Below are 65,924 nucleotides of genomic sequence, written 5' to 3' on the forward strand. Positions count from 1 at the left end.
AGAGAAGTCAGTAATGTAGGAACCAAATTTAATAAATAGAATGATGGTTTAGTTAAACATTCTAAATCAATAATTAAGATATAGGGAGAAAAACGAGCATGATAGCTACTGCTATCACCCCGTTTCAAAGGGGACGCTCCTATATTCCATCCATCCATCCAAATGTTTGTTTAATACTGTTAAAATTAAATAATTACGCCCATTATTGCATAATAAAGGACTTGATATATACTATGGGAGGCAGGATCTCTTCAATTCCGTCGTATTTTCTTGACACATGCTGTTAAAATTTATATCACTACAACCATAACTATAGCTGCTAGTAGGTCGCTGCTGTTGTTGGTGGCGGCTAAAACGAAATGTGAATAATATTAGCGTGCCTACTAAGTTTAACAAATTTCAATATGCCGGACTGTGCGTAGAAAACAATAAAAATTAATGGCAGGCTGGAATTGTTCAAGGTAACTGCTGTTTTTGTCTTGCCGCCGTAATTTTTGTGAATTGAGCTTGACACGGGTAAAAATGAAGCCGATACGCTCTTTCTACTAAATCAGATATCGCCGGTTTAAGTGATCGCTTATACAGCTTGTTTGGCCTAAAAGCTGTCAGCGTCGTCGTCGTAGTTGTAGTAGCTTTGTTCTCGCACCACGCGTGGGAAACAAAACTGCAATTTCGGCTTCTACTGATATATCATTGATGTGAGATATGCGGTGATGAGATAATGAAATTATTGTAATTGATCTGCTAATAAATTGAAAAATGAAAAACTTGCCAAAGGGGTTTCAAAAGGCCCAGAAAGAAAAGCCTATGCTTGATAATGTAATTTAAAACATTTAGAGTGTGTAAATATTTATGTAGATTGAAAAAAATGTTAAAACGGTTGTAACGATGTGAGATTGCGCAGAATACGAATGCAATGCTTGATGCTATTTAGAAAAACGTAGCGTGCGTAATGAAATCATTAATGAATGGAAATAAATCAAAAGTGAGATATTGGAAAACGAGGACTCAAAAGATGTCTAAACGTTCAATTAAAAGCCAATGCTTGATAATATTAATTAAAGAACAAATAGTTCCTCAATCATTATTTAAACAATAACAAATGGAAATTGGAGAAGAGGAATCAAAAGTTTCAAAATACCCAGAATGAAAACTGAAGCTTTCGATGGAGGCGAAACGAAGAGGCGTCCGTGTGCTGTGCGATGTCAGCGCACGGTAAAGATCCCCAAGTGGTCGAAATTACTCCGTAGTCCTTCACTACGGCTCCTCTTTCTCTCTTTCCACTTTAACTCCTACCTTCCTCCCTTCCCTTACGGCGCGGTTCAGGTGTCCACAGACACAAGTGTGACAGATACTGCGCCTTTCCCTTCCTGTGAACCAATTGTAGCTTGATAAAGCTAATTAAAAAAATTTAGAGCGTGTAATTGATCAATAATAATAATTGGTTTCAGGGAAATGAAAGGCGCAGTATCTCACTTTTTTTTGTCGACACCTCAACAACACTCTAAGGGAAGGTGTAGTCGAGGGCTACGAGTAATTTCGACCGCCTGGATACTTTTAACGTGCACATCGCGCAGCATGCTGACGCTATACTGACGCCTATCCGTTCCAGCCCCATCGAAACGAAGCCACCGGCGGTCGGGATTGAACCCGGGGACTCCGGAACAGTAGTCGAGCATCATAACCACTGCGCCACCACGGTGCGGCCAGATATTAAGAATATGGAAACAAAATGTGACACATTCTGCGCCTTTCCTTTCGTTTAACAAGTTTACTTACATTTAATATAATGATCGGTTATATAATTAAAAAATGAGCCATTTTAAAAGGAGGGCCAGAGAAGTGAAAAAAGCTGAAGCTAAGTACAGTTGCATAAAAATAAAAAAGCTATCGTGTCTTTCCCCTAGTTGACATCGCATCGAACTCGAGAATCGCACCCCCCTGAACGCCCACTGGCACGCATCAAGTTTCAAATGTGGCGTCCAAGCTTTTTAGCATCGCGGTGGTGCAGTCGTGAGATCACTCCACTACTATGCGCAAGGATGCGGGATCGAATCCCTGCCGCGGCGGTCGCTTTTCGATGGATAAAAAGATTGAGGCACCCATGTGCTGTGCGATGTGCACATAAAAAAACACAGGTGGTCGAAATTACCGGAGCCCTCTCCGATAGCCTGAGTCGCTTTGGGACGTCAAAACATTATTACTCGTACCAAATCAAACGCTGATGTCATCGTGCAGCAGGCTATGAGAAACGTTACCAAACGAATTTAGAAATGAAAAGAAAATTGAAAAGTGAGAAAACATTGTCAGTGAGCTACTTCTTTCAGGAAACCGCAAATGCCTCCTGTCATATGCCTATAATTGATTTATATTGATTGATTTATAGGAAGGGAAAGGCGCGGTAACTGTCTCCCTGTTTTCTGTGGACACCTCAACCGCACAGTAAGGGAAGGAAGGTGGGAGTGAAAGTGGAAAGAGAGAATGAGGAGCCGTAGTGGAGGGCTACGGAGCAATTTCGACCACCTGGGGATGCCTACTTGCCACCCTGCACTAAATGAAAAGGTTGGTTTGGTTTGGTTTTGCGGATTTTAACGTCCCAAAGCGACTCAGGCTATGAGAGACGCCGTAGTGGAGGACTGCTGAAATTTCGACTACCTGGGGTTCTTTAACGTGCACTGACATCGCACAGCACACAGGCCCCTTGCTTTTCACCTCGATCAAAAAGCGGCCGCCGAGGCCGGGATTAGATGCCGCGTCATTGGGAACAGTAGTCGAGCGCCTTAACCACTGCGCCACCCCGGCAGGGCTAAATAAAAAGGAGTGGTGTTTCATGACAAGTATGTCGTTATGCGGCCAAAGAGCATGAGAAGACAATGCAAACTGGGCCCGATAACGCTATCGCGTGTACTCTTGAAGGTAAAGCTTGAGCGTCCCCCAATTGTTCTTTCAAATACTGTTTGACCTGCGGCCGTTAGGGGGGCTGGAAACAACGCGACAGAGTGTAAATTTATTGCTGAATATTATACATACTTTAAAAATCAAAATAACGTATAATAATATTTCGTTCACAGGAAGGGAACGAGGCAATATCTGCCACGTGTGTATCTATGTCCACCTGAAACGTGCCGTCAGGGAAGGGAAGAATTCGGGAGAAAATGTAAAGAGAGAGGAGTTGTAGTGGAGAGCTAGGGAGTAATTTTGTCCCCCTGGGGTGCTGCTTCCTAAGCGCAAGCGAGATATGACACTGTCCTATAGGCTAGTTTTTTTTTTTCTGCTGGAACAAAGCCTAATTTCTGAGAACAGTGAACTGATTGCCTGAGAACAGCTTTAACTAAATGGACTCAACAATGCCGACAAAACTTGTCAGAGTGTACGTGCAGTGATTTCCATAAAGGCAGAGCATTGCGCATGAAATGCACAACGCTGGTAATCTAACTACTCTTTGCCAATACAGCCCATCAAGGCACGAATTTTAGCGTTAGGTAAATATAACCTAAACGAATACAACGTCATAAAACACAGAAAACGAACGTGATAGGATAGTGCTGGAGCCTATATGTATGCTACTTCCCGCTTGAGCGTTTTTAAGTTCACAATTGTTTACACATGTCCTCCCTTCACTTGATGTCTGCAGGTACGCCGAAGGTGTCCTACGTTCCCCCTGTGAGAGGAGGAAACGGTAAGTCGGAAAGTTTCTTGTTCCCTAGAGCATCCGGTGTCGGCGGCAGCGGATTGATCGAAACATCTGCTTCTACCGCGATGTAGCTGGTATAGGTATCGTGAGCGGGTCCTTTATGGTCGGCTGACTACTGGACATCACGAGACGAGTAGACATGACCGAGATGGTGGGCGCTGCCAGCCCATGTGCCTATACAAAATTCTGTCCAGGAGCCCTCACTCCCGACTCAGACAACGCGGACACTTTCATATCCCTTGCATACGCCAGGAACGTTCATACAGGAGCAATTTACTCTGTGCCGTCACACCCTCAAGAGCATATAACTACAGGGTGTTACAAGGAAGACTTTAAGTAGTTTAAAAAAATGGACTTTCAGAGGTAAAATTAGTTTTGTTGCACGACGTGAAAAAGGGCCTGGGCGGCTTCTATAAACCGGGTTAGATGTGCTCTTCAGTGGAAAAATTAACTAAAAATCGTTCATTAACTTTTTCAGTATTGCAATTGTGTGCATGATTGTAATTTGGAAGTTGTAGAGAATCATGAGTCAACCCGATATCCATTGTTAGTTCTATGAAAACACTATTGTGCCAAGAACTGCAGCGCTCAGAAACTCAGCTCTCCAGACGCGCGCAACAGGCTCAGCGCGACAACCGAGCGCCGCAAAGTCACACCTCCGTGTTGACGTCACTTACAATTGTACACATCGCACGCGCACCGTGCTATATCTGTGGTTCGAAAGAAAAGTGGCTCGCCGCTGCTCGGCCCAGGATAACGCGCGGCTAGCCTGTGATTTGTACAACTGTGATTGACGTCAACGCGGAGACGTGACTTTGCGGCGCTCAGCTGCCGCGCGGAGCACGTTGGGCGTCTGGAGAGCTGAGTTTCTGAGCGCTGCAGGTCTCCGCACAATAAAGTTTTCGTAAATCTAACGATGGATATCGGGTTGGCTCATGATTCTCTAATTTTCCGAATTACAATCATGCACCTAATTGCAGTACTTAAAAAGTTAATTTATGAATTTTAGTTTATTATTTACCTGAAGAGCACATCTAACCTGTTTTATAGAACCCGCCAAGACTCTTGATAACTTCGTGCAACAAAAACAATTTTACCTCTGAAAGCCCATTTTGTAAAATTACTTAAAGCCTTCTCTGTAACACCCATAGTGGCTACCAAGCTGTTGTGATGAGTTTTAGGTGTGAGAGGGTAGAGAATGCTTTGAAAGTCGTTTTCAAGATATATAATCTTCCTCTGCGTTAGTGTGGCGTGTAAATGTGAGGTTCATATAATGTGAGGTACATTTGAGGTGCTGCTATCAATAGTGTGCTGTGTGTCATGCAGCGCGGATATGATGTGCACTGGGACAACGCGAGTGACTTGAGAAATATGTCTAGACGTTATTAAGAGGGCACTAGAAAAGAGCACGTACACTAGACTCTGGAAAAGGCAGGGAAATTTTGAGGTTAGTGCCTAAATTTTTAGCTAATTCTTCTGCACGTATTAAAAGCGTGCGTCGACAATTGAGCATATCCGATGAGTCATGTCTATATTTTGGTTGTCTGTAATAGCGCTTCATTTTGGCTCTATACAGAAAAAGCACAGGGGTACGAACTTCTGCTTCTAGAGCACTCGCTTCTCTCTAGACGTGTTTAGTAAAATTCACAATTCTACAGGTAACGTGCACAAAATTTTCTTTTACTGACAGACTGAAGCTCTCGAATGCAAATACGAAGGATAGCTAGCAAAACTGCAGTTTATATTCTTTTCTGCGAATAATTTTACTGTTGCTCACCGCGGTCACAACATCTGGATCATGTTGCTTACTGAACATTGTATCATTAAAAAGGCCTTATCCTCAACATTCGTGTTTTTTTTTTGGTTTAGACTGCTTACCACAATGTTAGTGTAGCCCCTAACCTTTGGTGAGGCACCATCTTCAAAGTTTGCAATAACCTAAATATTTAATTCTCTATAGTACTCTGCCACCTTCCAGAATACATCAATAGGGTTTAGAGCGCCTGCCGAATTTTACGGGACCTGAGGTGCAACACAGAGTGAGGTCCAGGTAAAAGCTCCCAGGCTATAATTGATAGCAAAATTAACTTCTAAGACAGATTTGAGGGAGCAAGCTGCCATCCAAAAATACTATTCCACTTGTGTACTGTGAGGATGATAGCGGGATTTCGTGCGTGTCGGATACTACGATTGGCGCGCAATTTGAAAGTACGAAAGACTAAAATAGTGAAGTCACTCAATTAGGGTGGCGTCAAGAATGTGACATCACCCTCTAGCTAGTATGCCGCCCATACTTCACCATTGTCATCGCAGCTCCTTCGCCCTGGTTAACCATCATAAATGTTTTACATGTTTGAAATGTCGAGGTACACATATATTATGCGGAAATAAATATCAAAAGTGATCACGGAGGATAAATGCAAATTCTTTCCCTGAAATCCCAACTACTCGTTCTACCACGTTACATAACTCCCGCCCGCCGATACGTATTGCATACGATAGGAATTGTATATGCCAAGACCGTATTTAGAAACAAAAGGGCCACTCAGGGACACCGCAGCAGAATGTGGTGAAAAGTAAAACGGCTACACCCCTACTAATACACAGAAGGGAATATTTTCAAACCAGGCTTCTGATTCCGCAGGTCATCTATGGTGTTGATGACGCTGGTGGAGAGTAACTATGAGCATCCTAGATCCCGTTCTGAAAGTTGATATCATTACAAAGGTGGAGTATTCTTACAAAGAGCTCTAAACGTATTAACGTATTAGTGTACCAGACAAAAGCGCGACTAAATCAAATGCCTGGAAGCAAAATATATCCTGATATTTTGCGCATTTCTTAGAATACACGAATAGAGACGCCCACGGTCAATAAATATTGGCGAGGGCTTTAAAGAAATATTCTATTAAGTACGCTAAGTCATTACAAAGAAATCCGTTATTTAAAACGCCGTCACAAACGTATGCTGTGAAGCTCTACATACGGCCGACAGGATCGATATCCGCTGGAGGTTTCTCCTAATCCTGCGAGCTGCTTGTGTAGCCTGATACGCTGCCACATGACTAGACTTCCTATAATACTCACAGTCAGACTAGTGTCTTAAACTTAACAGAATTACAACAGCGCTTCTCAGACATTACGATGAAACATTACTCAAACATTACTCAAGCACGCTCAGGGAACGCTATTACCACTCGCTGACAATGGAACCGTCTGCGTCGACGTTTTATAAACGTCGACGCAGACGGTTCCATTGTCAGCGAGTGGTAATAGCGTTCCCTGAGCGTGCTGCGTGAGTACTGCCTTCTGTACCAACCTTTGCATTGTATCAGCGCCAGAATTTACGAGCGAATGTAGCCTGGATTCAAGGCAGCATATCCGATTTCGCGAGAAGCTTGCGGGGTTGGAAGAAGCACCACTCGTATAATGAGCCATTCCCGGTTATTTGTGGCTTACAAAACAGACACACATTGGAGCATCAAAAAAAAAAAAAATATTATTTCGAACTCACGCAGCATTTTTTGCCGGGCATTTTTTGGATACCGTCGTTGACATCCAACTACTGTCCGTCTTTATTGGTGCTCTCCGAAACTGTTTTTCCTTGCGTGCGTTTCTATGGTCAGCGCTCCCGACTCGTACTCCTCAGGCCTCTGCGCGGATTTAAAAAAGAGAGCATTTGTAATGAGATTTTATAGTTTAATTAGCTATTTTGGATGTTAATGATGACTCAGCATCGAGAAACGACACCGTAGGCTCATTTATGAATAGGAAAATGGCTGTGAAAATTTTTTATGCCATATATTCCTATGGGCAGTGGTTATTCTCACCCCTATTTGGCTCCTTAGTTGGCTCAACCTTGTGATAGCAGTGTCACTGCATATTGGTAAAGTCGCAGATCAGGGTAGGTCGAGCATAGCCGCGACATTCTGCGGAAATATAGGCACACTCTGTGCGGTCAGAACGTACGTTGGAAGAAAACAACGAAAACGGGGCTTACAGACGGGACAGGAAAGAAGTTGAATGCATAGCGCGTGTTTGTCCCTCCGTTCTGTCCCACCTGTAAGGGCCGTTTTCTTCCTTCCTTTGGTACATAAACCAGTCACCTCTGCCCTGCTCTCGTTTTAAATAGTAGGTTGCCCGAGCGGAGCCTCTCCGTTCACTTTCATGTACTAGTGAACATCCTTTCCCGAGCCCGCAATAAAGAGGCACCAATGTCATTTTAGACATGAATTCTCTTTCTGCCTTCGTAAATCGTTATCGGCTATTTTGCAGCCAAATTATGAGGGCAAGGATGAATAAAACAGCAAATTGAAATGATTGTTTTTTGAAATGTCTTTGGCAGGTGCAAGTAGCAATTCCAAACAGATCGAAATCACTAATGTGCAGACTACCTTGCGTTGTGAGATTTTCATTAAAGGTGCGATTTGTTTCTTTTGCATGTGCACTCTTGCAGCCCCGCCTGCTGATATAACGTCGACCATCTCTGTCGGTGAGCTGATTCTGTTGCCTGTTACTGAGAATTTAACGCGATATCATTAACTGCTGCGTTAACCAAAATTTGGGTGTCGACGACCGATCTGTGGAATTGGCGTTTCGGGGCAAAAACCACAAACGTAGCGTTTGCAGGCGGTAGCTAACACCGTCTAGTTCTACTGGACGAAGTGTTGCCTGACATTTCGTATGACAGGAGCTGCCAACTTCGGCCTTTCTTTGCATATAAGTAAGAATGAGCCTGCCATGAACCTTTCATTCACGTTTCCCTATGCCACGCAGGTGCGTTCATACGGCTCTGTCTGAGCTTGGTTTTATAAGTGGGCTGCTAGCCAATGCATCGCGTCACAACCTTAAAGGCAGAGCTCAAGTCGTCTCCATAGTTTTTCTCAGTAGGTTTCGTCAATCGTGTAGGTCAAAAAATACCGGCTTCTAAAATGCCGCCGCAAATATTGAAGTTGACGTGTGACGATGAGCTGGGAGTCACGTGACCCTGGACGCGGTGGTGAAAACTGTCTCGAGGCAGAAAACGGGCCCCATTCTACGGCAACGAAGTGTGACGTCACACTTGCGTCCAGTGTTTTTATTACAATTGAATGGTGGCTGCTGTCAGAATCAGAGTATGCATGGAGTCCTGGCGATTTAGTTTTACACACCGCAGGTTACAATTTATTCAGGAAGATTTTTTCTGCTGTATGGCGAATGCCATAGACTACAAAGCCTCGAAAAAAATTTATAGTTCACACCTGTTAATTATGAAGGCTCTAAATAAAACAAAGCATAGTACAAACGCATGAAATTATCATTTTTTAAGGATCAGAGTGTTCAAAGAATGCAAAGATAAATCGCCGCAAGTCTAATTTCTACCTGAAATGAAACTTATACGCCCTATAGTGTTTCAAACAAATTCTAGCATTCGTAAAGCTATAAACCTTTCTGTTTTCTTCTTGTCATGACAACATGACTGGCCATGGACCAAAAACGTCGGCATGCCAGAAATGAAGACATTTCCTGCGGTAACGAGCCAAAGCCGAACGCCTAGCACGGCCCCACCATCTCCGCCTCCTACCCCGGTACCTACCCAGGCTCCTGTGCCGCAACCGACTGCACCGCCTACAGACGAGCCGACATCTGTGCCTACACTTGCACCAACGGTCGCACCAACGACGAGGGTGACGACGTCCTCTACCACAAGCACGACGTCGACCTCTACGACGACGACTACAACGCCGATGACAACGACTACGACTACCACGACGACGACGACAATGACTACGACTACCACGACGACAACAACGACTACGACTACCACGACGACTACAACAACAACGACGACTACCACGACGACAACGACAACTACAACGACGACCACTACGACTACGACCACCACGACTACAACTACGACCACGACGTCGACAACTACGACCACGACGACGACAACTACAACGACTACCACGACGACGACCGGGAAACCTGTTTATGACTACAGTAAGTACATACCTGAGGTGAGCTGTCACGAGGAGCTGACAATCTTAGGTACAATATAAAACATCGAATTTCGCACCAGCATTGTTGAAGTTACACATTAATGAAAATGATGATTTTTTTTTGTTGGCATGAAATTACAGCTGGAGAAAGTTGTTTTAGCTCATGCAGGAGGCAGAGGAGTTCGAGATAGTTTTGAATGCGATCAGTCCTTTCGAACCTTCCCTGGGAATAATCTGGTAAAAAAAAAGTTATGCGCCGTTTGTGTCTGCACGACATCACTCAAGCGCACAGCCGGAAATATGATCAGAGAAACTCAGCTAGCGCCCAAATTGTCGCCATCAAGATGCTTGTTTCGCTTGCCATTTTTTCACACATGTTGAGCGAAATTACAGCTTGCGACCGCAATTTCTCTACTTCCCACCATGTAGGCATAGCTCAGGCGCTGACATAAATGCTCGAAGTATGTCACTGAGGCGAAACCGGCGATGACTGTCACCTAGTTGACTGCCACCAAAGCACCTTACCTATGCTAATCAATATTTCAGGGGTACAGCAGACAGTCTGAATTAATTAGGCAGTGGTTATTAAAAAAAAACAAACATTGCTGCGAATGTAAGCAGAGTTCCGCTTGTTTTTTAACAAAAAGAGTGACTACCTTTGCAAATTTTTTAAACGAACAAGGAAAGCTTAAGAGCACATCACTGTGGAAGTTTGTAGTGGTGGGCCTAAATTCACAAACATGGTTTGTCCCGCCGCATTGACTAAGTGCTTAGGAAGTTCGTCTACTGAATCCGAACGCGAGATCGAATCCCTCCACGCCGGCTGATTTTCGATAGGCGGCAAAAAAAAAAGGCGCCCGTGTACTGTGCGATGTCAGTGAACGCCCTTGTGGGCAATCTTTTCAGAGTTCTTCACTACGGCACCTGTCGTGGTGTGCGTGATTTTGAGAAGTTAAAAATGAAACCAAGCCAAACTAGGCATGGCCCGTCTTTCCACTCGACTGACGTCTGCGACAGTGAGCAGCTGCACATTCATTCGTGTTCCTTCCGAAACATGAAGCCTGTAGCCACGCTATGACGTGCTTGGAGGAGCATATTTATGCAGCGCGTTGTTCTGATTGGCTCAGATTGCACAGGTTGTATTGTGCTGGAAACTAGGAATAGGCCGCCTCCTGCATGGGAGTCCCTTATGTCACCTCGCATTCCATGCGACAGCCAGCCTTCGATGCAGCACTTTTTGAATTACTACGCTAACGGTTCAGGCAACGCTGTATCCGAAGAAGCATTTGTTGGCTCCTAGAAGTCCCTAAATGCTTGCGTGCTTGAAACGTTTGCAGTCGGTGGGGCTGCACTGTCACGTCAGTGGCTAAGTTTCCGCAAATCATTCGGCACACCGTATCTTCCACAGGTTTATTTAAAGGCATTACTCATTTCAATTATGATGCTCCCAACCAGCATTTTGAGCACCGATGTGCCCCTGCACCCGAACCAAATGCAAGGTTTGGTTTGGTTTGGTTTGTGGGGTTTAACGTCCCAAAGCAACTCAGGCTATGAGAGACGCCGTAGTGGAGGACTCCGGAAGTTTCGACCCCCTGGGGCTCTTTAACGTGCACTGACATCGCAAAGCACACGGACGCCTCTTTGTTTCACCTCCATCGAAACGCAGCCGCCGAGGCCGGGTTCGAACCCGGAGTAGACCTCGGCGGCTGCGTTTCGATGGAGGCGAAACAGAGGCGTCCGTGGGGTCGTTGTTTATAATTATTGAGTATGAAAAGGCGCTGTGTTACGTTTAGAAGTTAGTGTATAGTTCGAGCTGCAAGAATATTAGGCCCATATCATACCATACGATACCACACATTATGAAACACGTGACCGCTGCGGATACTGGTTGTTATATAAAAGAAAATGACCTCGAACTGCATAAAACGTTATAGAGATTTTACGCTATGATCTGAGGCATATTTTGTACGTCGCACCTAATTAGTGCGTCAGCTTTCCTCTCTTTCATTTCTCTTGTATTAGGTTTGCAGTTATTACAGCATTATTAAGCCGTTTAGTTTTCTGCATTACGCATAAGATGAACGCAACAGATTATATGGCAATGTGTGGGCTACAGTAGCTGAAGAAATTAGTGTCCAAACATACAATGCTACAGGAACCCACAAGTGCATTTCGCGATACTAACACTAATTGGTAGTTCGAAAAGTTTCCTGAAAGATTGAGGGTTAAGGTGGACTAAAGTAGCATTCAAGTGCACGAAACACTTGTAGATAAATATTTAAGGCAATCCCCTCTTCTGGGTTTGGGCACGTAGATGCTTGACGTTCTGGCTTGTTCCATAGTCTCCTGAGGTTATTGAGTATCAGCGTACAAGTCTGGCTAACTTCGAACGACGCAGCGTCCACTCTGCTAAATGATTGTGCTGCCGAGTTCCGTGCGTCTAATTATGAGTGTGATTGAAACGCGTTCCTTCAAGAGACTGAAAATTACGAGTGGCTTGACCACGGCTAAAACCGTAGACTTTCTCGATTTCGATCGGTCGTCTTAACGGCGTGGTACTCGGAGACAAGGCAGCAGCAAGCGAGCCCGACAAGGCTGTCGTTAAAGTGGAGGCTGGAAATAACTTTAAGGTCAAAATCTATTCTTGCTTTATTTTATTGCCGGGAAATATACGGACATTTGCATACATCATGCTAAGCATAAATCGCTCCTCAGGCGTCTTTCAGACTTTATATTTTTTATAGTGCAACGTTACATTAGGTGACATTTTTCTAATTATTTTTGATGCACCTTTGTATGTGTCTCTTGCTATTCGGCTGCTATTTGTGAAGAAAGCACCACGTTCACCTCAGTTAGAGTTGTCTATTCTACAATTACAAAGAGGGCCAGCATTATAGAGATGTTATGCGGCAGGCATGCCAGTTGGCTATATGCTGAGTGTGTTTAATTTCTTGCAAAGTTGTGGTATTGAGCACTGTTAATGAAGCACATTTTCTTTTTCATTGCAGCACCTCTACCCGGGAAGCCTCCACGTAAGCATGGACTCTGATTTCATTTTGAGCTTAGTGGTGGATGAGGTTAATGTTTCCGGAAAGCAATATGTCCCAGCCAGAATTCTTAAGAAGTGTTCAAGTTCCTGCTTTCTTGCTCTCACTACTGCACCTCCTGCTCTCACTACTGCCCTGATGGCGTCTCGGTTAAGATGCAGAGAAATCTTACGTACAACGAAAGCTTCGTAGTTTTGTAAAAAGGCCATATGGCCAACATGTTTTCTTTTTGTATCGGCATCACGGTGCACGTGTGGTGATTTTTGTGAACCTTTGGGTACTAATAATACTTAGCACTAATCAGGTACCCAGTAGGACTAAAACTCAACCGGATGTGGAAAGTTTATCGTTCTGCCCATGGGAGAGCAGATAGGAAAAAGGAAGAAATGAGGAGGGATGGAACGAAAAATGGTAGGGGTAACATTAAGAGATAGAAAGCGTGCAGAGTGGGTCAGAGAAATAACTCAAGTTACCGACATTCTAGTGGAAATTAAGGAGAAGAAATGAACATGGGCAGGACATTTAGTGCGAAGAGAGGATAACCGATGGTCGCTGAGGGTCTAAGGGAAGGAAAGCGTAGCAGGGGGCGGCAGAAAGTTAGGTGGGCGGATAAGATTAAGAAGTTCGCAGGGGTCAAGTGGATGAAGCTAGCACAGAACCGGGTTAAGTGGAGAAATATGGGAGAGGCCTTCGCTCTGTAGTGGGTATAGTCAGGCTGATGATGATGATGAGGAAGAGGAGGAGGAGGGATGGGATTATGCGGCAAATGAATGGCGCCCATTTGCGTAAGCAAAATGCAATGCTTTGGCAGTACGTAGAAAAGGGCTGGACGCGAGAGGGATGGTGATGAAAGTGCTAGACGTTATGTAAACAGCAGGACTGTGAGATCATTTATTTTAATCTCGCTTATATTGGATTGAACCAAACTGAGGGATGAATCTGAAATCAGAAGTTGGCTGAAGGCAGCTCTTACAACCATCTCAGTGAGGAACAAAAAGTTATAATAAGCGCTGCAGAGAAGGTAATACCATTCCACTCATACACTGCACTCCAAAGGTTATATTTAACTCATGGGTCTATTTCCAACAACCAGACATTTTCCAAAGTATGAGCCGAGAATCTTGTGACCTGTAAAAGAAAATTATTGCTAGCATACTATAGTTACCTCCGAGAGCAATGCTTTAATTGCGTGCACGAAATATAAGCGACCATAAGTTGCTTAATTGAAATGAAACCAAATTATGTCATTATCATGCTTATGACCCTGAAGTGCGAAATGCGCTTAAAAGCCTCTTCGCACGGGAAATCCCGTGTTTCTTCGAATTTATGAACAGTTGACGGTACACAATGTTTAAATGTTAGTGACTAATGTCACGCGAAAGGAACTTAAAAAATTAGATTTTGAAGGGGTCGTTATCTAAATGCTTGCTCCAAATATTAAAACAAATTCTTCATTAACGTTACTGCTACTGTCAAGTAATTGGCTTCCTGGGTCTCGGCATAAGTTCTTAGGAATTTTAACACATGTCTATGAATTTATTCTCATACTCCGCGCCGTAAAAAAAAAAAAAAAAAAAACTGAAATGATATTAATCAATTCCTACCTTTGGCGCACTTGGGCTACGGAGAAGTGACCACGAAGCTACAAAGGATGTGTGAACGAGTACGCGCCTTTTCTCGCAGGCAACTTCACGCTCATATGCGTCTTCGAGTACGTCCTTCGTAGAGCCTTTGTATGGCCTCAAATAGACCAGTGCACGGACTACGTGTACATAAGGGCCTTCTCATACTTCGATGTTGAGAAAGTGAACAACGAGCCGCTCGTCTTCACCCGCAAGACCATGATAGGTAAGACGCCTCCTCTGAACAGCGGCAGGGAGACTGCAAGTAATATCAGCCAACAAATATGTTTCGTTATGGTTCTCGACAGCTGAGGCGAAGTTGGCCCAAATTCTAGACATCACAAATCATACGCCCAATGTTGGATTACGCTGGCAATGCCTTGGTTATTCTAGAACATTGTATCCTGGTCCTGTGTAATGGGTCCATGGATGACGTTGGATAGGAAGCGTGCTAGGAACCAAATAGCAAACATGAACCCTGATCTCACAGAATATTTAAGGATGATCTGTAAGGATTCTATCCAGTAGGGTAAAAATGGTACGGTTTCAAAGTAGTTAAACATTGTAGAACGTATCACTTTTATATGAAAATCACAGCATCAGTCTGCGTTGCATTTGAAGTGGTAGTGGCAAGAGCTGTGGCAAGAGCTGCAAGGTTCCGACATGTTTTCCTACGAGACATTCCTGGTGTGGAAGGTGTTTCGCTGCGACGTTTGTTTTTCCCCCGAGGTTCACAGTCCTTTCGTGTGAGATTCATGGTTAGGCATGACCGTGTCAAGCTGCGTATGGACAATAATTTCGTAGTTGTTCCAATCAGAAGAGCGCCTATTTGAATCTCCCGTAACACGTTTTAAGAGGTAGATAGTAATCGGCCCGTGTAGGACAACTTCGTTTTCTGATGCCTTAGTCTTCGGTGGAGTAGTTTGGAAAAGTTTGGTTTACTTAAGCATTTTAAACAAGAGAACTGAATTCAGAGATGGCTTCGGCCGAAAATTAATGTGTGAGGTCGCGGATATTGTCTAAACAGCGGGAGGTTGAGCTTAGATTACCCAACCAGGCAAATAACTGTAATTGGCCATTGTAATAATCAATTCCATAAAGTGACCAAAATGGAAGAGGAAATTTTTTTTTCTGTGAATTTACAACGCAGCTTTGCTGGAGTGATTTAATCGTACCTTACACGCAATGTTCTTTGTAAATACCATCCTTATGGGGGCGACGAGGGAGAATGTTTTGAGATAGACTTGCTCCATAAGAAAACGACGTCCGGTGCGGGCATTTGCACACAGAATGAGAGGGCAGAGGAGAAGTGACAGTGAAACGCTATCCGACGGTCGGAATTAGAACATGGCGCCACCTTCTAGAAGACGTTGAAGTAACTAGCGTTAACTCTCTGGTTAATTAGAATTGATATGAATGAGATTAAAGTGAGGTGGACCGTTGGAAACAACATTATGTACGTTTATTTACCCATATGATAAACACGCTCGCAAACATTTCACTTGTGGATATTGCAACAAAATATCGCACACATTACTGCTTAACATATTCACTGACACCTTCATCAAATATTTACTTGATTGGTAGATACGCCTGCACGCACGCAGCCTAGCGGAGCGATCGACGCCTAGCGCCATATATATCGAAGAAATTGCGATCACGTGATTAGTTTAACCTACGCATCTTTTTCAATAGATCTCGTTACGACAAATGGTTTGGTGCCGTCTCTATGTATGTGTCTACTCGTTGTCAAGTTACATCATCCTCCAGATGCGTCCCAAATCAGAATTTGCTTAGTTTGAGGGGCTCCCAGTGGGCCTAGAATTCGGCTTCTGGTTTGATATGCTCACGTTGTAACTAGAATTTCCATCAAACCAACGTTATGTATTATTTTATCATAGCTTTATACAAATATCGCCAAGAGGGTGGCATGCGAAGTTTTTAGGCAGTCATATGAAATAATGGAGCTAAAGAAGTCCCGCGTCGTCAAGAAGTAGAGCAGCTGGGCGCGAAGAAACAGTTTCTTCCACTGCTCTTCGAAAAATGTTCTCCGGGCATGCTCTTTGTTCATAGTAATGGCTGAGGTTTAATCCTACTAAACATAGATAGGTGAAGATAAAGCACTTGCCGCGAATATGCAGTCGAGGATGCCGGCAACTACGGGACGAAACGCATGATGCTGTATCTGCCGTCAAAGGTAAAAAGGTCAAGGTAAGAGGTTATGTGGTGGTACGCTATATGGCTGATGAATTGCGCAGTGAAGCTTTCACTTCAAAAGGCTCGCCCTTGAATTTGGGCTCACTGTTCTGTAGTTCGTTTAGACGGAGTTTTCACTTTCGATAGCCGCAGATTTTCAGCCCGCGCCAAGGCTATGTACAGACTGTATATCTGTCGTTTTTCCGCAGTGAAGGGAATCAACAACTACTTCTATCATGACGATGAATACTGGACTGCAATAAACGACTCTGCCAGGGCCGCTAGAGGAATTTTAAGGACAAGGTATAATCATGCTGACTGGTACCTCGGCATGTGGGGATGTACTTGGATGCGACTGCAGTGAGTATGCCTCTACTAACCTAACCTAACCTAACCTAACCTAACCTACAGCGGCGTTGGCCACAGAAAGATGGCGACACAATTGCCGACTTGTTAGGAGCCATTGCAAGTGTTGCCGCTTCGTTACTGCTTGGAAACTGGATTACTGCTGCCAGACTCAACCGGCTTGCTCGAGATCAATAGTCGAGTTTCCTAATCACAGAGCAGCGGCGGGGGTTACTGCATGCAGCCAACACAGCAGATTGTTTGGATATTTACTGCTATCTCTATATCACAATAAACGAATACCGTATATTTCCGAAGAAACATTATACATTATTGCAAGAGTAATATATTACCCTGATAACAAAATTATTGTTCCTTCTTAATTTCTCTTCAATATTCGGAGTATTCAGGGGGCGGAATTTATCTACCAACCTTTTCTGAAGGTTTCATTGATTGTAGTTTATTAAAGTAGTTTGGTTAACAGAGAATGTTATTTTACTGAATCAAGTAAAATAGGTGGCAGGAAATTTACCGCTATTTCAAGGATGTATGTGCACGTTTGTTTCTACACAAAATCTAGTTCTTGGTTGTGCTCTGGACGAAATCTATGGAAGGCGCATTCATATATGCCGGTTACCCTTCTTTTCCTCTCCCTCTCGCATCATAAACCCTGGCAGTGACGATCGCGCTGCCCAGACGAAGACAATTCCCTTTGTCGAAACGTTTGCTTGGCTTGCAAAAACAGGCTTCCCTTAACCTCTTTTTCCTCTCTTTTTCGTGCTGGCTAGAAATCTTCCCTTTGCTTGACCCCGAACTGATGTAACCTATTTCATGTTACAATCTTTTCAACGTCTATATTGTCTTCCGTAAGTGAGCGACGAGCATAGCAAGCGCGATGAAGGAGCGACTGTAAAGCGAAACTCCTGAAGCAGCCTCAGCATTGTAATCAATGCGAAAACCGCAAATCTAGGGGTTTCATTCTAATCAGCCGATAGCATATTTTGCTACATCCACCAGCCAAAGTGAAACAGGCGCGGTTTTGCGGTATGCATTCCCAAATGATAAATTCAAAAGAATAAGGAGTTACGCGAATAAGCCTCATTCAAATGATCAAGCACCAAGAAAGCGGAAATGCTAAAGAGCCTGATCAGCTATTTAAAACTGCCGCAGTGGTGATCATTTGAGACGCCACGCAAGGTTTCGGAATGGTTGCTTTTGGTAGTTTTGGCTTGAACGAGATCATATGCGCGACCCCTTATCGCAAAGCACCTGCACATTTTGTAAAAGCACACGCTTTTTAGGCACCGTATAATCGTAGAGCAACTGCACAAAGAATCGCTTCTGAGAGAGAATGGTTTATAATTTGGTTTATAATTTTGGCTCCGAACGGCAATGGTTGAAACGTTATACGTTATACGGATGTCAACGTTATACGTTATTCGCAACGACTGAAAATGACACAGTGTAGAATGAGGTGAATATTGCTACATGACGTGCAAGGAAACCGATCGAAGCTTGAAGGGAATCTTCAATTCGTTAAACGTTTCAACAACTGGACCGCTATGTAAGGTAGTGAAATGAATTATGTTAGCAAGGTTAGACGAAGTAGTTCTTGTTCAGTGCTTAACGCAGTGCAATTTCATTGTGCCATAGAAAAACGCAGAGCAATATGAAGTTACAGAAGCACGGAGAACGATTTCTGCAAATATGCCACTGAAAACCTTTGAGGCTGCTTCCATAAATGACAGGGTGGATCCGAGGACATATATTATGGTGAGGCTCCCCAAACAAAATATAAAATAATATGCCTCTGCCCATGCCACTAGGTATAACGGGCTTTGGATCCGAGGACAGTCAAGTCGTCCTGTGGTGAAGCAAACATTGGACAACAATTATGAGGGATGTTTTAGCTCCACTTGTAAGGTAAGCAGATGTATATGGCGAGGTACGCTGAGGCATTGACGCACTGCATTGACGTCATGGGTGACGTATTTCAGGTAGACCAATAACTGCGGCGCATAACAATGACGCCACGCTTGATGCCAGGGCTAAGTAGGGATCTGAACAAGTTCTCCGTGCACATCCTCTGTGAAGTAGCAAGAATGTAAGCTTTTTGTTATTAATATAATCAGAGAGCATTACAGGGAGTATAAAAAAAGAATGTTTTTGAAATGTCATCACATGCTTGCTAAGTTAATAAAATGCACTTCCGTACTTTGCGGACATAAAAACATGGCTCAACCGAAGCAGCATAATTCCCACTCGAGGCAGCAGATTACAGGACCGCGCAGCTGGGTACTGCCCTAAAAATTGGTTACGATGTATATTTATAATAATATATATTTCTCGTTTCAGCTTGAGCTTCTGGAACTGGGATATAATACGTAACGCCTTGCACCATTTCACTCACCGTGCGGATACAGATACGGTGAATAACAGCTTGTTCGTTGGATTTGCCATCATCAATACAATTATCAGGGACGAGAGAGGTGAATACAAGGTTGAAAAAGCTTTCAATGCAAGTATCCCTTTCTTCATAACCTCCTGCTGCTGCGTTAAATGTTCTTGATGTTCAGAGCAGAATACTAAGGTAATGTTCAACAGCCTCGGAAAGGAACATCAGTTTACATTAGGTAGCGAAGTACTGGAAGTAGTAGGCGAATATATCTACTTAGGTCAGGTAGTAACCAAAGATCCGGACCATGAAAAAGAAATAACAAGAAGATTAAGATTGGGATGGAGCGCATTTGGCAAGCACTCACAGATTATGACTAGCAGCCTACCGGTAACGCTAAAGAGGAAAGTAAATAACAGTTGCATCTTACCTGTACTCACCTATGGGGCAGAAACGTGGAGGCTAACCAAGAGAGCTCTACTTAAGTTGACAACAACCCAGAGGGCTATGGAACGAAAAATGGTAGGGGTAACATTAAGAGATAGGAAGCATGCAGAGTGGGTCAGAGAAATAACCACAGGTTACCGACATTCTAGTGGAAATTAAGAAGACGAAATGGGCATGGGCAGGACATGTAGTGCGAAGAGAGGATAACCGATGGTCGCTTAGGGTAACAAACTGGATTCCAAGGGAAGGAAAGCGTAGCGTGGGGCGGCAGAAAGTTAGATGGGCGGATGAGGTTAAGAAGTTTGCAGGGGTCAAGTGGAAGCAGCTAGCACAGAACCGGGTTAAGTGGAGAAATATGGGAGAGGCCTTCGCCTTGCAGTGGGTATAGTCAGGCTGATGATGATGATAATGATGATGATGATGATGTTCAGAGCGGCGTTTTTGCCGACAGTTGGAGATTCCTCGGCATCGCATTGCGAATTTTACTGGGCAAAATGTAAATTATCGTTCTTGCAGGAAGCGACTATCTTCTGTTTATTTTGCGTAACAACCCATTAATTCCCCCCGCCCCCCCAAGAATCTGTGCCCTTAGCAACAATTCACTCGTTTGGAACATATGGCGGGTTATTGCCAATGCATTTTAAAGATAATTTGTATTCACGAATGTGCCTAAAATATTGTTACGGAGATGATCCACAGTCTGATAGCTGTCAATTCAACTAACTTTGATGACATCACCGATATCACCAACCTCAGCGTCGTCTTCTTCTGGGACTCTCGCACTTCATTCTCAGCACCAGCAGCGAATATCGCTGAGTAACACAACCCTCCTCGGGAAAAGCACAGTCCCGGTGTGTTCTACGTTAACTATATAGAACGCGCATAATAGGGCTTCAGACGGGACACACTCATTATTTCGGAGGTTGGCGCTGGTGGACAAAGACTTCGGATACACAGATTCAACTGCGTATGGGACGTCAGTCACGGGGCGCGTTTTCACTCCAGCTTACTCGACGGCACGAGAGCCACAGCAAGACGAGATATTCAGTAGCATAGTCGACATCACGGTGGCGACTGTCGTAAAGGAAGTTTTGGGAATCTTGGAATGCAGAGAGCCTGATATGAGCTATTCGACGGGCATCATGAGCCCGGGCGATGGCATCACTGGCGTAAGTACTGGTGGCGTCAGCCGCGGGTAGTGAGATGTGGGAAGGGCAGTACCGGATGACGGCCAAATAACAAATACAATTGAGAGTATCCAGCTGTAGAATGGACAGATGACTTGTAGATGACAAAGGGTAGATGAACGTCCCGATCTGGGTCGTCATCTGACACATAACATGGCCAGCATGTTTATGAGAGTACGGTTTAGACGTTCCATGGGGCCGTTGATCTGGGGGTGATAGGCGGTGGAGAATTTGTGGCGGATGCAGCACGGAGAATCACGTCAACCACTCGCGACAGGAAGCAGCGGCCACGCTCAGTTAGTAGTTCACGAGGGGCACCATGATGAAGAATCACGTTTTCTAGAAGGAAGGCAGCGACGTCTGGGGCGCAGCTGGTCGGGATGGCTCGGGTAATAGCGTACCGCGTAGTGTAATCAGTGGCGGAAACTGGGAAGGGGCCAAGAAGGTCAAAGCCTACACGGGAAAACGGGTCGGTCGGTAAAGGGATCGGTTGCATATGGCCTGAATGTCAAACCGTGGGCTTCCTCCGGCGCTGACAGAGCTCACATCCGGCAATGTACTGCTGGATGGAGCAGTAGAGCCCCCGCCAGTAGAAACATCGGCGAAGGCTGTCGCATGTGTGAGAGACACCCAAGTGGCCTGCCTTGGGAACATCATGGAATTGTTCAAGGATGGTGGAAAGCAGGGGTTGGGGAACGATGAGCAAAAGGTCTGCGAAGTTCGGGACAAATCGTCAGAAATAGAAGCATAGGCCAATAAAGCTAGCTTCGAACGTCGCTGGATGAACGCAGAGTGGGGAAATTTCTGACGACGTAATTATTTTCTCTACATTTGACATCCATCTCCTTCACCTTTCTACAATCCTTGCGCTTTTCGCCGCGCCGGACTTCAACTAGTGCAGCTCCATGAAGTGAAGCTTCGGTCACCGAGAAATCAGTCCTTGGTCACTTGGTTAACACTTCCAGCGCTCAGCCTGACTCTGACAAATTTGTGACAGGAAGATGTTCTGAATATAGTTTTGTCAAATGTCTCTTTGAGTATTTGAAATATATTTAGAGGCTTGGTAAACATACCTTATCTGGAAATACACTTTTATCGTATTTCGATAATGTGAAAAATGCATACGCGTTTTCAGAATATTTGCTATGAATAGAATGCCTTGTTTCGTAAATATGAAATTTATTCTTGTGAAGTATACACTAGTGAATTAATCCTCAAGCATATTTCAGTGACATAAAAACGGTTCTTCGCTTCTTGTCTTGTAGTTTATCATAATGACTTATGAGAAGGTGCCAAAAACCTTTCTGCTAGGTAATTCTGAATTGATTTGTGCAGATGAACCAGAGACACTCGTTGTAGGGTCTCCACATATATATTTGGCAGGATCCGCTGAACCAGGCGGGAACGGGACAGCGAACCGCCGGCATTCAGTCCTGCTGCCACGAAGAACGAGCTGCGCGTGCTGGGCAGGCGTGCTGAGGCTGTCGTCGTCTTTTGTGACGAGACCACGACTTCATGCTACATGGCCCCCCTCTAGCGATGAAGCCATGAGTGAAGGGGAATGGCGAAAGGGGGACACTGGCAATGTGAATCGTACGCGGTGAGAACTGGCACGATCGCGAAGGGTTGCAGTGGCACAGTTTGTGATGACATCTGAGTCAAGGTGGGTGGGTTTAAGGCGACCAACGGAGTTTGTTTCATCCCGGCTGTTGATGCGCAGTAGAAAGTACTTCGGAGCACGCCGGCACCTGGTACGGACCATCGTATGGTGGCCGTAAGGGTGGAAGTATAGCGTCGTGGCGGACGAAGACGTGTGTGCACTGCTGGAGGTCGGGAGGGGAGGATGTGGATACGACTGAAATACTTATGCTGATGTGGTGGAGTGACATTGCTCATAGCGCTACGTATTCGGCAGGCGTGATCTGTGACGTCAGCAGGCGTGGGTGGTGAGGGCTCGAAGAACTCGCCAGATACAGGGAGAGTGGTGCCAAACATTGCCTCTGCTGCATAAGTAGAAGAGTCACTGCAAAGTGCGGTCCGGAGACCAAACAGAACGAAGGGTAGGCGCTCAATTTATGGCGCAGGGAAAGCGGACGCCATAATAGAAGCTTTCAACTGCCGGTAAAAATGTTCAATGATGCCATTCGAAATAGGGTGGTAACAAGTCGTAGATGCCGAGGAGCCGAGACAGGTTGGCAAATAATGCTGAGTCAAACTGACGACCGCGATCAGTCGTAATGGGTGGAAGGGACACCTTGCGGCGTATCCAGAGTGTGATGAGCACTGTTACGATCGACTCTGCCGTTATTACCAGAAGAGGCATCTATTCAGGACACCTCGTGAACCTGTCAATGGAGGTTATGAGGTAGAGGTGGTTCCCGCAGGAAGGAAGAGGCCCGACAGTGTCAACCAGCAGATGGCTAAAGGGAGCGTCCGGGAATGGGGAGGGTCCAAGAGGAGTCGCAGTGTGTCGGCGCACTTTACTCTGCTTGCAGCTGAGGCACGTGCGCGACCAGCGGCGAACGTCGGTGTTGATGGGAGGCCTGACATAATAAATTGTGACGAGGTGCTGAGTTTCGCGGATGCCAGGATGGGCCAAAGAATGGAGGGCATAAAAGACGACTCGGCAGTATTATGAAGGCACGTAGGAGCGATGGCGACCGGTCGACGTATCAAAGACGAAGGGAATGGCGCAGTCTGGGAGCAAGAAGTCCTTCAATACCATAGAGGTGTTGCACGTGCGAAGCCGTTGCAGCTGGGCATCGGCTCGTTGAGCAGCAGCCATAGCCATGCAATCAATAATTGGCCGTCCATTGCCCGTCGCATTGACTTCAACGCGAGAAAGAGCATCGGAAACTATGTACTACTTGCCATGACTTGACGAATATCGCAGGTAAACTCGGAAATATAGGCGAGCTGCCTGATTTTCCGAGCAGCGTAGGAGAAACTGCTGGATGCCAGCGCAGACGTGAGATGTTTGTGATCAGTGGAGATATGAAAGGTGCATCATTTGAGAAAGTGGCGGAGGTGCTTCACGGCTGAATATATTGCAAGCAGCTCTCGGCCGAAGGTGCTGTAGCGGCGCTCAGGGGGCGCAATATTCTTGGAAAAGAAGGCACCGAGAGCAGTATCCAATGCGTCAACCATGGCAGATGCAGGCGCATCACATTTGGGACGGACGAGGAGCGTGGTTCCGGCAATAAGCTTTGATGCCGCTGAAAGCGTGGTAAGTAATATCGCTTCAAGCGACAAGGGCTCTCGACTTGCTGTGGCCCGAGAGAAGGTAGTGAAGAGGCTGCAGTATGGCAGCGCAGATAGAAATGAAGCGCCGATAATAGTTGGCGAGGCCAAGAAATTCACGCAGCTACCGAGGAAACTGAGTGATGGCGGTGACATAGGCCGGTAACGGGTGAATGCCATGGGCGTTCGCGCAATGGCCAAGAATGCCCACCCCGCAAAACCAACTCGCTTTTTGGTCCATTGACCGCAAGACCAAAGCGGCTGAGCCATGCGCGGACTTGACACCGATGGAGCTTGTGGGCCTTTTCCGTAGGGCTGAAGACGAGAATGTCATCAATTTAGGCAAAGCAGCACGTCAAACTGCGTACGACTTGGTCAACAAAGCGCTGAAAAGTCTGGGCCGCAGTGCGAATACCGAAAGGCATTCTTAGATATTTACACATGTCAAAAGTCGTAATAATAGCGGTCTTCGCGATCTACCAGGGCCCTACAGGAATCTGGTGATATGCTTTTGCAAGATCAATCATGCTTAAGGTTGTGCAGCCATGAAGGGCCAATGTAAAATCCTGGATCTGTAGAATCGGGTAACAGTCAGGAACTGTGGACTTGTTGAGAGCCCGGTAATCGCCGCACGGGCGCCAGTCGCCGTTATGTTTTGGCAACATGTGGAGGGGCGATACCCGAGGACTGGAAAAAAGGCGGAGGAAGCCAAGCTCCAACATATGCTCGAATTCTTTTTTTGGCGACAGCGAGGCGATCCGTTGCGAGGCGACGAGCGCGAGCAAACACGGGAGGCCCAATCGTCACAATATGATTAGTCACACTGGGCGCGATGGGTGCTTGAAGGGATGGGGGACTCGGAAATAACACTGGACCAAGGGTCGGGAACTGTGCTGTGTGCCTGGAGGAGCCGGAGTGGTGGATCGCGGTAAGAGACGCCTTGGACGACTAGGCTCGTTTCGGTATCCAGTATGCGGATTTGCCGCATGCCAACTAGGAGCCTGTAATGCCATGAGAAGTCTGTGCCGGGCGAGCGCACGTCTGCGATGACAAATATACTCAGCGAAAGGTACGGTGGAGTCCGATGTATAGAGTCACCGACTTCTGGCCGTATGTCCGTATGGTCGATCCATTGACTGCGATCAGAGGTGGAAAGTCTCAAGGATGGCGTCACTCAGCCAATGTAGGCGGAAGACAACAGATCTCGGTACCGGTGTCGATTAGGCAGCGGACTTTCGTTATATGGTCAGTGACATGGAAGAGGCGACTGGATCGTAGGCCGAGAATGCCGGTTGTCTTCAGTGTTCGACCGGACCGTTTCCCGCGAAGAAGCAGGGCTGACGGCATTGGCGTGCGCGAGAGTCATAGCGGCGGTGGTACCAGCAAAACGTCCTGGATGATGGAAGATAGTTGCCAGGAGTACTGGTGCTGGTACATCGAGTTGGAATTGAGGAACACGGTCGGCGAGCGTGAAGGGCTGCAACTTCAGTTGTAAGCCGCGCTACCTGCCGAGTGAGCTCCTCATTCGCATCGGTGAAGCGGGCTTAGCGATCGTCAGCAGCTGCCCTGAGGAACTGAGAGAGAAGAGCGCGATTAATTTTTTACACAGATGGGAAACCGACGGCCATGATCGTATCTCACAGCGTAATGAGAGATTCCAGGGTTTCAGATGAAGAAACGCTCAGGATCATGCGATCCTGTGGTGGTAGGTGCTGCACGAACAGTTCCCGCGGGCGTGCGCTGTCGTGTGAAGCAGCGGAGTCTCCAGCCAGTCCGGTCATGCGCCGCCACAACTCGGTAGGCTTGCGATCTCCGAGTTCTTCTGAGGTAAGGAGCTGCTGCAGATGACGCGGCTCTGTTTCAAAAGTTCGCTGGATCAGCGTCGCCCGAAGATGTCGCGAACAATCGCAGCAGTAGTAGACGTGAGCGTGACAATGACGAGGTCGAACATGGTCACCTTCGAAGTGATGCGGGGCAGGCAGAACAAGGCAGCGATGGTGAGAAACCAAAGTTCCGAGTTCGGTGACAAGAGGTCAGGGAGCTTGAGAGCGGAGACCGTGGACTCATGAGGTGACGCCATGTGAGGCGACGGAGGTGGTACATGAGCGGGGAAGTCAGTGGCCATGGCTTACACGATCTAATGTAGGCGGTGGCTCGAGTTGCGGGTGCTGGTAGGCCTAGTGAAGCGGTTGATGCAAGCCCAGGGCAGGAGCAGAGAGCGAAGATGTGAAGTCCGGAGTCACCAAATTTGTGGAGATGAACCACATACATTTGTTGTCGGCTCTCCACAAATATATTTGCCAGGACGCGCTGAGCCAGGCGGCAGCGGGACAGCGAACCACCGGCATTCACTCCTGCGGCTACGAAGAACGAACTGCGCGTGCTTGACAGGCGCGCTGAGGCTGTCGTCTTCTTGTGCGCCGAGACCACGATGGCATGCCATACATCATAGTAATCTAACGTAGGAAATTCATTTTTATGAGGACAGCGGTGATTGTAAGATGTAGGGATACCTGTAAGAGCACGAGAACTCAGTTCTCAATCTTGTTATCTATTGCACGGGAATATATTCTGTAGTGCTTCAAGATAGTTGAATATTCACAAGTGATTTGCTCTCAAGGTATACCGTATATTCAGTGTAGCTGGGTAAATTAGGGGGATAGAAATTAATAAAGATATTCGTTTGCACGCCCTAGACAGCTTGCTTGCAGGTATACGATAGCACTGGTTCTTTGTGCGGGCAAGGTAATTCGATGAGATGGCCGTGAGCCAAGCTGCAATTTGACAGTTATCTCTTGGAAGTCTGTGTGATATACGTCGTGTCACAAGGTTTGTATTATCTCAGGGAATGCTCAAAATATACAAAATGGAAGCTACTCGTCCGGTCAGCTTTAATACCTGTTGCAAACTAGCGCCTAAACTAAGAACTGTATGCTACGTCGAAAAAGAAAACTTATGGCGCCACCTAGAACTGGGCACAAAGAATGGTTGAGGCACACGTTTGATACGAGGTGGTTCTACTCCGCAAAAACAATAGACCAGTGTCGTGCGAATTCACTCCAGCTGTCCGTGATTAACCCGTTTGGTTGACGGACTGCCAAAGAGTCACTCTACCAAACGGTGCTACGATAGGGCAGTGGCTCCTGATTTTAACTCCGGACTACGACCAATTTTTCTTTGCTGACAAATTTTGAATTCAAGTTGTACAGCTCCTTTTTCAATCGTACAATTGATCTAAGGTGTGTGTTAGAGCTTCGACAAAACACAGAGAGACAAATAACTTACATCGCTAGGTTAGGCCTAAAGAAAAAACGTGCAGTGTGATTCTTAGCCAGACCTAGTCCCAGATTGGCTGTCATTAAAAAAAATTTCTCTCGCTCAGCCCTACGGTTTCAGTTTTGTGCTTTGGTGTCATGAAAGCCTTTGGGGACTCTTGCTCTGGAGTCTGCTTACGAGTCTGCACTATTCTTAACGTTCTACTCGAGTTAGCACTTAGCCTCGTGCCCCTTTCGCCCTTTATTGGCCTCTATATTGATGTACGATACTCTGCCTGGGCATTTTCACATTTTCGTAGGGCTGCAGCCTGCCGCTTAGGCCTTGCGCCCGAGTTACCGCTAGCCATTGGTCCTGAATCTTGCGGCTGCCATAAGCGCGACTATTTTCCTAAACGAATACTGTGAGTGTGTTTGTCACATCGGAGATTGGATTTTGTTGATGCAGGGTGATGCCTCCTATATGCCCTTAAAGGAATTCAAGGCGTAATCAACTATAGTGCTGTAGTCTTTGATTGAAATGTAATGTAGTCTTCGCTTTCGCTGGGTAAGCGCTGCCGGTTAATTTTACTATTTAGTTTTTAGTCCTTAGGGCCGGCTACATTCCAAGGTCCAAGGTACATTTTACAATATATTGATGAAATGCTACACAAATATTCAGCAGAAGCAATTAATACAGAAGAAACAAACTTTGTCAAAGTTTGATATAAGCGTTATGATTGCGTAATGCGAATTTTTAAAGGTAGGGGTACGGCAGGGTAGAATTGGTCACATACTACACAGTCTGTTTTCGCTGCGTAGCACTTCTGGCTGCAATCACGAATGTCGCTGGTGGAGGTCCGACACGTGCTCTCTTGCCTCTTCCTCTTTATATTTCTCTCCATGACCTTGAGAGACGAAAAAGACGGTGGCGACTTCGCGAACCTAGGTGGTATTGCGCCACGGCGAGCGCTTTGGCCAATGAGGAGGCCAATCAGCATCCCAGCAGCAACCAATGAGAGAGTGGGGTGTATCTCAGTTGCCGACGTCACCGGGCAATGCTGTACAAGCGCATGTTACTCCAGACTGTGCAACAACGTGTCGCTCGCACGCCCTCAAATTTGGACCCTGTCCCCTAGCGTCAGCCGCTCTTCGGCCTTCACGGAGAGCAGACGTGTACGTGCAGTGCTCCCTACAAAGCCCCGCTTTAACCAAGCCGCATGAAAGTGCCTTAGGGGCCTATAGGGGTAACGCGAAAGCCAGGGTCCTAGAAGGCCGATTCTGACATAACCGCTCCATGTGAAACGAAAGACCCAAGTTGGCAGCTCCTGCCAGCGCGTGTGTCACGCGGGGTGTGACGTCACAGCGTCACGTGGGTAAGACGTGGCTACCGCCGCGCTACGCCGAACGCTTGAGTTGGTAGCCAAGCTCTCACACTAGTGTCACGCTGGGTGTGACGTCACAGCGTCGCTGGGTAAGACGTGGCTTCCGCCGCGCTACGCTGAAGGCTGGAAACCTAGAGTAGTATTGCTTTCGCAATAAAAGAAACTGTTCCGAAGGTCGGTTAAAGCAGCGACACGTCACGGACTCTTCAGACATGCTGGCTAGCATGTCTCCGCATTACTGCGTTCTGGCAATGACTTCGCCCTGCCATGTCAGCCACCCTCTGGGCTCTTCGAATTAAGCACCCTTTAGTTAGGTATTTCCCCGCTTTTGCCTTAACCATCTCTTTCCCCACGGTAGCTACCTCCGATGTACTTGTACAATGCGCATGGTCCGGGGCATCCTGTACTGCGGCAGTGTGTTAGCGGCATACACTGTATTATGTATCCGTTATCTCACGAGTACTCTCCCCATGATTATCGAGATGCCTCTATGATAAACGAGTACGGTGAAGGTGAGAGTCGATTAATGTCGCTGAAATGGCAGCTACAAGTAAAGATATGTCTTCTACACAAAAAATTCCATCCCCCGGAAACAAAACTTATGCCCGCAAAAACTTGTAATATTTTTCCACAAGAGAAGTTTTCGTGGCCTCAACAGCCTATTTTTGTGTAATCAGTGGCGGTGCTCCTTGGGACAGCTCGTACAGCATTAGTAATATACCAGAAACTCTAATTGCTGTAATCTGGGAGATTGTTTAAGCCTTGAAAGTCTTCAGTTGTGTTAGAAATATGCTTTAAGTGATGAACACTTGTGTGTGTATTGATCGTCGTATTTTAAGCAATTGAATTTCGTATTCTTAGAAGCTTCTAGAGAGCGTTGTTAGTTCGCTCACGCCGTAAAAGTTTCCCCCATGTGTTCATCGCTCTTGGTGAGCATGCTCATGCGTCTCCTGCTCAAAAAAAGGACTGCAGTGGTTTTGTAGAATAGCTGCAAAAGGCGAATAAGGTCCTTGATTTTCCATATGGCAGGAACAAGACGAGGGGCCGACTGAGGCTGTTAATTCAATAATGTCTTAATTCGCGCTAATAGTATGTACACATGAATGAAAAAAATGAAGTTTTAAAGTGGTGATGTGTTAAATTTCGTGAACACGTTTTGCCGTTCGTGAAAAACTCGCGAACACGTTTTGCCGGTTCATACACAGCCCCTTATCTAAGAAATGTTTGGCAGTCACACTAATGGAAGTAAGCGCTTGTGACGGTTCACCTTCTTATGCTATGAAATATCAAGCATACCCACTAGCCCACACAATGTTAAAAAAGTCCTCCGCAGCGTAGGACGGGAGTGAGTGCTTCGGCTCCGTAGCTTCCGATTCATCTTGGCGAAACGTTGCTTATGTGTTGAACATTTGGGCGACAAAAGTTTTGTTAAATTACATGAATTCTCCTCTAACTTGGCCATTTCTTTTTTTTCCCACTTTTAGAAGAGCATATTTCGTGGCCGAGAAAATCCCATCTTACGACCGGGCTGGCGTTACATACACACAGCTGCCGTATGGCCATTAGCACAGGGTAACGCTTCTGGCGTTACGGAGAAACTCGTCTATAGCTACATCAGGTGAGATGCTTTTACCTTTTTCGTCCTATTTGGTTTGGTTTGGTTTGTGGGGTTTAACGTCCCAAAGCGACTCAGGCTATGAGAGACGCCGTAGTGGAGGACTCCGGAAATTTCGACCACCTGGGGTTCTTTAACGTGCACTGACATCGCACGGCACACGGGCGCCTTGCTTTTCGCCTCCACCGAAAAGCGGCCGCCGAGGCCGGGATTCGATCCCGCTTCCGTGGGAACAGTAGTTTTGCGCCGTAACCACTGCGCCACCCCGGCGGGGTTTTCGTCCTCTTTGATACCCTACTGAAAAGCCAAAAGTTCTACGGGGCATTAACCTCATAAAATCTCATCTAATCGCATAGACTCTCATATACGGTGCACATCATTATCATAAAATATCGTACATAATTTATGATAATATACAAGAATCTATTAGACCTTGTGATAATTTATGCGAATTGTATGTAATTTCTTATGTGAATTGAGTGAAATTGTGTGTGAAAATGTGAGGGTATTGACTCATACAATTTTTTCAGTAGGGTACGAACGTATGTTGATGGTGCGTGTCGGCAGCGACCTGCCAGGCTGTGCTGATGCGTAAATTCGCCGGAATAAAAATTGAAGTTGTGCTGTCAGTACTAAAGCTGAAAAAAAGGCTAATAACAAGAGTCGTCAGCGCTAAGAATCTGTTAAACGAAACAAATATTTAGAGAAAGCGCAAAGGCAAAGAATACTGCTTTTTGCAGGCAGCACGAAAAAAAATGCAAAAAGTAGAAGAGAAACTTCTGAACGCACTTGGACACAGTACTTGCATGACAAAAGAACAAGGAACAACTATTATCTGAAACATGAATACAAGACTACGAGGAAACATCGGAATTTAAACATGACTGATCAGAGTACGATGTCCGGGATAAGTGGTGAATCGATATGGTATTACTTACGCGGAAATAGCTTGGTTGCTATTTAAAATGCCTAACATCAGGGCCTGTGTTTAACTTTTATTAGGCCTCCTGGTTTATGATCTTAATTGCTCCAGCCATTCATATCAATTAAAGTTTTAGTAAATAATGAATACAGCAAAGAATCAAGTTACCATGCAGCCAACAACGCACAAGCGACTCAATAAATTTTAAATGAACGTAAACACAACTGCTTAAACATGAGGATAGTACGCATGAGAGCGTTTGGAAAAATACCGAGTATAAGAAAGGGAAGACGAAAGAAGTTTCAAGTCGAAAGTGAAAACATGGAGACACATAACCTCCGTCTTTGAAGGTACGATGCCACATCGACAAACGGCTCCTGCCGGCGGCTCTCAATTGACTTCTCGTTCGTTCGTATATGCACCTTTTACTGGTCCAATTTGTAATCATGAAGTTTGGCCTATAATATCGAGTTTTTGGATATTGGATAGGGTAACACAATTGGTTAGGGGACAGGGGAATAACGGAGTGCCACGGCACATAGGCATAATGCTACAAGAACGAGCAAACTATGTCCATAAGCGTTCACACAGACACTATTTGAAAACTTCCAAATATCTCACAAATAATCATTAGCAGACAATCGTAAGTTAGAGCAGTGCATTAAAACCCCTCGACATAGGTATAAAGACCCGCTGTTATGCCAAGGCGGAAAAAATGACTGTGGCTATAGGAGTAGCGTGTCTCGCCCTATATGCAAGGGCTGGGTTCTTTTGTCATCTCACCATTTATATAGCCGAGCTCCTTCCTGCTCTATTAGGTGACTTCATGTGGTCTGTGATGCTATACAACCTGTCGCCCAACTGGTGTTTCGTCTCCGACCATCAGTGACACGCCTCTTCTGAACATCGTAAGGATTTTTTCTGTCCAACCCATCGGGGGCTACACCACTGCGTGCCCAGCTGCGTCGTCAGGCTCCACATCCTCAAAATACGAGACAACCTGCTCTACAGCCGGAACTACCATTCTGACGGACTAAAATGGCTCCTCGTCATTCGTAGACACCTACGGGCTTACATATGCTCATATTGTCACACTGACTTCTAATGCGGCCACATGTTCCTTTTCAAGATGTGCACTCCCTTTGTCTCGACCTTTAGACCGCATTGGCATTTATTCATACGGGCCTCTCCCGTACATTGTATCTGTAAAAAAGACGAGTTGTTGTTGCCATTAATCACTTGGCGCGGTATGCTGAAACCGCTGCGCACCCTGCTGCGACAGCCCAGGATATAGCGTTTCTTCTTGTGCGGCCGCTTCTTTTTGTCTGATGTTATCAAAGCCCTTCGACAGTTCGACAATGCAATATCATGCATTTAACTGGCTCTATGCACCATCCTGAGACCAACGGCCTAACGATACATTTTAACCGCACTCTGGGTGACATGCTCGCTGTGTACGTAGGCTCGAATCACACGAACAGGGACAAGGTTCTCAATTTCGCATACAATACTGCTGCACAGTGTAATACACGTTTTGCTAATTTCTTCCTTCTATACGGCCCACATCCCTCCTTCGCCATCAATATTGTGCTCTCCAATTACCCTGACACATATGAATGCTCCACTGTTTCACAATCTGTTCAGTATACTGAAGATTGCCACCAGGTTATCTGGTCCCAAACCACAGCTATCCAATGCCTCTAAAAAGCCCGACACGAAGATCCACCTGCTCCCCACACCTCGCTGGCTCTCTTCTTTGGCCATGAATTCCTCCCAGTACGCCACTCCCTTCAAATCTTCTTATCATACATCAAGGTCGCGATCGTGTCTTGAAGAGGACATCTCCTGTTAATTACTTGTTGAATCCTTAAAGCGGTCTGCCGATCTCCGTCTCCGAGGCCGCGAGATGGTGCATGTCCAACTCGTCAAGCCTTCCTATGACCCAGTCGTCTCGTGCGCCCCTTAAGTCGCCACATTTCCTCCTCTTCTGTCCGCGAAGCATTGCAAAGAGGACGGGCTCACGCTGTAGCCGCATGGTCATCGCCTGGCGCTCGCACCTGGCTGGTGGTGCACATTATGACTACTCAAGTTCCCAAAATTTTAGAAATAAACACCCACCTTACATTCCGGACATTTTAATAACAGAGCCAAGCTAAAATTCTGTACGCTAGCGTTCTGCGAAATGGCTTTTGCCTAGACGTTACCATACAAAATATCTACTGCGATATGCATTTTGGTATCATCAAAGAGCATGAACAATGTTAGAACTAAGAGCAACATGAAATGCGTTATAAATTAGTTGTAACAATTTGACAAAAAGTTTTGCAAATTGGTGTCTTTTAACTGCCTTTGCATTTATTTTATTCACGCTCTCCAAAATTTATTTTAAGGGGAAATTTTCAAAACCTTGCCTACCACGATCATGCTATTCTGTCCGAAATTTAATCAACAGCACTGTTGTACTGAGGACAGTATATGCGATCCTTTTATTAATTTTTTTACCTGACCTACGTTATTTTAGATTGATGCAGGTAACAGAGCTGCAGATAGTGCATAACGCGTTTTTGTTCACACTTCTCCGCAAGATTTGGCGTAGTGCAGTGAGGCGAAAAACACCTGCATACCCTGCTGAAAAAATTGTATGAGGCAATAACCTTACATTTTCTCACACAATCTCACTAACACATACGAAATCACATACAAGTCGCATATAATTGCATAAGATCACATAGTTTCTTGCACATTATCATAAATTATCTACGATATTTTATGATAATGATGTGCATCGTATGAGTCTATGCGAATAGAGGAGATTTTATGAAGTTATTGCCCCGTAGAACTTTTGGTTTTTAGTAGGGTAAGACGAACAAGGATGACAAGGGGGCCTGCAGCCTCGTCAAGCTGTCTTTCACAGGTTTTTCTGCAGGCCTCCTACATCTTGAGTGTTCTACTTGATGCAAAATAAACATTATTATTGTTATAACACGACAAAAACGACGCACATTTGTTAGGCCGTTCTTCTATTTATTTTATTTATTTCAGATACTGTCAATCCCCATTGGGATTTTTACAGGATGGGCATATAATTGAATAATGACTACAATAATGGCGATACAAAGGATACAAATACATGAATACAGAAAAACAAACAGGTAGCAGGTGATAAACAATGTCATACACAGCATATCTAGGTAATAATGCAGTTAAACAAGGTAAATAATGCAGTAATACGATAGCTTTCATTTAGAGTATTGTAATTGGTTTGTTATATTTGGTTCGAAATGGTTTACGTGATGTGTAGTAGTTCTTCTAGAAGGGTTACAAATTTCGGCAATGATGTGCTGTTGGTGATGTGGGGATCCAAACCGTTCCATTCGGTAGTTGCACGTGGAAAAAAAGAATATCTAAAACACTCGGTACGGAAAGAATATTCTTTGAGAGTTTGTGGGTGTTTATGGCGGGAAGGTCTGCATTTATCTAAGGATATATACAACGAGCTATCTATGTTTAGTGCATTGTGTAATAACTGGTGGAGTAATTTTAGTCGTGCAAGTTTGGCGCGGTTTTGTAAAGTAAGAATAGAGGCTTTTTTAAGCAACTGGGATGGCGAATCAGTGATCCTATATTTGTTAAATATAAATCTAACTGCCTTTCGCTGTACTCCTTCGATTTTGTTAATAAGCTGCTGTGTATAAGGGAACCAAATTGTGTTAGCGTATTCGAGAACTGGTCGTATAAATGTATTATATGCTAATAGTTTAGTTTCTGGTGGTGCTTCATGAAGTCGTCTTCTCAACAAGAATAACCGTTTCAAAGCAGAAGATACAATGCTGTTAATATGTGCTTCCCATCTTAGGTCATGTGAGAGGATTAAACCTAGGTACTTATGTTGATTAACTCTTGTCAGTGGTATGTTATTTATGCTGTACGTGAAGTCGGACATTTGTTTTTTACGCAGTTGTAGCTTCGTTTATGACTTACGTCCGATTACGTGACTGACCGTTCATTGACTATTGCCCGCAGTCAGGCCGACATCGTGGGCATAAGCACGAGCAACACGACGGACGAGAACAACCTCCTTCAGCAGACACGGAGCAGCCCAGGTTTCTTTTGGGCTTCTGCACCCAACCCCATCTACGCACACCGAAATGACACGCGAGGAATGGTGAGTGGTCACATTGGCATTTAAAATATGCAGGAGCTGCGAGAGCCCTGAAGATGGCATAGCCCTGGTTGGTAAATTAAAGAACTAACGCGTGCTGCAATGAAGAGCAGTGAGGTATATTATGCTAGAAAAGCATTTTGAGAAACGGGAGCTAATGGAGGCCAAACTTATCCTCTCATGCGTAGTGTGTCTACTGCTCACATTAACAAGCGGACGATATGGGGAGAGTTATAGTTGGCTAGCACCAGATGTCTCATTTGCAAAAGAATTGCGGTTGGTATATTTTCTCTCTCGCTCTACCTGGCCTTGAACCGAGATATAAAATTTATCCTTGTCAGGATGACGCGTTTCATGAGTTTCCCCACCTACGAAGGGAAATAAATTTGTCCTAGATTTTTAATGTGTAGCTTTTTGCCAGGTTTGGAAATTATGATGATCTGCACTGTTTTCTATATGGTCAGAAATCGTCCTAGTTGCCAGCAATCTTGCATGCATCTTGCGAGGGTAGCGATTTAGTCGTCCAGATTTGTCAACATTTCGTTGCTGTCTCCATCTGGCCCCGCGGTTTACTGCTTTAAGGCGATCAATTTCAGCCCGGACTTCTGTTTTTTCTCCGGGCCTATCCATGTCCAGGTTTGGCAGTTCATGGGAGTCTGGGAGTGCTTCAGGGAGAAGTGTTCCCACATAGCGTGCTTGTAATTCTTCAAGGCGCTCCTTTTCCGTTTCATCGTAGGAATGGACAGTCTTTTGAATGTTTTGTTTCTACGTTGACGTGTAACCTTCCTGCTCCAAGAGGTAGCGTAGTAGCTGCCATGTTTTCGCTAGTCCTATGGCTCTTTCCATGCTATTGCATGTAGATTGCCAATTTTATCTACATAGCTGGAATGCATATTCTTCTATTTCTTTGTTGAGGCGGGCAGTCTGCGGCGTATGATCTTGTTTCATCTTTGTTCCTCTAGGTTCTTCTCCAGTTTCTTTTCGACTTGCCATAAGTGCAGAAGACGTCTGTCTACTTCCTTCAGACCTGTTTCTTCTGGTACCTCTATGGTTGCGTCTTTAACATTTTCTTGCTTCTTCGATTCTTTAAAAGCACGAAGCGCTCTTGCCCACTCTTCTATGTTTGTAATTTCTCCGTTTGCTATAAAATCTAGGACCCACTCCAGGGGCCGGAAACCATCCGAAATGTCAAAAGATAACGAGGGGAGCTGGGCAGATAGTCGCCTAAATGAATAAGCAGCATACCGAAGAGCTCACAAAACTTAGGCAGTTGGTAGATCCACTACTCAGAGAAAGTAAAACTCTTAAAACCAAGGTTGAAAACGTAGAATATCATAATGCATCACAGCAACAGAGCGCCGTTGGAACGCAGGTTAGCTCGAACGCTAAAACAAAGCAGGATAGAAAAGAGGAATCCCCACCTCCAGCGAAGAGGAAGACAGAAGAATTTCAGGATCAAAATATAACGTTTGAAGCGGCCAGTAGAATTATCGACCCGAAGGTAGAGCAGAAACTCTATCTTATTAAGGAGATAGCTGCCGAATTAGTGGCAATCAGGGCGTCAATAAATGTGTTCACTATCAAGTTCAATGCGACAGACGCGCACTTCGCCGCTCTTGATTTGGAAAGGACGCGAACAAACAAAAATATAGCTGATCATGGCCATCAAAAATAACAGGCATACTATTTGGCAGTGGAATCGTCACAGATGTCGCCGTAAAAGGCTGGTTCATCAGCAACTCCTTAGTGAACAGGACAATACGGAAGCAATCACGTTACGAGAAGTAGGAACACAAGCAAAGCTAACGAAATATTGAGCTTTCTGTACGGAATGGTAGAAACCGCGGGTGGATACACTAATTAACAGGAATATAACAGCAATGAGGTACGACATGGAGGTTAAAAACATTGACCACGCCCTTGTCGAACTCATACCAAGCAAGAAGACAATGTATACAGTACCTGAATGTATACAGTACTCCGCAGCAAAGGAAGGACAAGTTTGCGCAATATTCCAAAACACTGTAAATTGCCAACAAGCAAGCTCTAATCGTTGTAGGCGACTTTAAAGGGACAGAACACTGAAATTTAGGTCTTCATCTTTTTTTGCCGCAGTGGAAAGATTGATGTCCAAAATGTTCGATTCCATAACGGTTTTGTTAGAAACGCTGTAGAAAATATTTACCGGCAATTTTGGGATCAATGCGCGTGCCCGTTTCTATGTAGTCCGATGCTGGAAACCATGAGCAGCGACCGCGATGACGACTGGTGGTGGACAAAAAAGACGTACCGAAAACAAATATAACTTTCACTCGCTAGACAGTAATGAGACATTTTTTGCGTAGAGTAACGTCCTTTTCAGTTTCACACTCAGTGCTGCTACGGCACAATAACGCACGACCTCGTCGAAGAAAGTTTTAGTGTTCACTGTCATTGCTTCATTCACGAAATTGCAAACACTGTAGTGCCATCTAGTGGCAAAACCTGAAAGCATACCTCTCGCGGTGCGAAAGCAGGGGTGGTTTTTATTAAAGGACGCACTGGAGAGAGCGCAAAATATAATAAATTTTGGCAAGCACTCCTGGAAGAAAAGAGAACAATGTGCAGTTACAAAAATCATCGATATTTTGCTGACATGTAGTCACGTGGGGGGCTACACTGAAAGTACTAGCGCTTCTCCGCTAGATAGCGCCTCGGTTGCTTTTATGCGATTTTCAATGGCAAATTAAAATTGTAAATCCTCTTTTCTTTGATATTGTAGTGGTCGATCTGTACTGTATGAGGCCAGGTCTTTTCATCTCCACCATAACCTCACGACATATTTTGGCCGGTGTTCTGTCCCTTTAACGCTCCCCACCCAGCGTACGGCTACGAAGAGAAGATATAAAGGGCTGGATCCTCTATCAAGACGTGCAACAGGCAGGCCTAACGTTGTTATCGAATCCACAGAGTCCAATGCGAAGCGGAAACAGTGTGACAGGAGACACGTCTCCGGATTTGACCTTTCTTAGCCATGAAAAAGACGTCACATGGTGTAGCACTTAAGAGAACCTTGGCAGTAACCATTACATCATCGAAACTGTGGTGGAAGGAGGGCCGCGAAGAATCAAAGGCAAGAAGGCTGCATTAGTGGAGTGGGAAACCTTTAGGGAAATCAGAAGCCAAATTGAGTAAAAACAAAATTCTTCGGTGGCACCATAGCACCGGAGCCAGCGTATACAAGAACACGGATACTGCACTGGCAGAAGGTGGTATGCGATTCTGAGCAGAGACTCGCACCATATGTGTACGTGGACCAGGATTCCTCAGAAACATTCATTTTTAAGTCTTATTATTGAGAGAAAAACAAATTTAGCATGCTTTTCTGACACCGGCGCAAGGCACCGCAGTATCGCATTTGAGTCATGACTTGTGCGGCCATCGCGGCGGTATTTAGGGCGCGGCAGCGCTGCTCTGGGACAGTAGTCGGCGATCGTGCCAAAAGTGGATCTGTGGGCAAGAACTAAAAGCGCTTCACTGCTGTCGGTGTTCTGTTTTCAGAAATATGCTCATTAAGATGGCTGTGCATAATGCTGGTCTCTGAGCGAGCGCGAACACTGAACAATGTATCGGCAGCTTATCGGGACCTGCACAGCAGCAGACGACACCGGGGCCGGGGTTGGCATGTTACGTCACCAAACCTTTGAAAACGGTGATCGCTGTCGGAGGGAGCACCTCCGGTGTCCCTCCTGGTGGTGTCAAGTTCTACCCGTAATTTCTAAATAAAACATGCGTCTAGCGAGCTCAAATTTCGGAAATAAAATAGGTCCGGTATTATCTACCAGACTATAACACAATAATATATTGGGTGACAATGGCATGACCCCTTTAAAAAGCCCCGGGTGGTTTAAATTTTCTCCCGCCTCTACTACTATGATATTCATAGCCCGATTCGCTTTGGGACGGTAAACGTTATAAGCCGATTCGAACCAAATCATCCCGACGAAGTTGACTTCGAATGGCACGCGTTAGCCTGCTGGTTCGGAACATTCGCAGCACTGATGTTGTGGCGGCAGAGAGCGTTCAGAAGAATGGTTGCAAGCTCTACCTAGATCCGTGGCAGCGAAGTTCTGGCACGCCATTTCAGTTCCACAGCGCCAAGATGAGGTGGACGTGTACACACTCTGTAACCGGTACAAGCGTCTTCCTAACGCAGCATCTTGTGAGCGATGAGGCAGATCGATTTACGCATAATAATGATAACTGGAAGAACCTTCACATTTTCGTGATTCTAGTGCTCAAGGCGGTTACCACTCTTGACGCGTCACCTCGTTAGCATTCGACGAGCTCGTCTCGAAGTACACATAAGAATGTTCACCTGAGCTTGTGCACAAGTTTAGCTACGAACCTCTTCTTCTTAAAACAGTATCAGGTAGGTGCCTCTGCTTATGCAGCTGTGCCCCATGATTAATATATCTATTCTTCGACCACTTCTTGATACTTCCATACCTTTCCTGCCGAAGGAAGGTACGCCGGGTAATACTACAACATAGCACGAAAGTTCCGTAAAATGTTCTCCAGGACGAGTTGTTTCGTTTCATTATTGGGAATGCTTGTAGCGTAATAGAAAAGACGAGGGACCATAGATGAACGGCACCACTTGTCCTATTCATCCGTGGTTGGTCTTTTCCGTTACGCTACATATATTCCCAATGATACGGAAATCAAACTTATTAGATGCGAGCGCAGAAGCTCCGTTTACACAGGATAGAGTCTTTCGACTAGAAGGAACGAGAATAAAGCACTAAATTAACAAGAGAAGCATTGAGAGAAGTTCGGATCAAGGAGATATCTTCGGTAAGGATTGTGCAAAGAACAGCTAACTGGCGGTGCCTTAAGGTAAGCAAGCGATTGTAACAAAATGAGAAGGCAGCGAGAGAGAGCATAATCTGTCAGGTGGATTGGGCTAGGATATGTGTTGAAACTATGTAGCTGTATCTTTTGTAGAACCCAATATATAGGACCTCCTTAACGGGTGCAGATTCTGTCCGACTTATTTGCCTCGCTGACCGTAGCATTTGTGCCTACTCGTAAAGCACAGGTATGACAGTCTACCTCTCCTCCGTGCATTTTGACATACCAGATAATCTCGGGTGTAACTTGGCACCCGCACATTTGAACATGAATTTACTTTCTGGAGAAGAAGCATGATGTAAAGGAATTATCACCTTATTTCTCTAGTACATATGAACGAATTAAAGTTTAGCTTTCATGTAGAAATTATGGTCCGAGAATACTGACCGATATGAACGTTATGCGCTTTGGTTGTAGTTTGCGTTGTCCACACACATACTTATGTCCCGAATACTATCAATTAATGAATGAATCAATCAATCACTCAATAAAATTTATTTGCCAGAAATATCTGTATGGACATCCTGGGCTAACAGCTGTGCACACAGCTTGACAAAAGCCCAGGTGACCAATACATGGCAGTAGAGAATAAAAGAAAATCAACTTCTCATTTTAGCACAGCATGAAAGGTACACAAAGTAGCATAACATGCACATTAAAATCGCTTGCAATAAAAAAAAAGAAAGAACAGCACACAAGCATATTTAGAGTATGAATGTTGCACTATAATACATACTAAAATTAAAGCATTAGCTCTGAAAATCATGTTCAGCACAATGATACGGAATATAACAACACATATCAAGATGAGGGAACAAAATGCAATTTAAAGTGATACGAGCAGATTGGAAGGTTACATTCACATTTCCATAAAATGAGTTCTCAGATCCTTGGAACTAAAATTGACGGTGTGCTTAGATTTATTTAGCACATATGATAGATTATGAGGCAGTGACTGCAGTTTATAGTTTGTTCTGAAATGTGGTATTTCCCATACATCAATGCTCCGGGTGTTTATGTAGCCCAAGGATCCGAGATTTTCTTGGACATTTTTAGCACTAGATGTAGAGAAATACAGAACCTGTAGTCAGCGAAATTCATATATATGATCAGCATGTACCATGGTATAAGTACCAACAGCATGTCTAGCTGTGCGCGTTGCATGTATGTTAGCAACGTGGTGAATAACTTTCTTTTCTACAAGTAAAAGTTTATTTACGTTTGTCCTAGTTGTCGTAGCCGAAATTAACGTGCAATAATTTTTATGTGAAAGAAACAAAGCATGATATATATTTGGAGCTTAGCAGATTTAAGACGCATCGTTCGACAATGCGGCATTATTACAGTGATAGCTCAAAGCTTCTTATGCAGGTAGTCTATGTGGTTGTCCCACGGTAGATTGCAGGAGAAATATACGCCAACAGTTTATGTGTGTTCACTATTTTATACTTATTGATTTTCATATCGCAAAAAGTAGAATGGCAGAACCATGTTATTTTTTGCGCAAAAAAAAAAACAAGTTTATGTTTTGTTGGGTTAATCCTTATCCTGTTTAATTTGGACCAAGATAATAGTTCTGAGAAGACGCTATTGCTCCTTCCTATGAGCTGATCCATATTACAACCAGAGAGCGGCCGGGTGCTGTAATCAGCAGATATGACAAATTGAACAGATGGGTCTATATTTACAATATGATTTATGTACAGCCCTAATCAAAACTTTATAGCACAGGGGGTTTACTTCTCAGCGATATTATGTGGATCTCAATGCATTCCCAAGAAGATTTTTCGTCCTGCGCTCTCCAATGGCTAGGACTTCCACGATTATTACGGAAGTCATATTATACGGCTCAAAAGCAAACCCTCTGGACTGCAAACTTTTGATAAATGCTGTACGTGCTGAATAAGAGGGGGCCTAATATAATTACTTGTGGTACACCACATGTGATTGATAATAGTGCCGAGTTTTGGTCTCCAACGGAAACACACCTATTTTTGTTATCAATATAAGATAAGGGAGATGAGCCTCCCGTGAATACCATAAGAGTTGAGTTTAGTGATAAGAATGTTATGGTCTATGCAATCGAACGCTTTGGTGAAGTCGATAAAGATACCGACTGTTAGCTGGTTGTATTCAGTGTTTTGTAAAATCGTTTCCTTAGGCACTAGCAGGGCTACTTCAGTCGATCGACCTTTCCTAAAACCAAACTGACAGTCGGTTAAAATAACTTTTTCGTCAAAGAACTTGTAATAGCAACAGAGATCAGCTTTTTCAACCCCTTCAAACATGCAGGAAGCAAAGGGATCGGTCGATAACTCGGCGGCAGGTTATGACCGCCACCTTTAAATATCACATACCTGCGTGATTTTCATGCCATCCTGGAACCCACCAGATACAAGTGATCAATATGTGAATCAGAGGAGAAGCTATGAATGATAAGACTTCTTGTGCATGTTATCGATTTCAAGTGATCAGCTGTTGCATAGACCCATAAACCAGCTGACTACTTGATATTCGTCAGTTGGCACACAAACACTGTCAGCGAAGGTAGAGTTGAGAATGGCTCGGTGCAGAGCACTTTTTTAAGTGAGGTAAAGTGAGGTGCTAATGCAAAGTATCTCAGTTCACAACTATTAACAGTATTTGTATATGGAATACAAGAATTACTTTTGCGACCGAGCACAGTATTTAGAACTTTCCAAGCTGTACCAAGTCTGCTTTTGTTGATACGGGTCAAAAGGTGCTGATAGTATAGCTAATTTGCGCCCCCCTTGAGCTCAATGTCTAAATGATTTCTGAGCGCTTTAAATTTTGAAAGTATCTTCCGAGCGCGTCTGGAGGAAAGAATGATACATAGGATTTTTGTTTCTTATTTTGTTGAGGTGTTCTTGTTAATGCACGGTTTTCTCATTTTCTTTGACGGACTGACAATCATGAATAGAAAATGTTTTGAGTATATACGCACTAAAATTTCAATAAATTCATTCTACGCATCATTCACATTTGCTTTGCTGAAAACCGTGGCGCAGTTACACGAGATTATATAATTTTTAAACGATTCCAGCCTAGCAACTGTTAATGTACAATAACCTCCTCTTGCCGTTCGCAGGGATAGTTGTGGTAAATGATGCATATAGGACAATGGTCACTTACGTCATATGAGCGCTTCACTACTGTTCCTAAGGATGCGGGATCGAATCCCGGCCTCGACGGCCGCTTTTCGATGGCGGCAAAAAGCAAGGCTCCAGTGTGCTGTGCGATGTCAGTGCACGTTAAAGAACCGCAGGTGGTCGAAATTTCCGGAGTCCTCCACTACGGCGTCTTCCATAGCATGATTCGCTTTTGGGACGTTAAACCCCACAAAACAAAAAATAAATTCGCGGACTGCATGTGTTATATCTACAATACCTAAGTTGAAGTCTCCCCCACAGATGAGTTGAAAATGTTTAGCACAAGTATATTATAGCAATGATTCGAAAAATTTCATAAAGCAACCAATGTTTCCGGAAGGCGGAGGATATGTAATTGCAATGATTTCATTCTTGATTTTATTGTTCATACTTCAAAGTGACTAGTTATTCTTCTGAACTCCATCCCAATTTCGCATGACTTACGCGCGGCAACGTGAATTGCGATACCACCCCTCGTTTGTCCGTGGGGTTTACGAAAAAGTTGTCATAGGCTTTCGGTTTTATATTACAATCGTCGAAATATCATGGTTTATAATGTAAACTCGACGCCAAATTCTTTCAAAATGGAAGTAATGGCATTTTCCCTGCTATTCACGGAACATGTGTTAATATGAAGAACAGACTCGCGCGAATGCTCGACAGTGCGAAAATCCTGAGGCAAGGTAAGTTCATCATATTGTATGTTGTGGCTTGTCATGACTATGAAACTTTGTTTTCAAGAAAGCGAAATGTTTCCTTGGCGTATCTAGGAGAAGATATTATCAAGCAGCTTTCCTTTGTTATTGTCACGATAGGCAATACAAAGGAAATCTCTACGGTGCGACAACATGGCGTGTGTGCTTGTAATCGCAGTTGGACATCCTGAAGGGCTTTCCGCGTTGGAAGACTGTGCTCAACCGCAGTAAGATATGCTTCTCTGTCTCAACGGCGATAAACTATGCTCACAACCCCGGCGGTGGCGGTGCCATCGATTTCTATAAAGAGCCATCGATACGTACCTACGACCTCCAGCGCTACACCCGCCATAGGGTAAGTAGCCAGAAAACTGCACTTAGTCATTCCATGATGAGGGCTGCAAAAACATGCATGAGATGTATGTGCTAAGCAGAACCTACTGAACTTTCCTATATGTGCTCTGTGCCTTCAGAGATGGCGCAGTCTTCAGCTACATCTGTGAACTTTTATTACCATCTTGACTTCTGAGAGCCATAGATTTTGTCGGCTCTTCATGGTAACCATTGCCTGTTCTATTGTAGGAGGATAGTCTGTACCGGTATAGCCTCTTAGTACATGCTGTTTGTATTTATTTGAACTATTCTAATGCTGCTGTAAATGAAGATAAGCGTGCTCAGCGTACTACGTGTTTTAGATTCTGTGACAAGGATGCCTGTGGTAGGTGTCAGCTGACAGGTGTCATAGCCGGGTACTTATCCGTCGGCAAGTGTTGCGACGCCCAGATACCACTTGATATGGGCGAGGTTTTCGGAGAGGCCAAGTCGGGTAGCCGCAATGGGATTCTAGCAGTAGATGGGAGTCGGATATACAGAACCCAGACTTGTCGAAACGTTGGCTCGACCTGCGAACTGAGGCGGACCGTACCGCCTTCACCCTTGTTCAGTGGTCTTTCATACCGTGTAAACCACCTTCCTCTCGTACTACTTGGATCCTAGGAACCCAAGTTAGACACCCTGCCCGTTGTCTGCCATGGACGTATTTAGCAGTACTTCAGTTTGGATGTTCTTTCAAAACAGTACGTGTTAGCGTATGATTTTATGTTGCTAAATACACCTACAATTGATGAAGCACACATTAATGTATTAATGATTTAGTGAGTCGCAAATTCCGTGCGTCTCATAAGGGCAACCGCGTACGGACGCAGTTAAATGTGTCGCATCATTGTACAATAAAAGGTGAAGCTTAAGTGTCCAAATTCCTACTATAATCATTCATATAGATAGAATATTTAGGGGAACCAATCAAGGATGAGTAAAATTGTATTAAGGGAGTAATTCTGCATTGAAATTCATCCAAGCGGTATCATACGACTACAGAGAAAAGCTGTACAGCTTTCTCAGAAACTTAGCAGTAGCTTTTTTTTGTAGCAGAATGGCTGCGCTTGGGTAATTGTCATTGAGTAATTACTCCCTTATTACAAATCTACTCCACCATGGGGAATGCCCCTAAATATTCGGCCAACACAATTCTCACTTTGAGTTATTGATCTTTCTCTCGCCCTAAAATCTTTTATGCTGATCGTCCTGGTTAGCTTAGGTGGTAGCGCGACTGCCGCGAAAAGGTGGTGGTCCCTGACAAGGACGAATTGGTTGTCTAACTGCGAAGTTTTTGAGAAACCTTTATAGCTTTCCTTTGTAGCCGTATGGCTACGCTTAGGTCGATGGAATGAGTAATTACTGTTTAATTTTAGCAGAACTCAAAGGCAGTTCCCTCAAGCTAGATGAAAGGAACGAAGGAAATGCTGCCTCCAGGAGCCCTGCGCAATCCATTTTCCAAAGGGCAGCAAAGCGATTCAGGCGGAAGCGGCCATTTTAGTGATTCTGTCTAGTCTAAGAGAGGAAACTGTGATTTGGTGAATCTTTCTACGGCAAGAAAACACCAACACGTTCAGAAGAGATTTTTACTGATCGAAAATATTGTTTGCAGCTCGTTTTATTATGTGTTCTTCAAATTTCAATTATAGTTTCGGTTTAATGTTGATCCGACTTTACCCACAATGTGCCTCCAGTTTATCAGGCGCAACAAAGGGAAGATACCAATAGAGGAGTACAACATGACGTATGAGTTCGACAACAAGACGCACTCAGTCTTCTGGACAAACCACTGGTATACTGGGGCTCTGAATCGCTTGTTCGTCTACGACACGGCTGAGACACTACGATTCAAGGTAAGCAATTTCATTTGCACTTTTTAATACGAAAGCATTGCTTCGCTATGTTCGCAGATTTCTGTCCGCAGAACGTGTCCGCAAAATGGTGTCCGCAGCAGCTGTGCCTAATGGAGAAGTGATAAAGGTTAATGAGTGGTGTCAATCAATAGAGGGTGACGTAATGTTGCGTCTGAAAAAATAATTAGGTCATAAGGTAATTAGGTAATTAATTAGAATAACTGGTTCACAGGATAGGTAAGTCGCAGTATCTGTCACACTTGTTCTGTGGACACCTGCACCGCGCCGTAAGGGAAGAAAGGAAGGTGGCAGTGAAAGCAGAAAGAGAGAAAGGGGTGCCGTAGATATGACTTCATGGGTGTGACGTCACGAAACCAGAAGTAGAGGTGAAAAAGCGCATAGGAAGGGAGATTGGCGCGCATTCAAAGTACAAAATATTAAAATGGGTGAAGAATACGCACCCGACACACAACAAAGAGCGCAGTGCACATAGAGTCAAAGTTATAAGAAAAAGATGACTACTCAAATTGCGTACTGCGATGCGGCCTGCGGCCTAGAAAGGGCAGCTGTAATGGCAGTAATCGATGGAGACTACGAGACAGTGGTCACCGTATCCCTCAACACTAGAAACTCGCTCATAGCGGAAGAGGCTGCTATGGCGTTAGCCTGTAGGAGCACCAAAGCGAAATTCGAACTTCGCGACAGGAAGACAGCAGTAAGAAAAATTAATAAGGGGATCTTTAGAAAGAAGCAGTTAGGATACTTGGTCAATCGGTATTGGATAGAGAGATCTCCATCATATGGGTCCCGGCTCACGTGGGAATTCGAGGTAATCAGGTTGCTAAGAGTCTCGTCCGAGATATCTACACCCGGGCGGCCGTGGAATCACCCTTACCTGGGTCGAAGGTTCCGCTCATCACGTACACGGAGATCACGGCTGCACACAGGAATGAACGATTAGACCTCCTTTCTCCAGATCGGTCTCTCACAGCTATCGAGTGCAGAGACTGGGGAAAATTACAAACAAACCGATTGTTTTCATTTTATCTATACGGGGAGAGAGAGGAACCTTTAAAGTTCTGCACCAAATGCGGGATAACAGCCAATCAGGATCATCTCATTTGGAAATGTCCGGATTCTCCGAGGCCTACTAATGGAATCAAAGAAACTTGGAATGCCCTCTTCTGGAGCCCAGCTCGGGAGCAGCAAGCTGGGGTAATCCGTCTGGCACGGGACGCTTTGCGAAAGACGTCCCCCTACTGGACTCCCTCTCCCTTGAAGGCCCCCTAGGGTCTTCTTGAGGGAGCGGAGGGGCCTCTACGTCGAAGACAAAAAAGTTATCTTGAACTTGAACTTAAATAAGACTGGAATTAATGCGACGTAGGGGATGTAATGTCACGCAACCGGAAGAAGAGCCAAAAAAGGACATAGGAAGGGATTGGCGCACAATTTTAAAGAACCAAAGACTAGAATCGGTAACAAGAACTGAATTAAGGAACTAGAAGCAACCATAAGCAACCATAAGCAACCAAGAGCAGTATCCGTGCTTTCGCAATACTGCAATGCAGATTCTGCAGAGTTCTTTAATTTTTTTTTATTTCAGTGATCCTTTTAATTCCTCGTGGAGCATTCTTAGGTCTCGTTTAAAATCGCAGTGATGTTTTACTGATGTTTGCCTAATTTGTAGTAGTCTTGCACGTTAATCAAACACGCCAGGCTATTGTAAATACAAAGTTCGAATATAGAGTGGTTAACTAAACGTTGGCAAAAAACTGAAGCGCGATCTGTGCGACTTCACCAAATTTTTTTGTGATAAATTTCTTCTCTAACGCTAATCATACTTTGGATGTATGAATTCAGAAACACGGTTGTAATGATCGCCTATCCTCGACTAACTGGAAAGTACGGAAAAGCCTTCATTGCCGGGTACTTAAGGGAACAGTGTACTGTTTTTTTTTTATTTCGCGTCAATTGGAACTTTTTTAACAAAATAAACAAATAAACGGCTGCGTCAATGATAACCTGCGAACACTTGATTGTTGTGTGGGGTGTCGTCGACCAATAAAGATGCTACAATGCCACACCGCTTATTCGAGACGCACAGGCACTAATGTGCGCGGCTCATGGAAGGATAATAATATTAATAATATTATTATAATATCATTATTATTGTTAATATTATTATTATGCATATTATTAATATTATTAGTTGTTCATTAGATGTTCTTTTTTTAAACGTGCGATTTACAACAGCGAGCGTTTTGTGAAAAAAGGAACATTACCACTGAAGTAAAACTAGCGGTAACCACCTAATGGCTTTCTAGAAAAGCTAGAAAAAGCTCGCCAGGAATACTCGTTTTTCACGCAGTAAAAAGTGAATCGGAGGAACAGGAAAAGGAAGAAAAAATAGGGCACCAGCGATTTCTCTACCAAAAATGCACTATATATATTGCACCCCGTCTTAATCTTTAAAGTAGCGCAGATGAATCCTAGAAACTACTCCGATTATTTTCTTGCAGTGCTTCTTTATAACAATGCGCGACTTTCAAGGCTTCATTCAAGGCGCTCCGGACCACTTCATGGCCCAATATAGCGGCTGAAGAAGAAATCCGTACCCCAAATGAAATGCTCTCAATATTAACAGCTCAATGATGTATAAGTTTACAGGAGGATCTTTTATCCAAACTACATATTTACGGCTTTGTTGTACCCCATTCCGTCGTGGCTGCACAGTGGTTAAGATACTCGAATACTGTTCCCCGCTTCCCGCGTTCAAATCCAACTGTTGGCGGCTGCGTTTTGATGGAGAAGAAACGGAGAGGCATTTGTGTGCCTTGCCCCGCCGGGGTGGTGCAGGTGTAAGACGCCCGACTACTGTGCCGGAGTACCCGGGTTCGATCCCGGCCTCGGCGGTTGCGTTTCGATGGAGGCGAAGCGAAGAGGCGTCCGGGTGCTGTGCGATGTCAGCGCACGTTAAAGATCCCCAGGTGGTCGAAATTACTCCGTAGCCCTCCACTACGGCTCCTCTTTCTCTCTTTCCACTTTCACTTCCACCTTCTTCCCTTCCCTTACGGCGCGGTACAGGTGTCCACAGAAACAAGTATGACAGATTCTGCGCCTTTCCCTTCCTGTGAACCAATTATTATTATTATTATTATTATTATTTGTGTGCCGTGCCACAGCGGCCCGATGAAAGCTCACTAGTGCAGGTTGAAATTCCCCAGGTGGTAGAAAATACTCATAGCCCTCTACTATGGCTCTACGTTCACTCCCACATTCCTTCCTTCCCTTATGGCGCGGTCAGGTGTCCACATAAGCGTGTGACAGATACGACGAATTTAAACTACATTAGTAAATTTTTCTATTTTTGTGTATGCTTTGAAGAAATAAATAAGGTTTTCACAAAGTATACTGATCGCCGGTTTCCGCATAAACTGAAGGTCCTCAATATATAGGGTTTCCTGACGGTTTCTCAAACACGTTCTCGATTGCTGGACGCTGATATCAATAATCAGTCGTAGTCCACACTGTTAACCTTTTTTTGAATATGTATAGGAGTGAGGCCGCATGATTTTTGCATTGCAAAAACAATTTCATGATGCGGCTTCACGTGAAAATTGCGAATTATATTCATAGGCAAAATTGCATCAACCAACGTTAGGATTTGTACAATCTCCAACTCTGTGTTGTCATTTAGAAGTGGTTGTAGTTAGCTATATTTCTTTGACAGAACAAAGTTTTTATTTTTTTTTTGCTTTGAGTGTGCAAAGGCGAGTGTTGAATAAGAGTTACAAATCGGCACCCGAACGATTTGAAAAAGCACAATAATTCACCTCATAGATTTTGTGTTGGGCGAGTGAATGATATCTGTGTGCCAAAAATAAAGAAATAATATAATATGCTCTGCTCTTTAACGCCTTGTGTATCTGACAGCTAGGCAGAGTAATTCTTACTTATCACAACAGTGTAATGTGTGTTACAATTGCAGATATAGCAGAAGTAACTGAAAATCTCATTAAACACAGTCATAGTAGCAATAAAATGAATCATAGTGAAGGGTACTGCGTATAATTTAGCCGTCAAGGTAGAAACTTTTAACAACTTGGTGTGCTTGCGGCAACACCGTGTGCTATTCTTGGGCGGGAGTTCACCTTTCAACGTAATAAGGCAAACGTGAAGCCATTTTTCGCGTCAACCAACAAAAGTTTCTTCATGCAAATAAGACCATAAATGTGATTCGTCTCTCCTTTCCATTGCCTCCATCTTGTGTGCTTTGACATGCAGTGGAGCGAGCACAAAAAAAAAAAAAATTACCAGCCTTCCCGAAGTTACCTCGCGTCGTGTTCTTTGGCGGGGAATGGTTCTGGCCTTTAATATTTATTTCTGCTCGTTAACAGCGGTGAATAGTTTGAGAGGGAAAAGAGTGGGGGCTGATTTTACAGGAAGATATAACTGAAGGTGCGGAATTCAGACGGGATATTTTAGCGGTAGATGGGAGAGGATTGTAAAGGTACCAGTATTTAGATTGAATCATAGTAAAGGAAAAGCTTTTCAGGGACCTTGACGTCTTCAGTAGCATAGCCGTTGCTGCAACGTTGGAAGCAGTAGTATATGAATATAACAGTTCAATGCTTTTTAATGACCAAGAGCATTATTTTGAAATCATTCTTGCACAATACAGAATGAAGAAGTAAGATATTGTGAAGCGTCATAAACTAACAATTTCATTTTCCTTTCTTTGATATAATATTGACAGCTCTTGCTGGCTTGATGCGTAGAACGATTTTCTCTGCATTGAAGAATACAATAGTATAGTATACATAATCCAGTTATAGGGTTGTTGAAAGGATTAAACACCTAAGAATATTTTTTGACAGTATATTTTTGGAGCTGCCGAATAAGTTATCTAATGAACTGAGCAGTTATTATGAGTTGAGATGTTATACCACTGATTAAGAGGTTATTTGCCCAAATCTGAGCCAGCGTAAGCAGCATGTTCGAATAAAGAAAGTAGCTCGCGCGTGTGCTGCTAATAATTATAGCGTTAATTTGCCATGTTTTTGGACATCAAACTGGTACATCTTGTAGTAAGAGACGGTAATTGTTGAATGTGGTGGCCCTTAAACCTCACTCTTTTGGGTGAAGAGCTAATGAAAATGTGCTCTAGATACACAATCGACCGTCAAAAGGGTTGCCTGTTTGATCTCTGATATTAAAAATTAAATAATCTGGCATATGTAGAGTTCCAAAACGTTGTCGTTGACCTCAAAGCTGAACGCTGTTATCTGGTCTTCAAAAAAAGCTATTTGGCTCTTTCAATGACTTTTAGTACGCTAGGTGAATTACACGTCACGCGCGACGACATGCACTGGATTGTGCAAAATGTGCTAAATATATACCTTCCTCTTAAGGTTGGCTGTGTTAAATGGCGCACTTTGCCCCGTTGTTTGAGGTTTTTTTCTAATGCTGTACATAGTGTTACACTGAACGTTTCATTCTATACTTACTTGATAACCAGGTTTTGAGTTTTAGATGGAACAGTGCACGATGACGCAAATTGTTTCACATATATGCAATAGGCTTTTGTGAGAAAACCCCTAGTGGGGCTGCAGCAAAATAAATTGTTTATAGAAGGCATATATCCTCAGAGCTGTTCCTTCCCTCTTACCTCATTTGCGGTCAAAACATGATCCGATTGACTTGCCCGGGAAAGGATGGAATATAGACTTCCAATTAAACTTGCCCACCACGGTTAACAGGAAGGAAAAAGGAAATGGTTAAGCTAAGGCGCCTTCTCGGCGGCGGCCACCCGAACTTACGTGATACGCCTCTTTAGATAGACGGCACTAGTACAAAATGCTCATACTGAATCAAAAGAAAAAAATCATGCCGCAAATATATGGACGTCTTGTGTGGAGCGGTTATGATATATGTGATTTTATTCGTAAATTGGAGCGGTGGTTTATAGCATGATTGGTTGGCTGATTGATTGATTAGCAAATATTGACTGGTGATTAGCAAAGCCATCGTGATTTAGACGAGAATTGTCATTGTGTGTCGCTGAGTGTGAACACGTGGGATGAAACCTGTGGCTGGTACAATACATTGTGGCATCGTCGTCTCCAGATGCGTGCAGTAGTGCAGTTGCTTCGTTTGACACTGTGTGGCACACAAAAAATGCACGGTATGAGACAGCCCGACGGTAGTAGCGAAGGCGGGATACATATCTATAGATTGTTTAATGAATGCGTACGCTTTCGCAGATACTCCTAAGGCAAAGCTTAAGCTTACTCCTAATGTTTTGCTTTGGTTTTAAGCCTTCATAAACTCTTGCCGCATTATTTGCCCCAGGATCCTCTCAATCCTTAACAGCGCAGGTTAACAGACAGTGATCACGTGAAAAGGGAAGACGTGATGTTTGACAGAGCAGATCTCAAAGTTCAATAAGAGACACGGAACTGTTAGTTCCCATGCTTGCACAGTTTTCACACTTTCACAGGGATATGCGTTCGAAAAAGACCCAGACATTGGCTGTGTGCGATGTTTGTGGAGACTAATGATATTGTGAGCCTTCTGTGGACCTTCTTTCATTTGTACATGCCATGATCTTCTTCTTTCATTTGTACATACCATCATCATCGTCCCGCGGCGCCGGCCCCCCGGCGCGCGCTTGGGTTCGTGATCGGATTAAAACGCTAGACAAGGCTTCGCTGTCCTTGTCGTCACGACCTCGCCGTCTCGACCTAGCCTTCTTTTACAAGTGGTGGAGGCGAAATTTGATCCCCTTGCTGCCTTGGGCCCTGCCTCTCGCTGGAGCTACGTTCCGGTCGCCGTTTGGCAACTGCCGCCATCGCTATGTCTACCGACAGTACCCACGAACAAGCCGGACCCTCTACCTCGGCTGCACCACCCCCTCCGACTGTGCCCACACGACAGCGCGACCCGCCGCTGTTCGCTGGTCGTCGCGACGAAGACGTCGATGACTGGCTTGACACCTACGAACGCTGCAGTGCCTACAACCGGTGGGACGATGCTCTGAAATTTCTCAACATCTCTTTCTACCTTATTGAGGTCGCCAGGACTTGGTTCATCAACCGCGAGCCCCACACAACTAACTGGACCACCTTCAAACAGCAGTTCCGACAGTACTTCGCCGACCCGGCAGTTCGGACTGAGATCGCGAAGACCAAGCTCGCTTCACGCCGTCAAGATCCTGATGAGTCATATGCGTCTTACATAGAGGCCATACTTGCACTCTGCCGGCGTATTAGTCCCACCATGGCGGAACATGAACGAGTACACCACGTCTTGAAAGGAATCAATTCTACGGCATATAACATCCTAGTTGCTCAGAATCCTTCAACTATTGATTCCATTATTACGACCTGCCAACGCATCGAGCAGCTGCAGTCTTCCCGATTGCAGCCCGCCAACGCTACTGGCCCGACCTATGCTGATCTCGACCTGCGGGCACTTATTCGAGCCATCATCCGCGAGGAGCTCCAGGCCCTCAAGCCTGTCTGTCGACACGGGTGCGATCACTCTTCCGCAACATCTAATGACGCAGGTCTCCGCAGCATCATCAAAGAAGAGCTGGCAACAATCACCGAACCTATGACATCTGGCCCTCCGGCACCCCGCTCAGTACCGACTTACGCGCACGTCGCAGCATCCCCCCCTCCTTTAGTTCCCCCGCCTCGACCGGCACCAACCTACAATCACGTCAATGCAATAGCGACGGCTCAACCTGCGCCACCCTATTACGCACCTTGGCGCCCCTCCCGACCAATTTGCTATTACTGTGGCATTCGAGGACATATATCCCGCGTCTGTCGTCGCCGCCTCCAGAATGAGCGCCGTGGTTACGATACCTTTGAAAGTGACATCCCTCCAACGTCATATTATCAACGCCGGTTTACTCCAAGCCCACCTCGAAGATCATCCCCACCTCCAGAATCCTCGTCTGAGCCTCGTGGAACCCATGCATCCCGACGTCGGTCCATATCCCCATACCGCCGCTCAGTTTCCCCTCTCCGACCCGCAACTACTCTCTCTGCCCGCCATCCGGAAAACTAAGCGTTGCAGTTTCCGGAGGTCAAACTGCAGTCTGCGAACTTACCAAAAGTCCTCCAGATCGCCCGTATAATGTGATTTCTGTTTTCGCTGAAGGATTACCGGTTGAAGCATTGATTGATACAGGGGCTGCAATTTCTGTCATTCACGCTGATTTGTGCTACCGTTTGCGAAAAGTTACCACACCATATGATGGGCCTGAACTCCGTGGAGCCAACGACGTCCCTTTGCGCCCTTTAGCAAAGTGCACCGTCCGAGTTGTTATTGACGGCGTCCGCCATCATGTGCAGTTTGCTGTGCTCTCTCCATGTGCGCATCTGATGATTTTTGGATGGGATTTTTTGTCAACCGCTTCGGCCTTAATTTCTTGTGGCGACCGTGTTATCCATATGACAGACAGCGATTTTTCATGTGAAGTTTCTGAACGACATCATCCCCTCGTTGCCGCCGCTGATACTGTTCTGCCTCCTCAGTGCGAAAAACTGCTTACCGTTGTTTCTGACCACATCGCTGACGGGGACGTACTCATCGCACCATCTTATCGTCATCTTGAACGCGGTATCGCCTTCCCGTCTAGTCTTGTGAGGTTCTGCAACGGCTCAGCGACAGTAGCGGCCACTAACACTTCACGTGAATCCCTCGTGCTCCGAAAAGGAACTTCTCTCCCCTGCAAGGTGGATGTTCAGCCTTTGTCCTTGTTGGTGCTCACCGCCCCTCAGCCTCAGCACCGCGTTTCGACAGACGTCTCTCTTTCTGTTCTCACAAAGACTACTAATCCTAACCTCACGCCGAACCAACGCCAACAACTGCTGACATTGCTTCGACAACACCAAGCCATTTTTGATGCCACTTCCCCACCACTGGGACGGACAAGTGTTGCGCACCATCGCATCATTACTGAAGGTAACTCTATCGTTCGCCGACGGCCTTGTCGGGTTTCCCTCTCTGAACGAAAGGTAATTGAAGAAAATGTAAATGACATGCTCCATCGCAATATTATTCGTCCCTCGACAAGTCCATGGTCCTCCCCAGTAGTGTTAGTTAAAAAAAAGGACGGCTCGGTACGCTTTTGTGTTGATTACCGCGCACTCAACAAAATTACCCGCAAAGATGTATACCCAATGCCAAGAATTGATGACGCCCTTGACTCTCTCCAAGGCGCCGAATATTTCTCGACTTTGGACCTCCGCTCAGGTTATTGGCAAATACCTATGCACGAGGACGATAAAGAAAAAACCGCTTTCGCAACTCCCGATGGCCTTTACGAATTTAATGTTATGCCTTTCGGACTTTGTAACGCACCAGCGACATTTGAAAGGATGATCGATACTGTGCTTCGTGGCCTAAAATGGAGAACCTGTTTATGTTACTTGGACGACATTGTCATCTTTTCGTCAACTTTTAACGACCATCTCACACGCCTGGATGAGGTCCTCACGTGTCTCGCTTCAGCGGGCCTTCAGCTCAACACCAAGAAGTGCCACTTTGCACAGAAGCAAATTAAAATATTGGGACATCTAGTCAGCCATGACGGCATTCGTCCAGACCCTGAAAAAATTGTCGCGGTCTTGAAATTTGCTCGTCCACAACGAACTACAGAATTGCGCAGTTTTCTCGGCCTGGCGTCTTATTTCCGGCGTTTTATAAAGGATTTTGCAAGTATTGCTGCTCCACTTCATCAACTACTTAAAGCACGCAGCCCTTTCGTGTGGACTGAACAGTGCGAAGCTGCTTTTAATAACCTGAAGCACGCCCTCACATCAGACCCTGTCCTTGGCCACTTCAGTGACAGCGCTCCAACCATCCTGCACACTGATGCCAGTGGTATCGGTCTTGGCGCTGTACTTCTGCAGCGCGATGCAACTTCTCGTGAGAAAGTGATTGCCTTCGCCAGTCGGACTATGACTCCAGCTGAGAAAAACTACACTATTACCGAACAGGAGTGCCTTGCCGTCGTCTGGGCTGTCCAAAAGTTTCGCCCTTACCTATACGGTCGGCACTTCACAGTTGTGACCGATCACCATGCTCTTTGCTGGTTGTCTTCGCTCAAAAATTTGACAGGCCGACTTGGCCGTTGGATTCTACGCCTGCAGGAATACAATTTTGACGTCATTTATAAATCGGGTCGCCAACACCAAGACGCCGACGCTCTTTCTCGCTGTCCACTTTCAGAATCGGCTTGCTGTTTGTCTTCCCAATGCATTTCCACCTATGACCACAGCCGACCATCTCTTTCCCCGACGTATATCACAACAGTTTCATTTGACGACTCAGAGAACAAACACGCTCTCCGCTCACAGCAATTAGCCGATGCCTACTGCCGTACCATCATCGACCGCCTTATTGGCGCTTCGGACCCACCCAATGCTCGGCTTCGCCGACAACTTCGCAATTTCAAGCTCGAAGATGGCATCCTACTCCGCTTCGTGTATTGCCCTGATGGAACTCGCTGGATACCAGTCGTGCCGCGTGTGCTTCGTCAACGTATACTGGCGGCTCTCCACGATGACGCTACTGCAGGTCACCTTGGGGTTGACAAAACCTACGACCGCGTGAAAAAACGATTCTTTTGGCCTGGCCTATCGTCCAGCGTTGCCAAATACGTCGCATCCTGCCCTCTATGCCAACGTCGCAAACGGCCGACTTCTTCACCCGCTGGCCTTCTACAACCTGTTCCCTGTCCCGCCACGCCATTCGACGTAGTCGGCATCGACTTATATGGTCCCCTACCTCTCTCCGATGGGGGTAACCATTGGATCATAACAGCTGTCGACCACCTTACACGCTATGCTGAGACAGCACCTGTACCAACTGGTTCCGCTCAAGAAGTAGCAAATTTCTTTTTGCGATCAATTGTATTACGTCATGGCGCTCCTCGGGTACTCCTAAGTGACCGCGGGACGGCCTTCTTATCGGCAGTAGTTGCCGAAGTTCTTCACGCGTCATCCACCCTTCATAAGACTACCTCAAGCTACCATCCCCAGACTAACGGGCTGACTGAGCGATTTCACCGCACCTTATCGGATATGATCTCCATGTACATCACACCGGACCATCGAAATTGGGACACTATTCTACCATTCGTCACTTTCGCCTATAACACAGCAGTACAGCGGACTACCGGTTATTCTCCCTTTTTCCTCGTTTATGGCCGTCCTCCCACTACAATTCTCGACGCTTCTTTCTTCTCTACGCCCGACTACTCCACATCAGTACCTACCCAGTTCTTATCTCGTGTGGCTAGATGCCGTCATCTTGCCCGCCTAAACACAGCAGCGTGCCAGGAAGACCGCAAGTGTCGCTACGATTCTACGCATCGCGTGGTCTCTTATCGTCCCGGTGACGAAGTACTGCTTTATACACCACTGCGCACCCCTGGCCTTAGTGACAAATTCCACCACCGCTACCTTGGTCCCTACGAGATCATCAGCCAAACTTCTCCAGTTAACTACAAAGTCACGCCTGTTGATCCCCCAGCCGATCGACGCCACCGTGGAACTGAAATTGTTCATGTTTCTCGCTTGAAACCGTTTGTGCGCCGCGGTACATCGGTTGATTAGGAGCGGCCAGGCAGGCCGCTTCCGACCCCCCGGGCAGATTGTGTGAGCCTTCTGTGGACCTTCTTTCATTTGTACATGCCATGATCTTCTTCTTTCATTTGTACATACCATCATCATCGTCCCGCGGCGCCGGCCCCCCGGCGCGCGCTTGGGTTCGTGATCGGATTAAAACGCTAGACAAGGCTTCGCTGTCCTTGTCGTCACGACCTCGCCGTCTCGACCTAGCCTTCTTTTACAATATTGAGTTCAATAGTTTATGTTCTTATGTTATGTTATGATGTTTATGTTCTGCGAGGAAGAAAGTGCCAGTATAACCTTGGCAAAGAAGAGGAAGATGAGAAGATGTACTGGAGTGTAGAAGAAGAGGAGTGGTGAAGGGGAAATGTTTTAAGATTCTTATTACAGTTGGTAGTGTGCGCGTGTGTTGTGCCTCTTCGCTTGTGTTTTGTGTTTGTTGCGCCACATTTCTGGGTATTATGCAGCACCAGCTAGCCCCTCAAGCCGTCATTTTGAGATCAGTAGTGTTTGTGAACACTTTCGAATAAAAATCAAGAGACTTAAGGTTGCAACCGACGTAGTTTCTTCCGCAATGATTCCCTATGGTGAATCCCAGAAGGGGTTTAGTGCATAAAAAAGCTTTTTTTGCAAAAGTCAGAATTCTGGATGGCGAAAGGTTAAGGCTTTTTCGAGCGAAGAAGCAATTTTTTTCAGTCGAACGACGGATCAACGCAAATGCGATTTATATTTGGCGGGCTAGGATTACAAAGTTCAGAGTGACTTGGCGTAACAGAAATGCGGCTGGGACATGAAGATCAGAAAATCCAGGTGTGGGTCCTTCTGAATAACATCCCTACTGAAAAACGAAAAGTTCTACGGGGCAATAACCTCACACAATCTCATTAAATCACATAGACTCTCAAACGGTGCACATCAGTATCATAAAATATGTTCCATAATTTATGTTAATGTACAAGAAACTATGAGATCTGATGCAATTATATGTGACTTGTAATTGTTTCTGCGAATTGAGTGAGACTGTGCCAGAAAATGTCAGGTTATTGCCTCATATAATGTTTTCAGTAGGGTACTGCTTCATTCGTTGGCATTATTTGCTGCAGTGGCACTTCGCTCGCATTTATGCTACTAAAGCGCTTCCGAAAGGCCACGTCACAACCAAAGTAATTTCAATCTAAAATGTCAATTGAAATAAGCTAGGCGGATATTCACAGTGAGCAAACAAATTAGACACAATCAAACCATTGGCACGGCACTATGAGTGCTTGAAGATACAAAAAATCAGCACGCTATGAAGGATTCAGCCCACCGAGCAGATGTCGCCTCAGTGCATAAAAGAGGTCAGGCCTCTTATCGCTTTCGTCTCCGCGCTCAGGCCCTTCACCTTTCCCATCCTCTTCCGACCAGCGCAGCCTCCACATCCCCTCTCCCTTTCTTCCTTGCTATCGCTCTCCTTTCTATCCCTGTCCCTTTCTTCTCCACGTCTTCCTGCGCAGTACACGTGTCCTCTGTTCACTCATTAGCTTGAAGGTTTCAACACAGGAACCAACGCAGACGAAGGGGATATTTTCTCAAAAGAGGTATTTTAATTTACCGACTCTCAGCGAACCAGCCAGCGTAGCAATGTCACGTGGTTTCATGACGAAACACTAATGTCATAACCCTGTCGAGCAATTAGAGCTGGGCCATGTCACGTGACCCTGTAATAACGTCACAACAGGTGTGTGCTTTCATACAGACAACGCCCAAAACTTCAAAACCCAGGTCTTTAACGCCAACGTGTAAAGGAAGCAATGCGACAACCGAAAAACCGGGCCTACAAAGGCGATGAAATCCAATGATTTCGAATTAGCTGCGTGTGCGTGTTGGCTTGATAGTTCCCTCACACGTTCCAGGTGCTCAGGAATAAGGGAGGCATGAGAGAGAGAGACTATTAACTTGCAGTTTCTGCATATATTTTCTGTGTTTTAATGCATCTATTTATGGTTCAATGAGGTTGTTCTTCGGCACATCAAACGGTTGCTTGTGTAATTCACACCGATTGTCCTTCGCACGAGTTCTCTTATGCTGACGGATGTGTTCTTTCGCTGCAGAATTCACAACATGGTCCTATTAAATAAAATGATATACTATGACTGCGCTCAAGCGAGTGCTTTATTATGAATTAGGTGTGCCTGCTGCTTCTTGGTTCTATGTGCATCTGGTCATGTTTGGTATTAAGTGTCTTAGCTTTTTCATGTTTTTTTGTGCACCTGCAGATGGAGAAGCTGCTGGATGCTTACCCGGATGACAGGTGCGTCGTCTTCGATGACTTAGGAGACGACTTCTACGCGGCCAACATATCGTACAACGGCGGCACAGTTGAGTTCACAAAGTACGGGCTGCTTCACGAAGTCGCCAGTGCCATGCTTAAGAGATATGGATATGCTTTTCCACCGCAACCGTACTACAATCTCAGCTGGGCGGTCTAGAGAAGCTTCGTGCAGCGTTGGAAGAAGAAATCTGGTGTTTAACTGCGGGCATGGGTACGGACAGTCTCCGTTTAATGTGTGCTTTTGAGGGAAATAAAGCGATTTCAGTTTTAGTAAATAAGAGAACTCTTTCTTGCATTGCTCTGGACCCGGATTTGCTGGTCACATAAAGATCAATCTTTCAGAGACAGGAAAGACAACTCGGAAACATGGAAGCGATTGTGCAGAGATATCTCCCTCCTTTGAGAGGAGAGGTAGGTTCACTTGTTAGGCTTAGTATATATATATACAGGAAAGACAACTCGGAAACATGGAAGCGATTGTACAGAGATATCTCCCTCCTTTGAGAGGAGAGGTAGGTTCACTTGTTAGGCTTAGTATATACCTCATGGTTCGTGGGAGGATGTTAGGATGTTTTTGCAGATCCTGAATGCACAACCATCATCATCATCAGCCTGATTATACCCACTGCAGGGCGAAGGCCTCTCCCATATTTCTCCACTTAACCCGGTTCTGTGCTAGCTGCATCCACTTGACCCCTGCGAACTTCTTAATCTCATCCGCCCACCTAACTTTCTGCCGCCCCTGCTACGCTTTCCTTCCCTTGGAATCCAGTTTGTTACCCTCAGCGAGCATCGCTTATCCTCTCTTCGCACTACATGTCCTGCCCATGTCCATTTCTTCTTCTTAATTTCCACTAGAATGTCGGTAACTTGAGTTATTTCTCTGACCCACTCTGCACGCTTTCTATCTCTTAATGTTACCCCTACCATTTTTCGTTCCATGGCCCTCTGGGTTGTCCTCAACTTAAGTAGAACTCTCTTGGTTAGCCTCCACGTTTCACCTCCATAGGTGAGTACAGGCAAGATGCAACTGTTGTATACTTTCCTCTTGAGCGATACCGGTAAGCTGCTAGTCGTAATCTGCGAGTGCTTGCCAAATGCCCTCCATCCCAATCTTATTCTTCTTGTTATTTCCTTTTCGTGGTCCGGATCTGCGGTTACTACCTGTCCTAAGTAGACATATTCGCCTACTACTTCCAGTATTTCGCTACCTAATGTAAACTGCTGTTCCTTCCCGAGGCTGTTGAACATTACCTTAGTTTTCGGCATATTGATTTTCAAGCCTACCTTTCTACTTTTTATGAATGCGCAACCACGTGACAGAAAAGTGACGTAGGCTCGACGTCACTCCTGCATGCTATATATATATATATATATATATATATATATATATATATAGGGCATGCAGGAGTGACGTATTTTTATTTCACTGTTTCAAAAAAGCTTTTTTTTTTGTGTGTGAGCCATTTGCTCCGTTATTTTTGATTGGCTTCAAGGCAGCTAAAGCATTTGCGGGTACTTGCTCCCTCTCCGTTTCTATGATTTTCAGTTGTTCGAGAGGACAAATAACATGGGTAAAATGAGCTTAGCCGTAACGACGAATTGGATTATATATATATATATATATATATATTATATATATATATATATATATATATATATATATATATATATATATATATATATATATATATATATATATGGATTGCTTGTCACTAATGGGCCAGAGTTAAATGCAAACAGGGTGTCACACAACTTTCCCGATTATCTATTTTATTCCAACAGTTTCGGACGGTCGACCGTCCTTCTTCAAGGTAGAATATAAATATATATATATATATATATATATATATATATATATATATATATATATATATATATATATATATATATATATATATATATATATATATATATATATAGGGCATGCAGGAGTGACGTACACCCTACGTCACTTTTATGTCACGTGATTGCGCATTCAGGATCTGCAAAAACATCCTCCCACAAACAATGAGGCATTAAAGGCTTTCGCCTCAAAACGTGTCATTGCCACAATCCAATTCGTCGTTACGGCTAAGCTCATTTTACCCATGTTATTTGTCCTCTCGAACAACTGAAAATCATAGAAACGGAGAGGGAGCACGTACCCGCAAATGCCTTAGCTGCCTTGAAGCCAATTAAAAATAACGGAGCAAATGGCTCACATACAAAAAATAGCTTTTTTGAAACAGTGAAATAAAAATAACAATAAAGAAACACAAAACGAAGTCCGAGTCGCATGATGGGCAACACTGGCCTAAAAAAATCCCCCAGAAGTTGGAGAGAAAACTATTCTTTTCAAAAAATTATGCATGGTGCTCATGCGGATTTCGCCTCCGTGATGGATGGTTTTAAACATCGGGGCGCTTATTTAGCACCACCTATCAGTATCAAAACACGATTGCGTTGCCGGATCCCGTTCGCGTCGCGAATTCAATAATTCTGCATTTATTCAGCTTGAGCCATTGACGAAAGTTTCGAGTTCGACCTACACCGCCACTCAAAGTTGAATCAGTTTTCATTTCGTTTCAATTATCTTCTTTTAGTTACTGAACTTTCTTGAGATATTTAGCATCAAGCGGAACATTTCGCACTGCTCCTCAATTTTCCATCAATTTTTTCGTTCACGGCGAAAGACGACGACGCCGAATCTTCTGCGATGCGGGACCATTAGCGTTATTGCAATAAAATCTTCTGATTATTACGATCGATGAAGTGATATCCCTATAAGAGAGCGGTGCTGGCACGATGTAACCGTGGGTGGCGCAGAATGTCTCACATACTGGTTCGATGCGCCTCACAATGAGGACATATTAAAAGAGCTTGCAAAGCAAACGCACTGTAAACGAAAAATAAAAAAAAAAATCGGTTAAAGTATTTGATCAGTCATTACAGCGTATCCACAGAAAACAGAGATTCAGAAATGCAGCTGCTCATTTAGCGCTTGTTTGTAGGAGTACACCTGGTGCGTGTTCGTGTTAGTTTCTCACAGACGGCTGCATCCTCATCAATGTTTTAGTCTCTACAAAAAAGGGCAACATTTACTATACGTGTCATGCCTCCATAGAAAAAAATTGGCAGGAGCATTTTTGTAAGGAACCCCAGATACCGAGGAATCAGAAGAAAATAGTGGTTAAAAACAAGAAAACAAAAACAAAAACAAACGGTACTACAACGGGTATGCTTTGGTAGTCGGAAGATGAGTCGAAAAGGCGTGGAGACTGCTGGAACTTCGTGCGCAACATCGGGTAAGACCTCAGTCGATACAAACAGTGGTGGTTGTGGTGATACAGTCGGAATGTTTTGGTATCCGATCCCGGAAGACACTGTGACTTGACTATGTCTTTTTGCAAAGCCAAATTTAAAACTAAAGCATGATGTTCGTCGGTCGCGCTCAAGAGTTTTTTTGAAACCACACTGTAATATTGTTACCCTAGGTTTATCAAATTCATGGCCCTTCTCCCGTAGGAGTTCTGAAGAGGGAGGTTCAAGAGGGATTGAAAATATAAACGGTGTTAACGCCCTCGAACAGTGTTCTCTAGACGTATTCGATGACGCGTCTGTGACTCGGAAACGATGGTAGCGAGTGGTGGAAGAGCAGCCAAACGCTCAAGTTCGGCTATAGGAGTGTGCTTAGGTAGACCGGTAATAGTGCGGGATGAACAGCGTAACGACAAGACACCAGCCCTATATGCATCTCTTCCCCCTTGGGAGATGCCAGTAGTGACACGCCTCCATCGCCGACCTATAAACCGCGATTTTGTCATTCCCCGGGAACTCCTCGCTACCGATCACCGACAAGAGCGAATCCCCGATACGACTGACATATACACCGACGCATCCATTACAAGCGAATTCGCATCTATGGCCTGGGTATGCGATGACAACCCTTCCCTTTTAGGCGCTTATGCCTGCCACCTACCTCAAGGTACCCCTCTTCATGCTGAACTCCTCGCGATTTGCGGAGCCTTGTCAGGAGTGCCTTGCACCGGAACTGGTTCAATACGTATTCTTACTGATTCCTATGAAGCTTACAAGGAATTCGCTACTCCGTGTTCACAAGATGCAACTGCTACGGCCATACAGCGCCTCCTTAAACGCCACCAACTCGCGACCAGAACTGTCGTTATTCAGTGGACCCTAGGTCACTTGGACGAATCAGGGGGCAATGCGGCGGCACATGCCGCGGCTGCCTTGGCAGGTGGGATGACCACATTTACTTCCCCACTCCCCTTGCTTCATCCTTACTCGACCTTGGGCGGGCAACTCACCCCTTCTCTTGCCCTTATGCACTATACTCGGACCAGTCTTCGTAGCTTCACTCAGCATCGCATGCAAGGGGCCACACCAGACCCACCTTTTACGAGAAGAACCCACCTCACCCGAAGTCAAGAAGTCTTTTTGAATAAGCTCATCGCCCATGCTGCTTACACGCCACGTATTAAGGCCCGCTGGCATCAGTATACAAAGGATATGATTATGGGCTCCCACTGTACAACTAACGCGCGGCGGCATATCTCCTCTATCTGGGATTGCCCTGATTTTTCTACTGGACGCTCCGAGATCAAAACCTACCGCCTGAACTACCGTTCCAGGTTCGAGAAACTGATGCTAATACACAGATGATATTTGCCAAGTATGGCTCGCTTAGTGGCCTGGTTAGGGTAATATGATTTGAGTGACGACTTAAACAATAAAGATTCTGTCTACTCCTCTTTACCCCCATCCATGGCCGTGAGCCTTCACATTCAATAAAGGACATTCATTCAATCAACGGTGGTTATAAATTTTAGTCAAAATGTTGTTGCTGTTGTGGATGTAGGAAGAAGAAAAAAAAATGCACGGGCCTGCTACTGGCTTCGTAGCTGAAGTCGAAATGAATTCTGTCTTTTGTATTGCATTAGACAGCTGCCACACTCGAGGAAGTAAACAGTTTCTGGAATTGTAATTTAAGCGTTCCTGGATAAAATGTTTGAAACTTGAATGTGTACTTTTGGCTAGTGATGTGGTTTGCACGTATTCACAAATCCATATAGTGTGTTTCCCACCGACTTAGGTTTATTGCTTTTTTTCCACGTTATAGGTTCGGACAAGGAAGGCGTCTTATACTTTTCAGTAGAGTCCTTATATTTTGAGGGGTTTACAACATGACCTTGTAAACCTTTTGCTTCAAAACGTTTAGAGTAGTGCAGACAGCATTGAAAAAATGACGCGAAATCGTTAAACGTGAGGACAGCTCACGCTCCTAACTGTGCGACAGATACTACACCTTTCCTTTCCTGGGAACCAAATGCTTATGATAGGTAAGGCATATGACGACAAAGGTTATCGTTACGAATCCCTAACGTAAACCGGACCCGAACTGAACTATTAAGCTTGTGCTCCGCAACACGCTGAATCGTTTGATATAAACCCGAACCTTCTGTTTCAATACGTGGTCTACAAACA

At 45.0% G+C, this 65,924-nt stretch overlaps 1 protein-coding gene across 1 annotated transcript; it reads left to right on the forward strand.

Annotated features, from left to right (window-relative positions):
* The first annotated feature begins 30,280 nt into the window (after nt 1–30,280).
* On the forward strand, nt 30,281–60,678 carry LOC146189336 (uncharacterized). The gene is made up of 5 exons (XM_084603244.1): nt 30,281–30,408; nt 35,351–35,492; nt 44,426–44,602; nt 46,317–46,475; nt 60,382–60,678. Exons 2-5 carry the CDS (start codon nt 35,490–35,492, stop codon nt 60,592–60,594), a joined length of 552 nt encoding a protein of 183 aa, XP_084459370.1. The 5' UTR covers nt 30,281–30,408; nt 35,351–35,489; the 3' UTR covers nt 60,595–60,678.
* Nucleotides 60,679–65,924: the final 5,246 nt, after the last annotated feature.

This window comes from Amblyomma maculatum, chromosome 5, assembly GCF_055883805.1.
Source record: "Amblyomma maculatum isolate TAMU_Amacu chromosome 5, ASM5588380v1, whole genome shotgun sequence".
Taxonomy (NCBI): Eukaryota; Metazoa; Arthropoda; class Arachnida; order Ixodida; family Ixodidae; genus Amblyomma; species Amblyomma maculatum.

Excerpts from the sequence above, each read along its gene's own strand:
- LOC146189336 (XM_084603244.1), top strand. Across the intron at positions 44,603-46,316 it reads AGCGCTACACCCGCCATAGG|TTTATCAGGCGCAACAAAGG; the intron begins GTAAGTAGCCAG and ends ATGTGCCTCCAG. Across the intron at positions 46,476-60,381 it reads CTGAGACACTACGATTCAAG|ATGGAGAAGCTGCTGGATGC; the intron begins GTAAGCAATTTC and ends GTGCACCTGCAG.